The sequence below is a fragment of the Dipodomys merriami genome, unplaced genomic scaffold (genome assembly GCF_024711535.1).
Source record: "Dipodomys merriami isolate MVZ:Mamm:240054 unplaced genomic scaffold, mDipMer1.0.p SCAF_4, whole genome shotgun sequence".
Classification (NCBI taxonomy): Eukaryota; Metazoa; Chordata; class Mammalia; order Rodentia; family Heteromyidae; genus Dipodomys; species Dipodomys merriami.
The window spans coordinates 32,371,428-32,443,516 of record NW_027205603.1 but is presented as its reverse complement, the minus strand read 5'-3'; the positions used below and the strand labels follow the sequence as shown (position 1 = coordinate 32,443,516).

General features: G+C 38.0%; 1 protein-coding gene across 2 annotated transcripts; it reads right to left on the bottom strand.

Annotated features, from left to right (window-relative positions):
• Positions 1-19,688: 19,688 nt before the first annotated feature.
• Positions 19,689-57,857, bottom strand: Ubxn2b (UBX domain protein 2B). Of its 2 annotated transcripts, XM_069990767.1 has the most exons (9): positions 57,745-57,857; positions 49,748-49,851; positions 44,027-44,177; positions 39,586-39,669; positions 38,639-38,748; positions 35,984-36,121; positions 28,523-28,684; positions 27,020-27,212; positions 19,689-20,482 (listed from the first exon to the last, which is right to left on the bottom strand). In XM_069990767.1, exons 1-8 carry the CDS (start codon positions 57,826-57,828, stop codon positions 27,050-27,052), a joined length of 996 nt encoding a protein of 331 aa, XP_069846868.1. In that variant the 5' UTR covers positions 57,829-57,857; the 3' UTR covers positions 19,689-20,482; positions 27,020-27,049. The 2 variants fall into 2 exon arrangements, with proteins under 2 accessions (XP_069846868.1, XP_069846867.1); XM_069990766.1 differs by lacking the exon at positions 19,689-20,482 and having other exon boundaries at positions 22,328-27,212.
• Between the last annotated feature and the right edge of the window lie 14,232 nt (positions 57,858-72,089).

Genomic DNA, 72,089 nt, shown 5'->3' with positions numbered 1-72,089 from the left:
TGCAGAGATAGCCCTCAAACCCAGAGTTCAAGCCCCACACCCGACCAAAAACAAACAAAAAAAATGAACCACCTTTTACTTCCATTTCTTTATTACTTTTTTTTTTTTTACTTACTTTAGCAAGCACTTGGTGGTCTATTTACATAGTTCAGAATGATGTACTTTGATATTCAAGAAGTTCAGTAGTAGTCAGATTCTGCTATCAGATTGATATTCAGAAGTTTAAGTAGTCAGCTTCTGCTATCAGATTATACTAATTTATTCATAATATTTAATTATATATATTAAACTGTCTTAGAAAATAAAAAAGCAATGGTTCCTTGATATTACACTATACATAATAACCAACTCAAAAATAGTAACTTCTAGATGAAAACATAGGGAAAAAGCTCTTTGGCATTGACTTTTTGTTAAAACCTGACCATAAAAGCATAAGCAACAAAAATTGTAATAGTGTATATGTAGGTGTAGTTATGTGTATATAACTATATATATATATGTATATACATGTACATATATTAATATAAAATATAAAACTATAAATATATATAGGTAAGTATGACTATGTTGAAGAAAAGTGTCCTGCAAAGCAAACAAATCAACAAAATAAATAAAAGCAAAAAAAGAGGAAAAATATTTGCAAATTATATACCTGATAAGTTAATTCCCAGCATACATAAGAACATAACAAAATAACAAAAACAAAACTACAACAATTTAAAAGTGGACACAGACCCACACAGACATTTTCCCATAGAAGATATAACAACTGGCAACAGGAATCTGATATAATGTTCAACTAATCATCGTAGAAATGTCCAGAAAAGCACAATGAGATACCCCCTTACATAGGTAAGAAATAGTTTTTTTTATCAAAAAGATATAATAAACATTGAGAAAACTGTTGAAAAAGACACAGCTGGTGTGAATGAAAACAAAGATGAAAATAAAGAAAACAGTATAGCAATTCTTCAAACAAAAATAGAACCACCATATGATCTAGCAATCCAGGTTCTTGGCACATATCAATATAGCCAAAGGAAATGAAAAATTATATCAAAGAGTTATTTGCAGTCTCCCATTTACTGCAGCATTATCCACAATAGCCAAGATATGGAGAGCCTAAAGTGTCCACTGATGAGTGAATAATGAAAATACTATGTGTGTGTGTGTGTGTACGCATGTGTGTACATATGTATTTATATATGTGTGTATATATATGCATACACACATAATGGGATTTTATACACACATACATACACATACACACATAATGGGATATTATTATTCAGCCATACAAAGAAATCCTGCCAGTAGTGACATGGATAGGCCAGAAGGACATTTATGCTTAGAGGCTAAGTGAAATAAACCAATTGGTCCAAGACAAGTACCTCACAGTCTTCTTATATGAGGAAATCTAAAAGGTCAAACCCACAGAAGTAGTGTGGAATAGTGATTACCAGAGACTCAAGAGAGACAGAAATGAGAAGATGTTTTCCAAAGGGCACAAAATAAAATAAATAAGTTCTGGAGAGCTAATGGGTACTATGGGTGGTGCTGGCTATTTGATCTGAAAGAAGATAACATAAATGTCCATTCATAACTAGGATCCTCTCCATTCTCTGGACGGGCTGAACTATAGGGTCCACAGAACAAAGCTCAGCCCACCCTTGCAGCTGTGTTTATATGTATGTAGTGGGGCCTTTAGAAGCAAACAAACAATATTCTAACTACCCAGAACTTGTAGCATTTATACAGAGTAACTCATTGGACAGTTAGACTAAACCAATATTATGTTACCTAATATCGAGGAATGTGAGAGGCAAATGGGATGAAGTACATGGCCTTAGGTGCCTCCCTCCTCATCTTATCATGCCCACCTTACATTCAGGAACGAGTCAGGGACTGCGAAGTGGTCAAGCTGCACCAGCTGCAGTCTTGGCAGTGGTGATTCTTGGAGATGAAAGAGTTTCTCCCTACTCACAGGATACTACTAAGAGTCCAGTCTACTCAATACTCAGAGGATACCTAGATTCTAGTCTAATCCCTACTGGCAAAGCATTTAGTATTTAGTTTTATCTTTACTCACAGGTCTTCCAGAATCTAATTATTTTAGAAGTCCAGAAGGATCTAATCTCAACCGCATTCATTACCTAAGGGTGGATTTAAACTATTATGATCCTTTTGGGAAGTGGAATGGATGTTTGAAGTGTAAACATCTAATTGCAGAATGAAGACTCTTTCTTTGTTTCTTTTTTTCATTTTTGTTGGCTGTGGGCCTTGAACTCTGGGCCTGGGCTGTCCCTCAGCTCTTCAGTTTAAGGCAAGTGCTCCACCACTTGAGCCACAGCACCACTTCCTGAAGACTCCATTCTATGTTAGAGAGTTCTAGAGACTGATGAGTGATAGTCTTCTTGAAGGGTGAGATATCTTCCTAACAACTTATAGTCAGACTGGCTCCTTTCATAGTCTTGATGATTGCTCTTTTATCTAACTGCTACTTACAATACACCAAGGGCTATTTTGTTTCCATGGTATTTATTATTTATCAAAACTCTTCGATCCTTATCAGCCCTTGCTGCCCACAGGAATCCTAACAACCAAGTGTGGCCTGGTGCTCCAAAATAAAAACTGCTACTGGATGTCTTCCAATTCTGTCTAGTGGCGTTTGAAAGTTTGGCAGTAGATCTAGTTTCATAGTTTATGAAGTGTTCACCCTTTTTTACCTCTGGTTAAATGGTGTAAGTTGTTCTATCTTCGGTTAATCAAACAGCCTTGAATCTAAAGCAACTAAAGGGCAATGGAAAGTTGATGCCTAAGAATGTAGAAACTGGTGGTTGGGTGTGAGGCTCAAGTGGTAGAGCATCTGCTTATAAAGTGCAATTCCTGAGTTCAAGCACTCACACCATAACAAAACAAAAAAATGTAGAAAGCTGTAGCCTTTTTAACACTACACACTACACACACACACACACACACACACACATACACACACACACACACACACACACACATATACAACAACAACAACAACAAATAATAGCTTATCAAATAATAGTCAAAACCTCAACTCTAGCTAGCAAAGGAAAAATTAAGCAAGACAAAGAAATTTCATGATAAAGGAGAGAATAACCAAATATTAAGGAGTCCCTTCTTAATATTCCTAAGACCACCTAAATTTCATTAATTCTCCTCTAAAACAGAATTAAGGACACTAATGTTGAGCTGTCCCTATTTCCTAGAAAAGATGTTTTATTTCTTCAAAAAAAAAACCAAACAAACCAAACAACCACAAGTTTCTAAAATGTTATTGAAAATAGAATTTTAGTCCATAGGCCCAAATGCCTGAAATGTCACATCAGGACCAACCATTCATTTCCATACAGCAGATGAAAGTCATTGTGAAGGGTAGAGAAAGCTGATTATTTCAGAGCAGGAGCAGCCATGAGAAGACAGAACTTCACTTCATCTCAGCATATGTTCATAGGTCTCAGGTTTCATGAGACAAGGAATTAGAGCAGAGGATAAAAGTTACACAGTTATTGAATGGTCCTGGTTAAAATATGGCTTGGCTATGCATTGTGGAAGAAACCTAGAGAAGATATCATTGTTATCACTTGAGCAGGAGAATTTGGTCAGGATAAGAAAATCATTGTTGTCTGGTGGTTGGCATGGATGGAAGAGGAAATCTGTTGTTCCTTTCTTTGGGGACAGTTTCAGCCCTAAAGATGTTATCAATAGATCAATCCTGTCCTTCCTGGATTTCATTGGTGATTCCAATGCTACTTTTAGTTAGTGTGGGGGCCCCAGTAAGGAGTCAGTGCTTTTTAGCAAAAGCAGCTTTAAGTACATGGATACTGGGAGACCTTGCTGAGTGGTCAAGATTGTGAATGACAAATCCTCACAAGAGGAATCTAACGGGTCCTTCCCTGATTGTGATAGCTGAGTATCAGTGGCTTACACCAATGATCTAGAGACCTGAGGCAATTTCAAGTCAGCTCTGACAGAAAAGTCTATTGAGACTCTTATCTCCAATTAACTAGCCAAAAGTTGGAAGTGGAGTTATATAGCTCAAGTGGTAGAGTGCCAGCCTTGAGCAAAAAAAAAATTCAAGCAAGAGTGTTGGAGGCCCTGAGTTCAAGCCCTAGTACTGACTCCTCATGGTGAGCCACAGACAGTAAGAGGGTACCACAAATGGATCGGGCAGTCTTAGAACCTACTCTCAAAGGTATATTCCATCACACATCAAAAAACAACTCAGGATGATCATTTATAGATTTTAAAATTTTCACTTTAAAATATTCTTTGCTCAATATATAAAAAATGTACAAGTTGGATGGGCACTTCATATTATAGTTTCTTAATATATTTAAGCTCCACTGATAAATACTGGATAAATAAATGAACTCTTTACGCATGATAAGTGGGTGAGAGAGCAAATAGGTAACAAAAAACAGAGAAGAAATACAGAATTTCAAAGAGTCCTTGGTAACTGTTTTAAAATTTTAACCATCATGAAGTTGTTACAGAAAAAATTCTGCTGAACCTGAACAAGAAAGTTAGAGTAATTTGTTAACACAGACACCACAAGTAACTGAGTGCCCTCAGTAACTACAGGCCTTAAGAAGTACAATGTCTACTTGTGGCATGTCATCTTAAAACAAAACAAAAGGAAACAAAACTAACATTATGGTTTAGTGGTGTCTTATTACTATATAACAAATTACCCTAAGCTGGGCATGGTGGTTCCACACTTTTAAACTCAGCACTCAGGAGGCTGAGGCAAGAGGATCCAGAGTACAAGGACAGGCGGGGCAACATAGTGAGACCTTGATCCAAAAACAAGCAAGCAAGTAAGCAAACCCAGTTACCCTAAAACCACACAAATATTAGCTCATAGTTTCTGGGATCCAGGAATCCAGACCTACTTAGCTGGGTGCCTGAGGCTTGGAGTACTACCTGAAGTTGCAGTCTTCTTTTTTTTTTTTTTTTTTTTGGGTCCAGTCGTGGGGCCTGAACTCTGGGCCTGGGTACTGTCCCTCAGCTCTTCAGCTCAAGGCTAGCACTCTACCACTTGAGCCACAGCGCCACTTCTGCCTTTTTTCTTTTTGCTTATGTGGTGCTGAGGAACTGAACCCAAGGCCTCAGGCATGCAAGGCAAGTGCTCTACCACTGAGCCACCTTCCCAGCCCTGCAGTCTTCTTAAGGCCAGACTGAAGTGAGGAATTTGCTTCTGGATTTACTCATGCAGTTCTTGGGCTTTAGAAATCTGTTTCCAGGTTCGCTTGTGTGTTCTTCTCCATAGGGCTGTCTCACAATACGGATGGAGCTCTCCTCATGGTGAGCCACAGACAGTCAGAGGGTACCACGATCCAGCAGGCTTAGAACCTAATCTCAAAGGTATATTCCACCACTTCCACCATATTCCATTCCCTGGACATAAGAAATTTCAGTCCATTCACCAGGGCACAATTAGCAGAAGGCAGGAATCTAGGCTCTACTTGGATGGAGGCTTCTTGAAGCAGAGGCCTGGAGGCTGTGTTATAGAAGTAGGAAGCTTCATGTACTTCTCTGTTCTTCCACTGATAGCCTCATGAATTTCATCTTTCTGTGCCTCAGTTTCCTCATCTTCATTAAGGAGACCATAAAGCATTGACTGCAGAGGGTTATTATAAAAAATAAGTCCTTGAAATACTGGTTACCGATTAAGTCTTACAGTGGCTGTAGCTGTTATAGATCTCAAAGGGTTGTGGGATCAAAATGGACTTCCCAGATGCCCCTCAGTAGATGAATGGATCAAGAAAATGTGGTATATATACACAATGGAATTCTATGCCTCCATCAGAAAGAATGACATTGTCCCATTCGTAAGGAAATGGAAAGACTTGGAAACAATGATATTAAGTGAGGTAAACCAGACCCAAAGAAACACAGGCTCATGGTTTCCCTCATTTATAGTAACTAGAATATGTATAGGATAGTCTTAGCAGAGGATCACAATGTCTGAAAAGCAATGTGGATATGACAATATAAAATGATGCTCATCAAAATGAACTCCAAGAAATGGAAGCAAAAGTTTTTTTTTTTATTGTACTGTTTGCCATTATTTCTTTTTTTCTTTCTTTCCTTTTCTCCCCTTTTCCCTTTGGTTTATTCCCTGTTGTCACTGTTTTTGATTTCTGTACCCTTTGTCTTGTATATGTTTATCTGGGGAAGGAAAGGAGGAATCACAGAAATGGTGGGACAAAGGGTGAGGCAATTCAACAGTGATGTTTATTAGACACTATTTTGGGAAATGAACTTTACAACTTGGGTGGCAGGGGAGGGAGAGGAAGGAAGAAATGAAGGAGGGAGTAACACTTTAAAAGGAAATGTACTTATTACCTTACTATGTAACTCTAACCCCTCTGTAGATGGTCTTTGCAATAAAATTTAGAAACAAATGGAAACTTTCTATATGGGATTACATGTAGGCAACATGTTTGTTGAATGCACTATCTTACACAAAAGTGGCCCTCAAAAGTAAAAGGAAATAGTTTAACACCAGGAATTGTGGAATTATAAATGGTTGACTAGGTAAAGTGTGGCTAGATCTCTCTTCTCATAGCATGGGCCTCAGATAAAAGAGGATGCAGCATCAGATGAGCTAAGAAGTTCTCTATGTAGAAATTCACAGAACCTGAAGATCAGTGGCTTCGTCCTAGATTTGCAGTCCTCATCCCTATTCCTGAGAACAAAATAGGGAATAGGGCATCTCTTGACTTTGACCTTCACAAAAATATATTTGAGAACTGTCCATTTTAGTTCAAGGTTAGCGAATTCCAATAGGACTAAAGTCAAAGTAAACATGTCATTGCAAACCATTATTGATTTAAGAGGACAGCTATGCCTGCCCACTAGACCTAAAAACCACACAAACACCCAAAAGAAAGCTGTCAGTAAAGAGTTCTCCCTTGAATCCCTTGTGAGACTGGGCAGTGTAGGAACAAGAGTATTCAGAGGCCAATACCAGCCAAGGAAGTACATCATCTTTCTAAAATCATAACTCTCATCCTCCAACCCATGCATTACAAAAGCAGAAGCGTAAATTCTCTAGAAGTAAATGTAATTAATGAAGTTTAGTGATGGGAAGTAAAGTAGGAATTCTGTTAAATTAATTCTATTCCTTTTCAAAGGATTAGGCCTTGTGATTTATTAAATCAGATTGAAATGTCAAGTGTTTAACTCCACCCAATATTTTGAGTTGAGAAGAAACAAAAATGGTACATTTATTTCATGCTTATTACATATTAGTTACAAATACTTAGGGCTTTCATCAACTGCCCATTTACCCTAACCATTACCCTATGAAATATGGAATGTTTTCATCTCTTTTTAAAGATGAATAAACTGAAGCTTACAGAATTTAAATAATTTGTGACTAAGCAGTGATCTATAATTCTTACTGCAGAATTCATGTTCCTTATCACAATGCTAGCGATTGAGGAATAAAATAGAATTCTCAAACTGATAAGCTATATATGAGAGAGACATTTTTTTTCAATGTGTAAGCTGTTCTATAGAAAATAATTGAGAGGAGGAATATCTTGAAAAAAGACTCACTCATTGATAATAAAGGAAACACAAAAAATATGAGATGTTGCCATACATAAGTAAAAGTAGGATTTATCAAAAAGACAGAAGATAACAAATTTTGGTGGGTCTATGGATCGCTGGCATATTGTTAGTAAAAATGTAAATTAGTAGAACTATTAAAAACATTGAAAAGAGAATGACCTTGTGATTCAGGCACAATGTCACTTTTGAATATAGGTCTGAGGATGAAATTAGAAGATATTTATACTCCCATGTTCATTTTATTATTATTTACAATAGTTAAGTGCAGAATCAGCTTGCAGCCTATCAATTAATGAAGAAAGAAAATATTATACATACACATACACACACCCTCAATGGCATACTATTAAGCCTTAAGAAAAAAGAAGGCTTTTTGTTGTTGTTAATGTTAGTATTATCCCCACATGTAAAATGCAGTAGTTTAAATCCCAAACCCCCTGTATATGCTATTTATAGTAGCTTCTGACTGGTCACTCCCAACCAGTCCACTATGCTGTCCCCTACCCCCTTGCCAAGAAAACCTAGACACACCCTTCCTGCCCCCAGGCCAGTTATTCCTCTTTCCCTGTAACGGGCCACAACTGGGCTTATGCTCCAAATGGAGCTTTACTGGCCTTTGGCCAATGTGTGTTCTCCTATATCATTCATGTTAACTGACCTTGTCGCCTTATCAGCTTTTTGCCTGACCTTTCCAAAAGTTTCTTTAAACTGGATAACAGCTCCTCCCCGACAACCAGGACACTACCTGGGAACAAGATCAGGCCATCTTATTACTTCAGGCAACTGGAGATTTCACTTATACTGCCCTGCCTTGCCCAGTGAAGACTGGGACCGTAAAGACCCCAGCTCCAGGAACTCCTCCATGCCTGTAGGCCAGCAGGAAGCAGCCAAAAGAGCCCATAACACCTGTTGGCTCTGATAACTATTGTCATGAAAAAGATGAGGACCTTTACCAACCATCAAGCATGGTCAAGGATGGTACCGAGCCAAGCAACAAATCAGAGACCTCTGAATGCTTTTTCCCTTTACAGCAGGAAGTAGCTTCAGAAGAAATGACCTCTGTCCCCCCACCCCATTTTTATTAAGCAATAAAGTGGGGAATGTTAGTGTTATCCCCACCTTTGGTCCTCAGCTCCACCCAGTCTGCCCAGGGTCTGGCAGGTGGGAGGGGTGGAGTGTTAGTGTTCAATAGGTACAGGGTTCCAGTTTTGAGAAAGTTCTGGAGAAGGATGATGGTAATGGTAGTATGAAGGCTTCACTACCCAACTGCATATTCAAAAGTAGTTAAGGTGATAAATTTTGTCATATAGTTTATCACAATTGAAAAGAAAACCAATATGTGTGATTAGTATTTCAGAGGCTTTGCTATTACAAAACAAATGTATTAATTAAATTGGCTTGGATATTAGACCAGATGACTTTTCTACTTAGATTTTAGAAATATAATGATAGCTATTATCTAGGTTAGCTTGTTGTTGTTGTTGGTGGTGTTGGGGCTTGAACTTTGGGCCTGGGTGTTGTCCCTGAGTTTTTGCACTGAAGGCTAGTGTTCTACCACTTTGAGCCACAGCGACTCTTCTGGTTTTCTGGTGGTTAATTGTTTGGGCTGTTTCCTGTTTGGGCTGGCTCTGAACCACAATCCTCAGATTTTAACCTCCTAAGTAGCTACGATTTCAGGTGTGAACCACTGGTGCCCGGTGTAGTTTTTTCTGATCATGGAATACATAAGACATAATTTTATTCTAGGGAGGTGTAGGTTACTGGAGGAGGGAAGGGAGATTTCCTATTTCAGACTGGTCCTTGACTAGGGGCTGTGGCTACTTCAGTACCTGATCTGCCTGCCAACTGCTGTTTCTGTCCGGCAGTCACCTAACCTGGGCACAGCACCCAAAAGCTGCTATGCACAGGGTCTGTTCACCTCATAGTTACCTCAGAAAGTGGCTTGGTTCCAAAGATGATAAAGCAAGTTTATGCAACCTGTAGCTCTAAAAAGACTTGAGAGTAGTTTTGCTTAGACTGTTGTTTGGGAACTTGCTGGCATTATCTACAAAACCTTGAACATCATCTGTAATATGTATTTAAAAGCAGCTGATAAACTGGTATTGGCTGCTCCTTACATCTTATTCAAGGGAAGATACATTGAAATAGGAATAAGCACTATTGTTATAAAATAAGCACACATCCAGATCCCACAAGGTTACTGGTCTTTTGTATATTAGTTTCTATAAATATTGAATGATTTAGAATTATATCTTCTTACTCAACTGCTCATAATATCTCATGAAATAGTCTTTTCTAACTTGAAGTGGGTATCTTTTTTTTTTTTTTTTTGGGTCCGGTCGTGGGGCCTGGGCACTGTCCTTCAGCTCTTCAGCTCAAGGCGAGCGCTCTACCACTTGAGCCACAGCACCACTTCTGGCTTTTTTCTTTTTGCTTATGTGGTGCTAAGGAATTGAACCCAGGATCTCATGCATGCAAGGCAAGCGCTCTACCACTGAGCCAACTTCCCATCCCTAAAGTGGGTATCTTTATTTGAATTTTAAAAATTCTTATATATTTATATTGTTTGTACAATTGTGAAGGAAAATGTTATCTAGTTCACAGATGAATTTTTAACTCAGCTGAAAACTGGGGTGTACATTTTTTGAATTTGTTTAAATTGTTATTATAAAGATGATATACAGAGGGGTTATAGTTATATACATCAGGTAATGAATCCATTTCTTTTTGGACAATGTCACCCCTTCCCTCTCTCTGTCCCAGCTTTTCTCTCCATCACCACCCACAAGTCGTATGATTCTTTTTTTTTTTTTATTAACCAGGGCTGAGAACCGAACCCAGGGCCTTGCGTGCGCCAGGCAGGTGCCCTTCCGCTGGGCTAAACCTCCAGCTCCTCGTATGATTCATTTTTAACATAGTGTCTAGTCCATACCACTGCTGCATTTGTTCACCTTTTATCTCCTCATTAGAGTAGGGATTTTTGAAACTACAAAACAAGGGAAATTAATCCTGGAAATAAGACAGTAGTATTATGCTGGTATTCTGGCATACATGGTTCCAAAGTAAAACAATAGCTTCCTAGAGAGCTAGTATTAGCACGCTGCCTCCTAGATTCAGTGCTCCAAGAGCAAAGTCTCTAAAAGCTTGTGATAGATTAAAGGTGACACTCCTTTCATAGAGATAATTTCCTTTCTCTTGGCCTCTAGGTGGGCTTTTGACTTATTTGACAACTGACACAGCATTACAAAACTCTTCCTTATAGCAGGGTGCTGGTGGTTCATACCTGTAATCTTAGCCACTCAGGAGATACAAAGCCAACCCAGCAGCAAAGTCTGTGTGACTCTTATCTCCAGTTAACTACAAAAAAAAAAAAACAAAAAAAAAAAAACCAACATGTGGAGCACATGGGCAGCAAAGATGGCACTGGGAGGGGGTTGAGTGGGCAGAGCCTAATTTACTGAAGAGCACATGGCCAGCCAAGATGGCTCTGGGAGAGAGTAGAGTGGGCAGACCCCAATTGATCTTCTGATCAGTACCTAACCAGCCCGTGAAGGCTCAGGTGAATGATAGGGTGTGACCTTGACAGTGATTGGTTCCTCTTCCTCCCTTACCATACCACCCACCCTTTTTGTCTTTAAAAGGGGCTGCTCTCTGTTAATAAACGAGTTTTTCTACCTGCTGGATTTGGCTCCCCGCTGTGTCTGATTGTCTCCTGGGCTGAGGGAGGCTAGGGAACTGGCGAGCGCCTCACTTACCTTTCCTCGGACCCAGTCCGTCTTTTGTGGGACGGTCGAAGAACCAACACCAACAAAAAAAACTGGAAGTGGAGCTGTGGCTCAAATGTTAGAGCACTAGACTTAGCACACTTAGCTCAGGGACAATGCCTAGCCCCTGAGTTCAAGTCCCAGAACCAGCAGCAAAAACAAAACAAAACAAAACAAATCCTACCAAAAAATCCAAACCCTTTACATGATAAAACTTCATCCTCATAGAAATCATGCTGAATACCAAGCATCAAGCCCACCCAAGAGCGTAAATGTACTACCGATACAGCTCTGTCTATAGCATAAAACTGAATAGGAAGCACAAATTTCATACATTTCTCATAATTCTACTATGGAGAGGAGTTCATAGAAGAGCAATGTAGGAGATAAAACTCATTCAGAGAGAAGAATCCAAATGCCACGTCTAAACATAAATGAACAAAATCTGTTTTTTTTTTTTCTTTTGCCATCCTGGTTCACAATCCTAACAAGATCTAAAAGCATCACAAAGTTAAAAGCATCTTTAAGAGGATAGATTAACATTCCCTCATGACTTGTCAGTCATGTTATTTTCTTGGTCAAATGTTGAGAGTCAAGTTTGGAGAGGAGACAATTTTAAGACCAAGATGCTGACCAATCAGGTGGCTTTATTATCATTTGTTATCATGTTCCCAGTTGTTTAAAAAGGCTTGATCCATTTAGATGTAAACAAACTTTAAAACAGCTAAGAGGAATGTTCACTATTTTGCACAGAGTATTGAGCAAAAGACTTACACCAATAGAAGATAGAATTAGAATGTTATTATGCCATAAGACTTTAAAGGATTTGCCTAAGGTTTCCTTGTTTGCTAAGCCATCTGATTTTATACAAGCTCATTTGAGGCATGAACAAATAATCTGAGAAATAAGCAATTTCAATCCTGCAATCTGAAGAATGCTTAGTCTAGGACGCCAACCTAGTGGAATCTAATTTAGAAATTAGTTCAGGCATCTGAAGAAATGGGACATGCTGGTTTTTCTTGGTTGCTTATGCTTTTTCCATGCTCAGCTTCCATTCTATCTTTTTTTTTGGGGGGGGGGGAAGTTTGGAGAGATAGTAAACTGAAGTTCAAACCCAAGGCCAATTGAGCCATGCCACTACTCTTTTGTCATTGATATTTTTCAGATAATGTCTTTTATCTTGTATTTTTGCATGTGCCAGGACTGAACCACAGTCCTATTTATACCTCCTATTTATGCTAAGAGATATGTTCCATTATACCTGGTTTATTGATTTTGATGACATCTTGCTAACTTTTTTAACCAGACTAGCTTTGAATAACATTCCTTCTGATCTCTACCTCCTGAGTAGCTAGGATTACAGGTGTGAGCCATGTCATCAAAATAAACACCATTGTGTATAGAAGGCCATATATTAAGTTTTATAACTTCTTGAAAAAATAAATCGTGAACAAAGCATGAGAATAGGAGGCTGGTTTTCTAGAGATAACCAAGTTAGGGATGTGCCCCCTCAATTCACTTGGAAATGCTATACTTTTCAAAGCCTGTACAATAATAAGCTTATAAGAAAAAGTTAAATCCATGACTATATAAATCAGAACAAAGAAAACCCAGAAGAGAGTTGTGCATGTGAATACTAGAAAGCTTACAAATGCCAAGTATTTGGTCACTGAAGAGCTGTATGGTTTCCAAAGTCAACATAAGCCCTCAGTTTACACATAGAGCCAGAGTAACTCTGGACCCAACAGCCAGGATCAAGGCCATTTACTGGTCAGAGTAGATTAGGAACAGTATTTATCAAGGTCTTCTTTGAGAGAGAACATTGTTATCAGACATGCACATGGCTTTGATCCTTGTATACTTTACTTTTAATAAAGTATTTCTTATGCTAAGATTTTATAGTCTTAGGTTGCAAACTCTAGTCAAATGGCATTTAAAAACAACTTACAATGCTATATCCACACTTTTCTTAAGATATCAAATCAGTTTGGATTGGATGGGGAAAATTCTGTTTACTATAATTTCTTTTTTAAAGTTGTTTTTATAAAGGTGATGTACAGAGGGGTTACAGATACATAAGCCAAGTAATGAGTACATTTCTTTTTGGACAACTTTACTACAATTTCTAGGAAAGGCAAATTCTATTGAACTCCTTCTATCCTACTTTTTTTTCTATCAAACATATCAGTTTTTCTCAGGGTCTAAGCTTATGGTTAGAGACAGAAAATAATTATTTGACTTAATAGGAAATTTGGAATTCTGGAAAGCATCTAGCCTCCATACATGGAGTTCAGATTTAATAGCATAAACAGGGAATGAGGACAAAGGAACATCCTGAAGAATGGGCTCCTGGAAGGACTTCTAAATAACATAAATGCTTTGTTCCCTGTAAGGACCAGGTAGTACCTTCACTTGTTGGGCATCTGCCTGTGGCTTACTGTGTAATCCTAGTTACTCGGGAGATGAGAGCTGAAGATTGCTATTCACAGCCAGCCCAGATAGGAAAGTCCCTGTGACTTGCATCTCCAACAAACTACAAAAAGCCAGTTGTGGAATTGTGGCTCAAGTGGTAGAGTGCAACCTAGGACCAGCACAAAAAAGAAAAAAAACAGCTGAGATTACATTGCAATTGTTCGAATTGCTATAGTATTTCTGTCCTGTCATCTCCTTTTATTGAAGGTGGCTACCAATAAGAAAGGTCTTGTGGGCTAAGGTTTGATATTTTTAAGCGTAGAATCAGAGGCATAGAAGTATCTTAGCTCAACATTTGTGTCCATGGAATTGGCACGAAGAATATATGGTAATACTGAGATGGTGGTTTACAAATCAAACTAATTAAACAGACAAGGATCTTCATTAACAAATCTGCTTGGAATGTGGTAAAATTTGAGGTAGAACTTTTGACTTCTATAAGACATGGAAGCTACAGTCAATTGCCTTTAGAAAATTAGACATGACTACTTTTTGTTGCATTATTTGGTTTGGTTTGGTTTGGTTTTTTGTTTGTTTGTTTGCTGGTCTTGGGGCTTGAACTCTCAGCTTGGGTGCTGTTCCTGAGCCTCTTTTGCTCAAGGCTAGCACTCTAGCTCTTCAGACACAGCTCCATTTCTACCTTTTGGTAGTTTATTGGAGGTAAGAGTCTCATGGACTTTCCTACGAGGGCTGTATTAGAACCTCAATCCTGAGAACTCAGCCTCCTGAGTGGCTAGGATTAGAGACATGAGCCACTGCACTTGGCTACCTAGTCTCTTTTTATTTGTCTCACTTCCTCAAAACCTCTGCCTCTCTCTTGGAGGAAACAGATGCAGTTAACAAACACATAACTATTTTTCTATAATGTTTAGTTTTCTCACTCCTGGAAGCATTATTCATTTCTATTTCAACAAGACAGGAGAGCTCTTATTTTTCCAGAACCATTTAGGAAAGAGTAGGAATCTGTTGTAGGACACTTAGATTGTTCCCATATCCTGGCTATTGTAAATATGATATAATGAAGAGCAAATGCCTCTTCTAGGCAGGATTTCATTTTCTCTGGATATATTCTTGCATCATCAACTCTCTAAGGCTGTCCAGACTTCTATTCTTAGCCTAGGGCTGTATCATTGGCTCCTTTTGTTCAAAGGCCTCCAGCTTTTTTGTCTGAGCAGCTATTGGTTTTCCTATCTCTCCAGCCTATAGACATCCATTGTAGGGCTATCAGCTTCTGTTAGTGTAAGCCAATCGAATAAGCACTATTATTATATAGTCTCTTTACATATACATATATACATGTGTATATATGTTCATTCATTCTATTGGTTGTTCTTCCAGAGAACCTTAATACATTAGTAGTGGAGGCACATGGGGGATTTAGGATGTCCACTCTTACAGCAATCCTTTTCATCTTCATTTTGCAACTCCACCACTGTGATCACTCCGTATACTCAATGATTAGGAAAGTTGAATCAATAATTTTGACAAGGTATAGATTAAAGTGTAATTTATTGTGGTAAGAAGTGGCAACTGCAAAGGTAGAAAAGAAAATCAGAATTTAGCTAGGGCAATCAGGAGGTGACATGACATAGGCTAAAAAAGGGTAGAGACAATCTTATGACAGTGGACAATGTACTACTTGAGAGACTGAAGAACTTGGTGGGATATGTTAAATGCTTTCCGGGCAGAATGGTTAATGAGTGTTCCACTCATGTGATGAACATCTGGTAATGTTCAATGGGTGATATGCTGAAAAGAGCCTCAGGCCTTAAGACTACACAGATACTACCACCATTTTAACAATCTCACATTATTACATTTCTGAAAGGGCTAATCATAGGTAGGCAACTATTTCTATACTGCAGAACACCACTAAAAGCACTGTTAGTGATAATGATGTTGGTCATACCATTTATTAAAGCAGCGAAGGTAAAGATACTATGGAATTCTTTCTCAACAATCACATCTCCCGCCCCCTGGTGGAGGGAAAAGTAAGTATCACTATCCCATGGCCTAATGTGAATATGTCAAAGGTGATTAAGTACAAGATTTTACAAGATTCTTTCTATACACCAATGAAAAAAGAAGTGATGGTCATAACCCCGGTTAAAAAGATATAATATTCTTACAGAATAAGTGCCAGAACTTTTAATTCAAACACCATATCTGACACATTTTTCTTTTGAGACAGGGTCTATGTAGCCAAAATTGGCCTCAAACTCATTATCCTTCTGCCTTAGCTTCCAGAGTGCTGTGACTACAAGTATGAGCTACCATGCTTGACTTCGTTACATCATTCTTGATGTAATGAAGTTACATCAAAACTAGCAAATAAATATTAAGGAAAAATAAAACAATTATAACATTACAATTCCAAGAGATTAAATAGAATAAAAATTACAAATCTAAACATTTAATATTTTATGAGGGTTTTTTAGCAATTAATCCAGTAGTTACCATATTTTCTAGAAAACTACCTAATTTTATAATCTACAAAATTAGTATTCCAGTGTGTAGTTATTCTGATGATCACTATAGGGAAATTAAGGAAGCCAAGTATAGTAGCATACACTTGTAATCTTCATGAGGCTGCAGGCAGCATCTCTAATTTGAAAAACGAGCCTGGGCTACCCAGCCCCATAAATAAAAGGAAAATATTAACTATGAGGGGTGTATCAGAACACAAAACACGGCCCTTTGGCATGCTGAAGACTTCAGCTAGACTGCTAGACCTGGGAAGCATCCTCACAAACACTCTGCCTACTGGCTTTGACCTTTCTCTTTCAGAAGGGATGGATAGAAAGCAGAATTCTTCTTGTTTAAGGTAGGTCATAGAAACTAGCACCTCTCTCTCTCAAAGCAAGCCATAAAACATAGAAATTCATCTCCCTCCTTTCTCTTCTCTTCTTGAAGATCTTGTTCTGAAGTGTCTTCATCTCATATATTACACATAGGCCAAAAAAAAAAAAAATCAGAACAGGTTGGTTGGTTTTTTTTTTTTACTCCCCCACTCCATCTATTGCCATTACACCATGCTATTTGGTCCAATCGTTTCTACATAACTATCCATTTCCTCACAGGTAATTTTCTCTGGGTCTTTGGATCTTTGTTTGTAAAGGCCTAGCTCATAGAAAACTTCACTGAAGTTGTTACTTTTTTCTCTTATTAACTAGTCTTTTGCTATCAGAGTATCAGCCATAGCCCTTGTGATCATCCATCATCTTCCTTCCCTGAAAGTCAGTGGGAACTGAACTACAGCAAAGGTTAGAAGACACTGACTTCATTTCTACAGAGGAGTCTTCTAAAGTCATTGGACTTTTCCCTGTGAAAATAAGAATAACACTTATTCCTTTTATCTTTTAGGTTTCTTGAGCAGACCATATAAAAGAAAAGTTACACAATCCCAATTATGTCATGAAAAAAGTATATGTTTGTAAAGGGCTTTATCTCCAATTACAAACTAAATGCCCCTTAAATGTTTATTATAAACTGGTTTTTGTAATTAACCATTCATAATACACACAAAAAAGGAATTTGTAGAGAATTCCTCAATTAACAAATATGCTGACAGTTTAACACCAATGTGAGTATAAAGTTGTCCTTGACAAAAGATATGTTACTATCCGGCTTTGCTGGAAATCCCTGGAGTTGACTATGTCCTAACTTGTCCCTGTTGTTGGAACGGTAGTATCCACTTTGGTCTTCCCCTTTACACCATTAGGATGGTATCTCAAGAAAAGTTTCCATGCGAGAGCTTGTTTAGCCTCCAGCTTCTCCTCCGCCATCTTCCCGGAACTCCCCCTGGAAATGGGATAATTTGGATGCTGGAAAATAGGATGTTGTTCTCCTTGGCGAGCTCCTCCACCTTCTTTAACTACTCTGGTCTCAGGGCCTCTAATCTCCCACCCGCGTTCCACCTCACCCCAGTTAGAATGGCAAAAATCAAGAACTCTAATAACAACAGATGCTGGAGGGGATGTGGACAGAAGGGAACCTTACTTCATTGTTGGTGGGAGTGTAAACTTGTTCAACCACTTTGGAAAGTAGTATGGAGGTTCCTCAAAAGACTCCACATAGAGCTCCCCTATGACCCAGCAGTCCCACTTTTGGGCATTTACCCAAATGTTTACAAACAAGACCACACTAAAGCTACCAGCACAACTATGTTTATTGCAGCATTATTTACCATAGCTAAGAAATGGAACCAACACAGATGCCCCTCAGTAGATGAATGGATCAAGAAAATGTGGTATATATACACAATGGAATTCTATGCCTCCATCAGAAGGAATGACATTGCCCCATTTGTTAGGAAATGGAAAGACTTGGAAAAAATTATATTAAGTGAAGTAAGCCAAGCCCAAAGAAACATAGGTCCCATGATTTCCCTTATTTGCAATATCCAGTATATGTATGAGTCAAGCAGAAAAGGTCAGATAAGGTGATGTTAGGAAAATGAACCCTAAGATATATATTCAAATGTTTTTTTTTTCTTTCATGCATTTGTTTCTAACGCAATTATAAGATTATTTCTTTGTTGCTTTGTATGTCCCTCCCCCACAGTATAACCCCTGCTTTCACTGTATTTGATGTCAGTATAATTTGTGGAGGGGAAGGGGAAAAACAAGTCGTTTAAATAAGGATACAGGTGGACCTGTTGCAACAATGAGAAGTACAAGTTGTCATGTCAAAAATGAACTTTACAACTTGGGGGGGGGGGGTTGGGTGGAGGAGGGGGAGGATGGGAAGGGATGGGAAGGGTAAACAAAGGAGGAAGCTACAAGGCTTGATAAGAAATGTACTCACTATCTTGCCCATGTAATTGTAACCCCTCTGTACAGTATTTTCACAATAAAAAAAAAAAAGTTTCCAGTGAATTTGAAAGCTGTGGAAATCATGCAGAATTATATGGAGGGCTGTGTAGTTCAGTAGTAGAGTACTTGCCTTGCAAACACCAGGCTTTGGATTCATTCCCCAGCAAAAGAGAAAATAGGAAGGGAGGACAGAAGAGGGGGAGATTTAAGGAAGGAGGGGGGGTAAGAGGAGAGAGTAGGTGAGGAAGGGAGGAGAGAGAGAGGCAGAGACAGAGACAAAGAGAGGGAGGGAGAGAGAAAAAATATATAACAAACAGAGTGAAACCAAAAAGAAAGAGAAACAAGAATGAAGGTTAAAGCTTATATGTGGGCTGGAGACTTAGAAGTATATAAAAAACAAATTAAAAAAACCTACCTACCCTCAGATAGATTTTTAGATATTTCCACATATGCATGAAGTAAAAGTAAGCATGTCTGTTATTTATAGCAGGAACACTGATAAAATGCTTCTGTATATACTTCAAGATAATTCCCTATGTAAAATCTAGATCTGAAGAACCACAGAAGTGAAACTGGGGACTTATTTGCAGGTATGAAATAAAATTTACATCATATCTTTTTTAAAAAACTTCTAGAAGTACAAACAGCTTTTATTACTTTCATTAGTAGGTTAAATAAAGGTGTATTTTTAAATATAAAAACTGAGGAAACAATTTATGAATTTAGTCATCTAATTATTCTTTGCACATGAGGTGAGGTCAAATGAACATGTAATCATGAAGGCATGAATGTGACAGGAATCTAGTCAGCTTTTGTCTCATTTATTACAACAAAATAAAAAAGATTAAAACAAAAACTTTAAAAGGATTACAATACCTACGAATATAATTGTATTAAAATTAATCTCTTATTTCAAGGACTACATATACAGAATACCTTATTTTTACAAATTGGAAGCTTTAGTGCCATTTTTAATGTCAAATATAGTATAAAAAACATCCTATGGAAATGAAATACTGAAATATTGGTTGAATGTTTTGATATGCATGAAAGGGATCTCTTAAGGAATATCCAAAATTAAGGGAGCATTATAGTATCATTTTCTTTCTGAAAAATAATTCCAAGAACACTGAAAATCATGCCATGTTTGCAGATACTTTTATCTGTTTAGAAAGGTTACTTGGAAATTGGTGACTCCAGTTCACTTGGGCTGCTGCCGCCGCTTGCGTGGAAGATTGCATAATGCAGAGAACAAGAACAAGACATAATGAAAGTGAGAATCTTCTTTATAAGTGCAGCCAAACAAAGGGAAGCCAAAGTCAACAGCTCCTCAAACTTCAGAGGCTTGAGTGCTACATGATTAAAGCCTTTACTATCATGACTGTATGCAGCTATTCATAAACTTATTACATACATCTTAGCACCCTCAATTAATTATGATTAAATTTCATTAACTTCTCTCACACTTTTAGAATCTCAATAGTAAAGTACTAAGTGAAGTGAGCTGGCTGGTGTAGTGACTTCCGTTAAATTATGTGAAATTAATTTAATAAAACAAATTGAATAATGGCTGTTAGGTTGGCACTATACAGTCTGTACAAAGACACAAGGTCTATAAATGAAAATAATCCTTTCTCCTCTAGAAGTAGATTGTCAAGTGGCCAGCATATATTTGGTTGTTTCTGAATAAGAGCTACCAAATAGGTTGTGGGGTTTTACTCCGTCTTTCTAGGATAATGTTCTTCCTGGTCTTCAAACTTGTAGAATCCACATTCTAGATCTCCACAATTTCCAGTTTCATAAATTGCTGTGTTCCTGCAAATGCCAAGCATTTCATGTAATGTTAGTTCCGTAAAGGAATCCATAGCCAGGATATTTTACTCATAGCTACACATGTACCATTTCTGGAAATGAACAAGGTAGACACTTCTGGCATTTTTTTCTTCTTTAAAATTTAATCAATTATCTACCCTTCTCCCCATGGTCCCACCTCCCGCTCTTGCAAGTAGCTATTTCCTGGTGATTATTTTGTTGGAAATTGAATATAGTCAAGAACCATGTGAAGTAAAGGAAAGGGTGGATGGAAGGTGAGTGAGAATGTTGAAGTGGGTGACACTGATCGAGATGCATTGTATTCAAAAACTGCCTTGTTAAATGGCACCGTACAACTATTTAAAAGTTAACACACACACACACACACACACACACACACACACACACACACACTCCAAACCTAATAAAAATGTACAAATTCATTCTATTACCAGTGGTAGCATTTTGAAACTATTAGTACATATATTCTTTCAATGTCTATATAGTAATTCACTGATTTATTTTTTGAACCATTCAGTGAGTGACTCCCATGAGAAGATATTGTTCTAGATTCTAGGAATACAACAGTAGATAAGACAAATCCCCACTCTCTTAGAATTCAGTTTCTGAGACTTTTGGTGAATGGGCAGAGACTATATTAGTAGATATAAATCAAAATTAAATTAACAAGAAAATACCCAAATTGGACTGGGAAAGTGGCTCAGTGGTAAAGTGCTTGCCTTGCATGCATGAGGCCCTGGGTTCGATTCCTTAGCACCACATAAGCAAAAAGAAAAAAGCCGGAAGTGGCGCTGTGGCTCAAGCGTAGAGTGCTAGCCTTGAGCTGAAGAGCTGAGGGACAGCACCCAGGCCCAGAGTTCAGGCCCCACGACTGGACCCCCCCCCCAAAAAAAAAAAAAAAAAGAAAATACCCAAATTGCTAATGCTTTGGTAAGTAATATAAGGTAACTGAGGAAGACAAGGATAGCTATACCCTGAAGCATCGAAGAAAGAACGAAGGTTTCTCCGAGGACCTACACTCAACAGAGTGCTATTTAATATAATTTGCTACCTGCAGATATAGGGCCTTCAATAAATTATTAACCTACTGTTTTGTTAAATGATACCGCCCATATACAATTATTTAAAGATAGTAAAAACAAAGTCAATGCAAAAACATTAAAGGATATGTAGTACTCACTTCTATTAGGTTAAAGTTAGAAGTCACAAAGCATGTTGCCCAAGTAATCTGAATCAGTATTGCCATGCTAATGTAAACTAGGAGCAAAAGGACACCAGAGAACTTGGTAACTCAAAAAAAAAGGCAGTTGTCTTTAATCTATCCTTAATCCTCTGGATCTTTAGATGGTGCCTATTAGCACACACACTTCAATGATTAGACAATATAGAAAAAGTAATGCATTGCAAATTATATTTGAAATCGGACTCCACTAGTTTCTAAGTTACCTATTGCTTATTGGGCCTTTTAAAAAAGCCAAGTATGACACAATAAAAAAAATAGTGATTCACCTGCATTCTTTCCTGGTACCTGCCTTTGCAACTGTGCCAGCGAGGCCCTTAGATATCAACTGCAGAATTCAAGTAGCAGCTGCCTATGAGTTGCATCTCCTATCTAAAGGAAAACAATCATCAAGTTCAATTTTCTAAAAGTGCCTTCCTGCCCAGATAAGAGATCACAGCTATGACTTCATAGAGACAAAACTGTTGAGCTAAATGTCTTACAGCTAGTTACTAGTTCTAGTACAGATGCCACTTTCATGCGTCAAACAAACACCCAGTGTTATACATATGCACTAAGACTCCTTTTGTAAACTATTTAATTGGAAAAGACACTTTAATTGAAAATTATATAATGATGATGAAAACTTTTTCATGACAATATTTATCACAAACACATTACTTTGTTATCACCATTCAGGGACACAAACTCTGAAGGGGAAACAATTCATTTTGTAATAATACACTTTATGATGTTTTCAGAAATTCATGGTGACAAAAGTTAAGAAGCACCTGAACTTTCTGTGTAGGTAGAACGCAAAACAGAAGCAGCCATGGAAAACAGAGATGGCATTACTGTGACTTGAGTTCTTCACTGTTCCCAAAGAGGATTCAGAAGAAAATTACTCAAGTAAAACTACACACTGAAGAAATTTTAAAAAAAATTTTTCAATGAGTTTCAATGAAAACATTCTTTATTAGTAAGCAAACACTTTTTTTTGAAACTTTTGATTACATACATCATGCAAAATGACTGTCCTTAGACACTTGTCTATTTGCGCATCATGACAATTCTTTCTCCAAATAATTATATATGTTTAAAGTTACAGTAATTACAGTATTAAAAATGACTCTCAATGAAGCAAAACACAACACATGTGAAAGTAGTGGCCATCACTTCTGGATGTTCAATCCCTTTCCCAATGTTAACATCTGCATCTTATAAATTTTATATACAAAAATGGCAGTCTTTTTTTGTATGTGCATCTATAGGCACTCTACTTCATTGATTAAAAAAACAACATGGGGCTGGGAAGGTGGCTCAGTGGTAGAGTGCTTGCCTCACATGCATGAGGCCCTGGGTTTGATTCCTCAGCACCACATATACAGAAAAAGCCAGAAGTGGCTCTGTGGCTCAAGTGATAGAGCACTAGCCTTGAGCTGAAGAGCTGAGGGACAGTGCTCAGGCCCAGAGTTCAGGCCCACACCGACAAAGCAAAACAAAACAAAACAAAAGACAGAGGAAAACTTCAAGGCTTGGTAAATGTTTTCCCTGTTAATCCAAACAGGACAATGACCTTTTATTTAAAATGTTTCTTTCAAGAATCACTTCATCAGGACAATCACTTTGCTTCATTTAAAAGGTAGTTTTACTAGCCAGGTACCAGCAGTTCATGAATGTAATTCATAGTATGCACCTGTGATCTTAGTTAAGGATGGGAAGCTTTAGGTGAAGATGGCAACCCTAAAGTAGGTGGAGGCGGCTCAGTCACACACCTGAGAGGGATAAGAACCTACCCCTAACATAATTAATGAGAAACATGGAGGCATGGCTCAGCAGTACTCACCAAGGCTCCAAGTTCAAAACCCTAATGTAGTTTATCACTGGTTATTTTTCATGAGAGTTCTTATCTAAATTTTTTCAAAAAATAGACAGGTGTAGGGCATTCTATTGTATGGAAAATAAGGAAAAATTATCTTCTATGACAGAATTCTGCAATATTAAGATCTATACTTGTCTTATCAAAGTACTAGTGTTTCCAGGACTCAAAAATCCTAATTTCCTTGAACTAACCAGTGAGCCCAGGAAAAGATGACTCCCAATAGTAACACACCCAAACCAACTAGCACTGAGTAGGTAGGTGTACACAACTTCTAGATGCCTGGAAATAGAGTACAAGTCTCCATGTCCAAGAAATGGTAGAAGTGGTTTCAGAACTGAATGGGAGAGACTGGAGGAACTGGGAGGTACATTGAAAAGAGCTCTGATTGCTTGACACACTTAGAAATGTAGAGATTAACAACGAATATTAAGTCATGAATAGATAGTTCACAGAAGTGTGGCCACTGAAGGCCTGGAAGGCAATATACAATATTTATGGAAAATTAAAGAGATCACTGCTATATAGTTGCAAACTTATATGAGATTTGTACTTATTTGCACGCAGAAACCATGGGAGAGATTTCCAAGAAAATAGTGGAAGGTATTATCTGCTCTCTTCTTGCCAACTGTAGTAGACTGTGAATGTAAACAGCTATACTGTGGAGAGAGCAAATAAATAAGTGTAATGCAACCAGAATTTGGCGAAGAAATTTTCAATCTACTCAAATAGCCAAAGACACTGAATTGAAGAGGGACCTGAGTGTGGCAGTATAGACTTGGGCTAATGTCTCAGATGTCAGTAACCCAAAAGGAAGAGATTAAAGATATGACTCAGACTTCCGGTATCAGAGTCAGATAAAATAGATGGGATTATCTAGGAAAGCTACACTATCTCCATGACATTCACAGGACACCTACAAGTTTTTCTCTTTTTCTTTGAGATAGTGTCTCATTCTGTAGCTCAGGCTGGCCTTGCACTCACAATTTGCAGCCTCCTGAGTGCTAGGACTAGAAGTGGTATACCTCTGAACAATGTAATGTCGAGGCATACCTTGACAGTATGAGAGCAGAAAGTACTCTCTTAAGTTGAAAAGTAGAGAGTATGGTATAAAAAACGTTTCCATCACTCTCCAAGATAAAAAGAAGAAACAAATTCCTACAACTACTCAGATGGAGGTATGTAATACTTTCTGTGAGAAGGAAGGATGCCTGAAGACTCCAGTGGACTGAGCACTGAGTCACAGCTTAATCCTGGGCTCTGAAGCCTACTGGAATGTCTGGCTGGATTTGTACATTGCTTGGCACCTGTGACTCCATTTTTTAAAACTCCATCTCCCATTTTCTGAACAGGAATGTTTATAATTGCTATGCTATAGCTGTCCAGCCATTATGTGTGGAGCAGGTAACTTGATTCCTAGATTCACAGGTAGAGAGGAAGTATATCCCTAGAGACACAGATGCTCTCCTATACTTGATGTATATGACATTTGGGACTTTTCAGCTAGCCAATTCAGGTAAAATTTTGGACTTCTGAGTTGATGCTGTAATCAACATGTTCAGTGAAGCTTTGAGAATCTTTGGATGGGGTACCTAGAATGAGGAATCTGAGACAGCATAGACTGTGTAGGCAAGCATAATGTCTCTCTTACTCCTCAAGATGTTCATGTCCCAATCCGCAAATACAGTAATCCTAATCTGTTGGACCCCATCTAGTTAGGAGAACATCTCTGGTTGACATCAAGAACATGTAATGACAGAAGAGTCAGAAGACACAGTGTATAGGCTTTGAGGATGGATGATGGGGGTCATAAACAAAGGAGTACAGGTGGTGTGTAGAAGCTGGACCAACCTGGAAATTATTTTCCCATAAATCCTCCTAAAAGGAGTGTACCATAACCAAACCCTGATCTTAGCATAGTGAGCACTATGCTGAACTTGCAACCTATAGATTTGGAAGATAATGACTGTGCTATTTCAATGTGTGTGTGCATGTGCACGTGTGCACATAACACACGCACCCGTGTTCATGTGCATGCATGCATGCACCTGTGCACTTTTTCTTTTTTGTTTTTTTTAGTGCAGTACTGGGGCTTGAACTTGGGATTTTGAGCTCGTGTTTGGCTTTTTCACTCAAGGCTGCTATTCTACCACTTCAGCCACACATCTACTTCTGACTTTTTGAGGGCTGATTGGAGATAAAGAGCTCATAGACTTTTCTTCCAGGGCTGGTTTATAACATCCATCCTCAGATCTTAGCCTCTTTAGTAGCTAGGATTATAGGTGTGAGTCACCAATCTCCAACAGATTCTGTAATATTTTATGGCAGAAAAAAACAAAGAACCAACCAATCAGAGGTGGTGACCAAAGATGAATCAGTGTCTAGAAAAAATAAAAAGCTTTTCTATTATTCTTGATATAACTCATCATTTGAGAAATACTTGGCTTCAGTAGAAATGCAAACATTTGGGCTAGTAATTCTTTAGATCCAGACTACCTGATTGAATTGATACTGTTCTGTTTGTACAGTAGTTTTGTTCTGAATTAGAATACATTCTGAGCTGCTCATTTAGAAATGGATAGAAAATCTGTTAAATGGATAAATGAATGTGATCAGGATAGAATCTGGAAGGAATTATAATGACTTGTTTTTAAAGTGCTGTTTGTCCCATCTCAAGAGTTGCTGACTTTCTTTTCTTTGGATTCTAATTTCGACAGCCATAGTTCCACAAAATACAAGACCAAAGTGTATTTTTGTGATACTATTAACAGAGGATGTGTAAAAGGATGTGTAAAAATCTTAATAGGAAGCTGAGCACCTGGGACTCACAGCTATATTCCTATCTATTCAGGAGTTTGAGATCTGGAGGTTTGAAGTCCAAAGCCAGCCTGGTAGAAAAGTCCAGAATACTTTCCAAAATAACCAGCACAGAGTTCAAACCCCAGTGCCAAAAAAAAAAGACAAAACAAAACAAACCCCCAGTCTCTTAAAAGGAGAAATAATTGCATGAGCTAACAATTTCAATCAAACTCAGAATACAGATACTTTTCAATATGTATTACAGAAAAATTTTTATCTTATATGATCAAAAGGATTTTAATGGCTGTTGGTCATTTCTGCATCAGGAAACTTTAGTGCAAATTTTACCAAGTACATGTATATAAAAAAGAGGTTTTTTCCATAAACAAATATTACATCACTGTTACAAACCGAGCATGTAACAAACTGGTTGGCTTAAATACTTAAAACCTATCAACTTAAGCCAGCCCTGCAACTAAAAATTTGAACATATTTATGGTCTACCCTTAGTCCAAATTAACTTAAACCAAGGCTGGAAGACAGAAAAACAAAACCAAATTTATCTGGTATAATAATAATTTCTATGCAGAAAAGTATTTTTCTTATTAACATGGCACATTACCTATTTCTATATGCTACTGCATAGATAGTATTATTTTAGTTGCTGGAGTATCACAGTGTTAAGAATATCTGCTTCTTGCAGTGTCAGGCTTTCATCTGTTAGCTCCTTATTTGGAAACGAAGTCACAAGAATAAAGTCAACAGTTGCAAATTCAGGGCGAGACTGTACAATAAATTCCCGAACATCCAGGATCCTGAAGAAATAAAAATAAAAAATTAATATGCTACTAAAGGAGTATTTCCATGCAAGCAAAAATTAAATCATAATATAAGTTATGCAATTCTAACTAATTTAAAGGTGGTGCAATTTTCTTTAGTTTACATTATTTCAATGGGAAAATTTATCTCAGTCTTCAATTAAAGTACAATGAATAACTTGGAGTGAACATTTACTTTTACTGTAAATAATCTGAGCTATACATAAAGTATTAACAATACTACCATATTAAAATTACAAGTTTTATGCTGGAGTAGAAAAAATGCTAGGACACCTAGGCTGGTTTATGACAACATGAGTTGCATGTGGCTACATGCATGCATGTAATCTCAGCACTAAGGAGGCTGAGGCAGCAGGACCATGACCTGAAGGCCAGCCTGAGCTATATAGCTACATAGTAAGACACTGCATCAAAAAGAATTTTAAAAAAAAGAAAGAAGGAAAAAATATTAAAAAATTATGCTCATATACATGGAAACTTAACTGAAAAAAATTTTATGTGCATAAGAAATATTAAGTATTAAAGGGTTAAAACATACTATACTTGACACCAACACAAACTATTTACACTATATTTTTATATCACAAATTCATATTACAAAGAATTTGTGATATAAAAATTTATATAACTCTTATTGGAATTATCACTTTTTTGTGGGAGGGTGTCGTTATTCTTGAGATAGTCTCACTATAGCCCAGACTAGTCTTGAAGTTAAAATTATCTTACATTTTTAAAAATAAATTCACCCAAGATTTTTTTCCCTACTCAACTTCAATCAGCAGCAATGCAACACTATAGCTCTTAATTTATTTTTTAGGTTGGAATTTATATAGGGATTTGGATGATTTGCAGGGGTTGCTTATTCATTATACATGACTACTGCCATTTATTCTGTCAAAAGCTCACTTTAACAATACAAGGGGCCAGTTGCCGGTGGCTTGTGCCTGTAATCCTAGAGGATCGCAGTTCAAAGCCAGCCTAGGCACAAAAATCCCCATGAGATTCTAATCTCCAATTAATCACGCAATAACCAGAATACGTGCTGTGGCTTAAGTGGTAGAGCACTAGTCTTGAGCACAAAGAGGCTCAGGGACAGTGCCTAGCTCCTGAGTTCAAGCCCCACAACTTACCAAAAAAAAAAGTAATATAAGGAATTTCAAGGCCAGCACTCTACCACTTGAGCTACAACGCCACTTCCAGGAATTTCATATTATAAATCTCATTTTACTTTGTTAAGTAACATTATATTATAGCAAAATAGATATTCTATTGGGAAAGCAGCTTACCTGTGTGTACTATTGAATCTTTGTATCAAACGACTGCCATCTGCTAATCTGATTTGAATTTTGGTAGTGGGCACTGAATCATCAATAAGAACAACTGCATTAAATAACGACTTGTCCTCTTCTTCTGGGGAGGAGGGTGTACTGACTATTTCAGGTGTAAGGCTACGGGAGAAGATTTTTCAGAATCAGAACACAAGTCTGAACATGGAAGACACCATACACTGAAGGTACAGAATAGCTGGAACTGTAGCTGACCCTCAAGCAACCCTTTGTATGACTTCAGGACAGGCAGGATACAACTTCCCGTGCTTCTCCTCTGCTTCTCCCAGGGTTTTTCATCATATTAAAATTGTTTTGGATATTACAATTCTCATTTACTTATCTAGTATCATTCAAAAGCCTAACTGCATTTTCCTACTTTATCTCTGAAATTTCAGACGGTTCAGCATAACAGTTTGATTAGAAATCACAGCAATTAATATCAAAGAATGATTAAGATCACACACAAATACACCTAACTGGGGGCTGGGAAGGTGGCTCAGTGGTAGAGTGCTTGCCTTGCATGCATGAGGCCCTGGGTTCGATTCCTCAGCACCACATAAGAAAAAAGAAAAAAGCCGGAAGTGGCGCTGTGGCTCAACTGGTAGAGCGCTAGCCTTGAGCTGAAGAACTGAGGGACAGCACCCAGGCCCAGAGTTCAGGCCCATGACTGGACCCCCCCCCAAAAAAAAAATAATACACCTGACTTCAACTCTCAACTATGTTAATTGTATAAGTTAACCAATCTCTTTGAAATCCCATTCTATCACACTTATACATACATATATTAAAAAATATACACACAGATATATGTACCTATATATGGAGGAATAAACTCATGAAGTCATGTAATCCCAGTAAATCCTTAATATTCTGCCTATAACACAATGCTTCAAAAGGTTCTAGCTATATTTACACATATCAGCACAAACCTTTTTAAACAATTTACTTAAAAACATCTGATTTAAGTAGTTACTGCTTGACAAAAACAAAGGTAACTGAAGTATTAATGAGGAATAAAATTTTATTCATTGTGAAGAATTTATAATGAAGCTTACTAGACAGAACACCTTACTACTTGACTTTGATTAATAGTGACATTACATTTTCTTAGTAGCTTGAAGATTTAAGCAAGTTACAATTATTTGGCAGGATGGTTCATCATGACAAATAATGTTAATGTCAAAAATGGGGGGGAGTTAGTTGAGAACAAACTTAGTTCAATCTTTTACAGACACAAACCGTATTCTCTCAGTCACTCTGAGAGATTCTTTTACAGCCCTCATGATTAATCTAACATAGACAATGCATCTGGTTTCCTGTAAGTTATTTTATCAGATTAAAAAGTCTATGAGCATCCAGGCTTTAGTTCAATGTAAATTGAATCTATCATGATTCACTCCATCAAAAAAGTTGCTCCAGAATACAAGTTAAAGATAGTAAAATTAATACTCACTGCTAACACTTTCCCTTTAGCTGGTTTAGAATTAATTTGAGAAAATATATAAGGATAAAAAAGGAAAAAAAATTAAAGCAAAGAATTGCTATATATTAAGGATTTTCTTCTTTTTTTGTCTCAAATTTAGAAATAAGGGCTTAAAAACTTAAGTGTAAAGCCATTTACTGTGTCAACAGTATAAATGAGAAGGAAGAAAGTCCAAGGGCAGGGCCAGGAGAATGCATAGGACTTTCTTTGCAACATTAATAAGCAGATACACACATAATTGCCATCATTATCATTGCCACCATCTCCAATTCCTTTGCATCTGAACCATCCTGTGAGACAGTGTTGCATAATGCATTAACATGGTTTCTGGAGCCACACTGCCTGGTTACAATGTACTCCACTATGTAGGTGTATGACCCTAGGAGTTACTCATGCTCACTCCACTAAGTCTTCTTGTTGGTGAAAGACAGGATGGTAGCAGTTGTGAAGACTGACATTCATGAGGACAGAAAGGCACTCGAAATAAAGTCTTTGTGTAGCTGGCATTATACTGTAATGACCCTAAGGACAGCTGGAAGGAAAAGTTACCACTTTCTCCCCAGTGCTAAGTGAGGATGCTGGGTTTACTTGGGACTCTCTCTTCTCCAGGACATAAAGCTGCCTCACATTTCTGTTTCCATCATCTTAAAGCTTTCTGTTTTAAATTGTGACCAGGCCAGGCTTTTCTGAAATATAAAAATAAAGTGTATATGGGGAATTCTAGATGAGGAAAACTTTTTATGCTCTTTGTAAAAATTATGTGTGTCAAAATGAAACTCGACGGAACAGTAACACTTGAGAACTGGAATAAATGGACCGTGGGGTGAAGGTAGGTCAGCCACACTCATTGGCAAGAACTATTTCACAGAACAAATACCATGCTCACAGCTAAAGCTGAAAACTAAATGAGGTCACAGTCCAGCAAAACTAACCATTTTTAATAAGTTGAATTAACTTTAATGTTTAGTTTTCAAAGTCACACTTCTGTTACTTAAGTTTCCCCTAACATCCAATTCAATCAACCATAGTGACTTTTTATAAATTTTATTTTATTGTAAAGATGTTGTGTTTCAAGTTTACATATAGATGATTATTTTTAAAAGAGCAGAAAGTTAAGTTGGGCACTGCATGCAATCCTAGTACTCAGGAGGATGAGATCTTAGGATCACAGTCTAAAGCCATTCTGGGCAGGAACGTGTGTGAAATTTTAATTCCCAATAAAACGAATAAAAAGCCAGAAGTCAAGCTGTGGCTCCAATGGTAGAGCACTAGCCTTGAGCAAAAGAAGCTCAGGGATAGTAAAAAGGCCTTGAGTTCAAGACCCTAGGACCAGCACAGAGAAAGAAAAAGAGAGTAGAAATAGTAGCTAGAAGAGAGAGGGGAAGAAGGGGGGAGAGAGAGCTGGGAAGTTAACTGATAAAACAAGGTCTTGGCAAACAGGAGGAAAGCATGTGATACTAACTTCCTCAAGAAGGAGAGAGAACACTTTTTATTATGGATGGATATAGTCCTTAGCAAGCTTGGATACTGAAGTTAACACCAAAGTTCCCATTTGGCTTTATTTCTGGTACTATTTCTACAATGGGGCAAAAGCAAACAAATCTGAGATGGGTAATATGTACAGGCAGAATGAACGCTTAATCAAGCAGGGAACATCTACAGAGTATTTGGGGCCAGCCCTCTGCAAATGAGAAGACACATCACTGCCTTCTCAGCAACTGAGACTGTCCCCAGTAGTATCCAGACATAGAAGCAGACAGTCCAATGACTGTAGAAAGGTGAGGGGTTGCCCAACAACGGGGATAAGCACAGAAAGAAAGGAAGGAAGGGGCTGTTGGGCATATTCTTAAGGGTTCTGGGGCCAAGATGAAGTCAAACTCCAGGTCCAGAATAACAAACAGAATATCCCAAATTGACTAGGCAGTATGAAAAGAGGCAGGAACTGCTCTTTAAGGACCAAGATCGACTTCAAATAATGACTTTTATTTTTATACATACCAATGCAAAAGCCTCAGTGATGGTCCACACTCTAGTCCTTCTGTCAAAAATGCTGATGATTAGCTGGGCACTGGTGGCTCATGCCTGTAAACCTAGCTACTCAGGAAGATGAGAGCTGAGGATCACAGTTACAAGCCAGCCCAGGCAAGAAAGTCTGAGATTCTGAGGTATCCCATTAACCATTGACAGCTGGAAATGGAGCTGTAGTTCAAGGTTAGAATGTCAGCTTTCACATAAATAGCTAAACGATAGTACCCAGGCACTGGGTTTAAGCACCAGTACCAGCAAGCATGTAGGGGCACACGTGCACGCGCATGCACACACACACTTGGTAAGTCTACTTGTGCTCTACCTTATCCTGTTAATTTTTACAACTTTTTTTGTCGGTCATGTGGCTTGAACTCTGGGCTTGGGCGCTATCCTTCAGCTCTTCAGCTCAAGGCGAGCGCTCTACCACTTGAGCTACAGCTCCACCTCATCCTGTTAATTTTTAAATAATATAGCTCGTGCTACCCCCGGTACCAGTAAGCGTGTAGGTGAGCGCACATGTACACACGCAAGTGCACACGCACGCACGCACGCGCACACACACACACACACACCCCGACTTGCCAAGTCTTTACTAGTTGAGCTCTACCTTATCCTGTTAATTTTTAAATAATATAGCTTGTGCTACCATTGCAAGTTTACAGTTTTCCATCAACGATTTATTTGAGCCTACTTGCTAATAACCCCCCCAAAATACACATTGCTAATATTTATCCATAATCAATAGTGTATCACAAGATTTTGTTAACTTTCTTCTCCATTTGTACTTAAGACTGCCATCTATGGAAGAAATGGATTGTTCCCCTCTTTTTTTCCAATTCAGGAAATAGTTGCTTGAGAAGAGTTACTTTAGAAATTTCTTCCTAAATAAATAATAGTTAATTGTTAAGCTTTTGTCTTACTACTTTTTGGGGTGAGGAGTGTTGGGGAATCAAGCCCATTGAGCTATACTTCCAGTTCCTCAACATATTTTTTAATGTAAAATCTTCACATGAACTGTTCAATTTAATACTTCATTTGCATAGAATTATATAGTAACACATATTAAATATAAGTTTCATGTGTATACAGGTTTATACTATCACACTAAACTCCTAAATATAAAATTTCTGTACAATAGAAGCCAAAAAACTTACTGGATTTATTATACTCCCTGCAGTTGTGATTATACCAGTGCACCAAGCAAACAAATAATTGTAGTATGCCTCTGTATCCAAGGGTGCCACATTTATGGACTTAAAACTCTGGGTTGAAAACTTTCAGGAAAAAAAATATATAAGTCAGCCATGGTGCCTTATGCCTTTATTCTCAGTACTTGGGAGATTAAAGCAAGAGAATGAGAGTTCGTGGCTATACAAAAAGACAATTAAGAAAAACCTACCTTTATTGGCAGGAAGGGAATTTTTAAGTAGATGTGATTAGGCAGTGAAGGACTTGAGTTGTAAAAACAAAGCTAAGTCAACCATACTCCTGTGTCTTCTGTATTTTCTAGGAAGCAATCTCCATCAAGGGAAAAGAATGAGAGAATAAAGACAGGAAATAAAAATTTAAAGAGCCATATATAAAATTCCTGTCTATTTTGAGACAGGACAAAGGAATTGATAAGCAATGTAAACATGGCAAATAGATTTGAAAAGGATGGAGTAGCATAAAAAGGAATAAAGACCCACAAAAGGGTAGTAATGCATGGAGGAAGAGAGGCTACTTTTCTAATATATTTTATTACTTATGAAGATTATGTCAAGCCATGGTTATAAGTAAGTCATTCATATATTATGCCATGCATATTAGCATTTAAATTGTACTATTCAAAGTCCTATAGTTTCCTTGGAATGGTCTCAGACTCAATCCTTCCTTCACTTGCTATCAAATGAGCTCAGGTTTTATAGACAAAGCTTGTACTCCAAAATAAAGAATGTGGATACTTAAACTATACTGAACAAGCTAGGTGCCAGTAGCTCACACCTGTAATCCTCGCTACTCAGGAGGTTGAAATCTGAGGATCATGGTTCAAAGCCAGCCCGGGCAAGAAAGTCTGTGAGACTCCTATCTCCAATTAGCTAGCAGAAAACAGGGAACGGCACTGTGGCTCAAGTGGCAGAGTGCTTACCTTGAGCTGAAGAGCCCAGGGACAGTGTCTAGGCCCAAAGTTCAAATCCCAAGACCAACACACACACACACACACACACACACACACACACACACACACACACACACACACACACACACACACACACACACACACACACACACACACACACACACACACACACTCCCAAGACCAACATACATACTTCCAAGACTAACACACACACACACACATACACACACAAGCTTCCTGGACACCATCACTGTAAGCACACTGATCCTACTGCAAGATCTTAGTACTCAAGGCAGACATGCATGCGTAAAGCCATCATGTATGATGTAAAGTACCCTATTGTCTGATGTACTCAGCAACCCTTCACAATTCCCCATTTGAAACCATGTGCTCTAAAAGAGGAGTAAGGCATAGTGGCGAAAAGGGAACACCTCAGATACTTCGGTTTGAACCCTATGAGACAGCTATTTTCTTTTTTTTTTTTTAATTTTAGTTTTTGGTAAAGATGCTGTACAGAGAGGTTACAGTTACATCAGTAAGGTAATGAATACATTTCTTGTTAGGCATTGTTAGCTCCTCCTTTCTTTTTCTCCCACTATCCCTTCCTTCCCTTACCTCCCCCCACGCCCCAGCCCCCCAAATAAATTCTAAAGTTCATTTCCAACATAGTGTCTAGTGAGTCTCATTGTTGCAATGGGTCATCTTGTGTCCTTGTTTCAGCATTTTGTTATTCCCCTCCCCAAATTAGATAAATATATATACAAAATGCAGGGTACCAAAATCAAATACAGTAACAACAGAGAATATACCATAGGAGGAAGAACATACAAAAGAAACAAAGAAAAAAATCAAAGAAAAAATAGTACATTACAAACAACAACAAAGAAAAACCTCTTGTGGGGCTGGGAAGGTGTCTCAGTGGTAGAGTGCTTGCCTTGCATGCCTGAGGCCCTGGGTTCGATTCCCCAGCACCACATAAGCAAAAAGAAAAAAAGCCAGAAGTGGAGTTGTGGCTCAAGTGGCAGAGCGCTAGCCTTGAGCTGAAGAGCTGAGGGACAGCGCCCAGACCCAGAGTTCAGGCCCCATGACCAGACCCCCCCACACACAAAAAAAAAAAAAGAAAAGAAAAGAAAAGAAAAACCTCTTGTGTTCTTGTTTTGAGGTTCATTTCACTTAGCATCATCTTATATGGTATTATGTACATAGCTTTGGAAATTTTCTGCTCATCTGATAAGATTATACTAGGCATATACTAATTATTGCAAATAAGGGAAACCATGGGACCTATATTTGTTTGTCTGGCTTACTTAATATGATTTTTTCCAAGTCTTTCCATTTCCTAACAAATGTAGCAGTGTCATTCTTACTGATGGAAGCACAGAATTCCATTATGTGTGTGCGTGTATATACACATTTTCTTGATCCATTCATCTACTGAGGTCACCTGAGTTTTTTCATATCTTAGCTATGGTGAATAATGTTGTGATAAACATAGTTGTGAGACAGCTATTTTCTTATTGTGACTATAAAATAGAGCATAACAGTATCTGTGCCTGAAAAGACTGTTGATGAATTAATGCAGGAAAATAATCAGAGAACCAGAAACACAGTAACTTCAACCTAAAAGTTCGCTACTAATATTTTATACCAGATTCACATATCTACTTCCTTCAAGAAGGTCTTAAGTTCATAGTTTCGTTTTTTACTCTGAAGACTGGCTTGCTTTTATTATTCTCAAAAATAAAATTCAGGTTGAACAAAGCAGTATACTTCTCACTAGGAATTTTACCTTCCAAGTTTTTGTCCTTCTCCACTGAAAGCCTTGAACCTCAGTCTAGGTTTTGTGTACTCCTGATCCTGATGGTCTTCCATATCCAGATCCACCTGGCCACCATGAGCCAGTCGCTGGAGCTCCAGGGGTATCTCCCTTCAAGAGGGGGAAGAGGTATGAGTTAAGGTTTTGAGAAATGAAACCACACTGTTGAGATTACCATGATCAAGTCATGAGCTGTAAAAAATTTCCATGGCTATTTGATCTTTTTTATTGACATAGTGGTCAAAGCAATATTGTAGTGCATTAAAAACTATGCTGTTAAAATAACAACTGATACCTAGATAGCAGTAGAAAATTCCTATGATTTTTTTTTAGTTAATACAAACATTTATTTCTAAACTGCCTGCAGGAAGTTCTGTGCCCCGACAGGTGTTGGACTGTTGGGTCCTTGATGGGCACTGCTTCCCTTCACTGAAGAAGCAGGGCTGTGGGAGGTTTGGAGATGCACAGTGAACACTTGGATGATACAGAATCATAGGCTGCCAATAAAAACAACTCTGAGCCTAAACCTGCTTGAAATATATTTTGTTACTAGACTTTGAAATTTCCAGGCATGTATTTTAACATGTAAACTGAGAGAAGACCACATTTTGTTCGGAATTTTAACAACTTCTTGATTGCAATACTATAGCAACAACTTCATTAGCCAACAACTTCATTAAGTTATGCCTCATTTTTTGTTTTTATACTAGTGACATTTACATGAGTGCTAAACTGAACAAATACACAAGTTTTTTATTTTTTGTTGTACAGCCTTTTGGACTCAGGACTTCACCTTTTGCCAGGCAAGCATCAATTTGGTCATGCTTTTATTTTTTTTCAGGTAGGGTCTCAAGCTTTTGTCCAGGGTGGGGCTTGGACCATGATCTTATCTCTTCTGTCTCTCACACAGCTGGATAGAGGTACGAACTACCATGTTCAGATTGTTGAGATAAGGTCTCATTAACTTTTTTGCCCAGACTTGCCTTGAACTGTAATCCTTTTTACCTATGCCTCCAAGAAATTACAGACCACCAGTCCCAGCTTACTACTTCTTGTCTGCTGTTGTGGTCTTACTTGAACACTTATAAGTTGAAATGGCAGTTTATACTAAAGAAATAAAAGCAGATCATCAAAAATTGACACATATTTCAATTTATGATAAATTACTTTAATATATTTAAGGTGGAACATTTATCAATATTTGGCAAAATAATGTGGATAGACAATAATTTCTGAAGTTTTTTACAGGACAGTGGAAACATTATTACAAAATATTATAAAGAAGCCAGGCTGGAGATGTGACTCAAGTGGTACAGCACCGGCCATGAGCAAGAATGCTGAGTTAGAGCTCAGGTTCTGAGTTCAAGTTCCAAATACCCAATATATACACTGGAGATAATGGATCTTATAATTAAGAACCACTAATTGCTACCATTCTTTCATTCAATGAGCCTTTTATAAAATTCTTCCTAGTTATGACTTTCTAACATGTGTGCCTCAGATTTCAAAATCCTCTTAATATACCATTTGCCTGAAAATTAACATACAAAGTTTATAAGTTATTTTAACAAAAAGTTAGTTTTGATCTATATCACAGTATAAAATCATCACTGTTTTCTTGTGGCATCTGTTCAAGATATCCCATCAAATGATGTGTTTCTTTTAGCGGCTCAAAGGTTCCTCCAGTTCGCAGCTCTTCCCAGTGACTTAAACCATTCCATCCAAATAATAGCTACCACAATATACTGCCTCCTAGGACAGCTTCACATTTTTCTCAATGACTCAAGCATAGTTTATAGAATGTCTTGTCTTTGTGTGGTTTCCTATTTGTACAGAACTTCAAATAAAATTTATGCTAACTCATCTAAAACATCTTTCCTCCAGAGTTCCCTGACTATTTCAACTCCAAAGAATATTCCACTTCAGCTACTGTCCTACATTTTTCTTCACTTGCAAAAAGCTCTACCTTCAATCCTGTATGTAGTATAACCTACTTTGGTCTCTTCCTCATACTTTATCTCTCAGTTTATCACAAATCTTGTATCTTTAGTTGTATTTTTGCTTGGGAATGATACCACTGTTACCTGGTGAAATTGTACGGTAGAAAAGCTTTTATTAACATACCAAAATCATTTGACTCTCCATCCTTTGGCAAGAAGGGCTGGTAAGTTGCAATGCTCGTTGCATGAGGCAAGGCACTTTATATCTGGTTTATGGCTGAATATTATAACTTAAAACCTTTTGAAATCTCTGTCAATAATGCCACTTTAAAAGAGTTTTTATTAAGTTGCTGGATTTAAGGCATACATGCAATGAAGTTATCCTGCCAATAAGGAGAATAATGGATTTGTGGATAGAGAGCTACATATGAATTGATTCACTGATTTATTTCAACAAAATGTTTCATCTTGGAGTGGAGCTACATTTTCATCAGATTTAAAAAGGGTGAGTAGCCAATGGCCCTCTGTACAAAGAATTAGATAAACTACCTCCCCAGCAATGACCTATATGATAGAGCCCACTAATCAATTGTTAAAAACCAGTAGCACACAACTGAGCAGTAGTCTGTTTAAAAAAAAAAATTCTCTGTACTCCAAGAAACAATAGAACATAAATGATACATCTTACCCTCTTTTAACAGACTCCAGAAATTGAGCATTTGTTGGATCACTGTAAGGCCTCAATTCTCCATCATCTAAACTGAAACCATTGCTCCACAGTTTAAGCAAAATCTGGACCTGTATGATCATAAAAATTAAAACTATAAGAAACCATTTTCAAACAATTTTAAGATTTAAATGTCATCTTACATCATATTATGCAATTAATTTATTTGGAAGAATCTGTTCTGTTCTCTATTCAAAGTTAAAAGATATGGAACCGTATGTGTTTGCTTAGCAGACTTTTTAGCTTAACAAAAAATGACATTGGTTGCAAGCTTCTGCAGATGGACTCTGGCCTCGGTGTACAAACAGAGCAATGAGACGGCAGCACCTGCCACCCAGCTACCCCCATCCTGCTCCTTTATCTACACCAAACTCTACATCATATCTTCTGTGCTCCACAGCTTAGAAGCAGGGCTGACCCTCCAATCACCTTCCAAGAAACTCCTAATGTTTAAAATAAATAGCAAATAATAGAATGAAATTATAATTCCAAAGTTTCAAATGCAATAGAATGACCTTATGTGTTCTATGTTAACTCATTTTACATTATGACTATATATAGTGTATGTTATATATATACAAGTATATATTAAGGTTATATATAATACAGGCATAATATAAAATAAATATTAAGATAGAAATATACACATATAAATGTATCAATATAATGTATAATTTGAAATAATTATTATGTATGTTAACTATGATGACATACATTTCTTCTACAAAGTTATGAATCTCTAAGTAAGTGCAAGGCTGACTGAGAAATACTAAAATTGAGATGGAAAACTCACACACTGGTCCTTAATCCATATATCAAAAAGTAACAACAAAGAGATTTTAAATTTATAAAAAAAAGTAGTAACTAGAGGCAGATACTTAAACATTTGTTTTTGTTATTGTACATACATCTTGAAGTTGACTTTCTCCATAGATATATTCAGACCGTTTACAAAAGGAATTGCCTAGTCTGTATCCTCCACCTGTAAATGACTAAAATACACAGTAAGTAAGTAAAAAATTCACTAAAGAAATAATTTAAATGTTATTAATGCTTGATGAATTTGTAAACTAGTAAATCATAACTGCATAACTGCCAAACAGGTTCACAATTACTAGGATAATTTTATATTAGAATGAAGACCTAATGTTATAGAGAAGTTTATTCAAGAAAGAAATTAAGTTTCCTCCCTCCCTCCATGCCTCCCTCCCTCCCTCTCTTTCTTTTTTTCCTGTTCATGGGGCTTAAATTCAGGGCCTGGACACTGTTTCTTAATTCTTTTTCTTAATGCAAATGTTCTATCCCTCTGAGCCAAAGCACCACTTCTGGTTTTCTGTTGGTTAATTGGAGATAAGAGTCTCACAGGGACTTTTCAGCTCAGTCTGGCTTTCAGCCATGATCCTTAGATCTCAGCCTCCTGAGTAGGTAGGGCTATAGGTGTAAGCCACTGGCGCCTGGCACAAGTTTCTTCAAATGAGAAGTTGAACTAATTTAGGCTAATCTTATGCACTAAAATATGTATTTTTAAGAATATAGTCATCTATTTTATAACAAATTTTATAATAAAATTGTACTTCAAGAGTTAAGTTTTACAGGGTAAAGGAGAAATATCTATAAATGAACATGTTACCTTGAAAAGCTCTAATATATTTTATAAACTACTTTTTTAACTATAATAAGTCATCTATTACTGTACTTTTTTTTTATCCACCATGGGACTTGACCTCAGGGACTGGGCACTGACCCTAAGCTTTTGTGATCAAGACTAGCATTCTATTACTTTGAGCCAAGTGCCACTTTCCAGTTTTCTGGTGGTTAACTGGAAAGAAAAGTCTCACAGACTTTCTTGCTCCAGCTGACAATTCTCTTATCTCAGCCTTCTGAGTAGCTAGAATTATAGGCATAAGCTACCAGTGTCAGGCTTTGTACCTTTTATTTTGCTCTGTTAACCACAGGTCATAGGATAAGAGAATTTAGGAGAGAAAATGCCATTCTGTTTAATGTCCATCCAGATTTCTTTCCTACACACTAAATCACATAGCCTCCACACTTTTCTTACAGAGTTGAGGAACTTGCAGAAACTAAGATTACCTTAAGGCTTGACTGTAAAAGTCTCAAACTATTAACTAATAAATAAAGAGAAAAACATAAGTATAGTTTAGAATAGAGATTCTTAAGTTAATGAAAAAATTATAAGAATTTTTTTCAAAAGACACATCTAGTAACAACTCAAATCTACTACTCCATAATACCCAAGACATATGGTGGTTTAGAAAATCCTCCAAATGACTCAAGAGACTTTCAGATTGAGAACTACTGATTATAGGAATATATGCAAGCTGGGTGCCAGTGGCTAACGCCTGTAATCCTAGCTATTCAGGAGGCTGAGATCTGAGGATCACAGCTCAAAGGCAGCCTGGGCAGGAAAATCTGTGAGACACTTTTTTTTTTCTGTGAGACTCTTATCTCCAATAAACCACCAGAAAAAAAAAAAAAAAAAACAAAACTGCAAATGGTGCTGTGGCTCAAGTGGTAGAACGCTCGCCTTGAGTTGAAGAGCGCAGGGACAGCACACAGGCCTAGAGTTCAAGCCCCACAACTAACTTGAGGAGAGGGGAGGGGAGGGGAGGGGAGGGGAGGGGAGGGGAGGGGAGGGGAGGGGAGGGGAGGGGAGAGAATATATGCAGGGCCAAGTGCTGGTTGCTCACATCTGTAATCCTAGCTACTCAGAAGGCTGAGATAAGAGGACAGTGAAAGAAAGCCTATGCAGGAAAGTCCATGAGACTCATCTCCAATTAACTATCCAAAGCTGGAGCTGTGTCTGGAGTGGTAGACTGCCAGCCTTGAGTGAAAAAGCTGAAGGACAGCACCCAGGCCCTGAATTCAAGTCCCTATATTGACATTAAAAACAAAACAGAAAAGGTCTAAAGACACTAGTGCCTGTCCTCTTTAGTGTCCCAATACTGTATCAGTTGTCACAGTTATAGAAACTATACAAAGATTTATAGCAACTTATAGCAGTTATAAAAGCAATGCAAGGGCTGGGAAGGTGGCTCAGTGGTAGAGTGCTTGCCTTGCATGTATGAGGCCCTGGGTTTGATTCCTTAGCACCACATAAGCAGAAAAAGCCAGAAGTGGCACTGTGGCTCAAGTGTTAAAGTGCCAGCCTTGAGCTGAAGAGCTGAGGGACAGCACCCAGGCCCAGAGTTCAGGCCCCATCACTGGCAAAAAAAAAAAAAAGAAAAGCAATGCAAAGGAGAAAGATGGGCCTTCAAAATAAGTGAGCCAAACAGACACCCATAAGCACAAAAGGAACCTCACCTTCTATACAATTAGGTGGAGATGGGTCAAAGGCTAAAACATAGATTGTAAACTTGAAAATTTTTCTACGGAAAATCTTTGTGACCTGAAGTTATACAAAAAATTACTGGACAAGGAAGTGGCGCTGTGGCTCAACTGGTAGAGTGCTCGTCTTGAGATGAAGAGCGCCGCAGGGACAGAGCCCAGGCCCAGCGTTCAAGCCCCACGACCAACAAAAATGAGATATATAATGAGATATACAAGACGCTTTGTCAAAAACCGAACTTTACTATTTAGGTGGGGTGGGGGGGGTGTAGCTGAGGAGGTGGGAGGGAAGGGATGGTAGGGGAAAAACAAAGGAGGAGGCAACAATGCTGGCTAAGAAATGCACTCATTACCTTGCTCATGTAACTGTAACCCCTCTGTACAGTATTTTCACAATAAAAAACTTAATTAAAAAAATTATTGGACAAGACACCAAAAGTACGATACATAAAAGAAAGAGATAAATTGAACTATAAACATTAACCATTAAACATTTATGCTCTGCAAAATACCTTAAGAGGATGAAAATACAAATTATAGACTAGGAGAAAATATTTGGGTATCATTTATGTATCTAACAAAGAACTGCCATCTACTAAAATAGAGAACACTCTATATTCAACTATAACAAAACAAACAATCCAAACAGAATGTGGGCTGAAGTTATGAAGAGACATTGCACTGAAAACAGTCATGATAATGGCAAATAGACATTTGAAAAATGTTCAATCTTACCAGTCTTTAGGAAAATGCAAGTCACCTAATTATGATGAAAATGTAAATTAAAAATCACACTATATTCTCATGACATACCTATCAAAATGGCTAAAATAAAAAATAGTATCACCGCTAATGGCTGACATAAGACTATGTGAGAATCTAATATAATCATTTCAGAAAACAAGTAGGCAGTTTCTTAAAACATTAAATATTCCCTATCATATGCACTATCATACCAATAAAAGTTCCTGGGTTTTTATTTCAAAGACATGAAAATTTTTATTTGTATAAATCTACAAGATGATTGTTCACAGAAATTGTAATAGATAAGAACTGGAAACAACTAAAATGTGCCTCAACAGTGAATGCTTGTTCACATGGTAGTCTATTCACAATGTGAAGTTCTGCCAGGAATAAAAAAGAACCAAATATTAAAACAAACAATAACTTTGATGAATCTCAAGGGCATTATGCTGAGTGAAAAATTATATTCCCAAAAGGTCATATACCGCATGATTCCATTAAACTTACAGAGAAAGAAAACAGATGGATAATGACCATATATTAAGAGAGTATAAAGAAGTGGTTCTGTGGCTCGAGTAGTAGAGTACTTTGTCTTGAGCTGAAGAGCATTGGGACAATGCCCAAGCCCACAGTTCAAGCCCCATGACCAAAAACAACAACAAAAAAGAGATGCAGGGATGACAAAATGGTATACCTTCAAAGAGCTTGATAATAATTGAAGAATGTCTTGGTTAGGTTGTTTATTACACAAATCTACATATGCTTCCATGTCAAATTCCTGGTTTTGATTCTGTATTATAATCATGCAAAATGGAATCACTGTGACAAATCGTGAGCTCTCTGCATTCTTGTTGCAAATCCTCGAGAATCTTTTTAAAAATAATCTATTACTTAGCAGTAAGAATGGCTTCAATTTTTTTTAAGCACAAAAAAATAAAGATTATTATGTAACTGTAAGCCCTGTGTACATCACCTTTATAATAACAATAAATATTTTAAAAGGGAATTAAATAATTAGAAATTTATATTGAAAAGAAAATAAAAATAAAGATGATAAATCTCAAAGATTAAATACAGTTAGAAAATAAGTTCTGTAAATAATTTTGAGACAATGGAAATATAGAATTGCTAGAGGTAGGTAGTGCAAACAGAGCGTAAAGCTCTATTTCAAACTTCCAGCACTACACACTTACATATACACAAATACACACACACACACACACACATACAAACACAGTATAGTTTTTAAATGGCACTGACCTTATGTTTGTCATCACTTGAAGATCTCGTGGCTTCATTCAGAGGAACAGCCCCATGTTCCCTTGCCTCTTTGAAAAGCTCATTCACAATTTTCTCAGTTGAAGGTCGAACTATATGCAATCCACCATATTCATGTTCTCCTGAATAAAAGCTTTAAACAGTATAGTCCATGAATAAAAATGGAATAGACAAAATCTAAAGTAAGAAACTACATAAGTCTTATGAGATAAATTTTATTTAAGAGACATTACTGATTTCTGTGGAAATATTTGATTTTTAAAATGGAATTAAGGAAAAGATAGAATATAGGTACACATACTTCCTCACTTAGGTTGCAGAGATTCTGATGGAACATCTGGCACCCAGCTGGCACCCAGCGTTATAACTGGCATGTGTGCTTCCTGCTCTGGGCTCAGTGGCTGCTTATGAAAGGCACCTCGTTCACAAATCAGGGGAAAAGTGTGACAATGGGAGGCTAGTCCCTCCCCTGCAAGGAACTGACACTCAGGAAAGAGTAGTCAGTGGAGATCTTTATATTTAGTCATTATCAACATCCAACTCTATAGACTATAGGGCTATACAGTTTATCACAGATTTGTAATTGTAGGTCATCTACTCCATTATAATCCTCTATGTTAAAAACAAATAATTTAGAAGCCATTGTTTTTCATATTTCTTATGTAGTGACTAATGTCCATATGAAACATAAAAATTTCCTTCACTTGAGAGTAACACTCTGTTTATCTTTTAACATATTTTTTTTATCAAGAATAACAGAAAGTGGAAATAAAGTGGAAGATGACCAAGTCTACCCTTCACTTCCTGTTCCATCCACTCCAGTTCCAAACTCACACTAAACAGACTTGAAAAGCAATGGGGGAAATTATATTAGCACTGGAACTAGAAATGGAGTTCACTTGAAAGATTTTCTATAGAATTAGCATGTGAAAAATGAACAGAATAGAGGGGAGAGCAGATCAACTTTCAATTTGTCAGTGAAAGAAAAATTCTACCTGGAAACAAATGGGCAGCAAAAGAACCCTACTCTATGCTGTGGGGCAAGGGGCTTTCATTGGACTGCCAGTGCTTTGGAGAAGTACATTGGAAGGAGCAGGAGCTAGGGAAGCCTTCCTCTCATGCTTGTACTCTGCCTTCACCCAGGCAACTTGGTTTCCTCTTAGGATTAGCTGGATAGCAGATGGTCTTAGGACCCTGCCAAACACTGAAAAGCAAAAGCAAAGCTTCCTGCTGCTTTTCCCTGTTCCAGGTTTCCAAACTCGCTTAAAACATGCGTCCTCTTTAGCTTTCCTTTAGTGAGAAACATTTTTTTTTTGGAAAAGATTTACTAGCTCTTTTATGATTAATGGTTTTAATGTATATTTAAGAAGTCTTTGCCTACTCTAAGATTGAGCATATATTCTATTTTCTTATAGAAGCATCACTGTTTTAACTTTTATATTTAGACCCATAATCCATCTGGAACTGATGGTCTGCATATGGTGTAAGGGAGAGGCTAAGAATGATTCTTCACACAAATGTCTGTATGTTCAAGGAAGTTACAATGAAATTCTCTCCCCTTCCCCTCTGCAGGGTCACTATCAGAAATCAAGTGGCCACCTGTGAGCATCTATGATTCCATTCCTTGGATTTTCCCCTTACTGCCAGTCTTCACCCTCTTCACTACTGCAGTTTTGGTGTAAACCTTTATATCTGGTAGTGTAAGTCCTGCACTTTTTTGTAATCCTTCGTGAATGTTCTGACTATTCTTTGGGTGTGAATGAGAAGCAGCAGTATTTTCTGACTAGTAAACGAACACTCTATGCTTACATAAACATATTTGCAAATCAAACATTGATTGCAAAGATTTCTTTCCAATTTGTATACTTTTGTTTTACTTCTCCTTTTCGTCATGTGTTAACTATAGTTAACACTGTATAGGTTGAATGAAAACAGGGATAGGCGTTATCATTCCATTGACAACACCTGAATTTAAAATTGTACTACCCCATTCTTTTGATTACTTCAACTGTTTTCTTCTTTATTTCTTAGCCTCCTATCCTTTGTCTTACCATTGCCAGTCCTTCCTTTTAAGGACACAACAGCTAACATTTATTTACCAGGGTAAATGTGGTCATTTAATCCTCAGAACAATGATATCACCTCCAATTTATAGGAAAGAAAAATCCATCAACAGGCTAAAATTTTGTGACTGGGAAAGCCTAGTTGGGGGGGAGGGGGAGAAAGAGAGAGAGAGAGAGAGAGAGAGAGAGAGAGAGAGAGAGAGAGAGAGAGAGAGAGAGAGAGAGAGAGAGAGAGAGAGAGAGAGAGAGAGAGAGAGAGAGAGAGGAGAGAGAGAGAGAATAAGGTCAAAACTTTATCACTATAGTTTTTTTTTGGCTAGTCCTGGGGTTTGCACTCAGGGCCTAGGCATGGTCCCTGAGCCACTTTGTGCTCAAAGCTAGTGTTCTACCACTTGAACTACAATGAAACGTCTGGCCTTTTTGAGTAGTTTATTGGAGAAAGGAGTCTTACAAGGATTTTTCTGCATGGGCTGGCTTCAAACTGTGATCCTCCAATATTAGCCTCCTGAGTAGCTAGGATTATAGGCAAGAACCACAGGCACCCAACTTCACTATAGTTTATCACTAAATTTACATTTTAAAAATATTGGCTCTACTGCATCCTCTATACAAATGTAACCCATTTGCTTGACTTTGAAGATTGTCTATAATATGGCTATATCCAGGACTGGCTATATAATTTGGACTAGTTGAAAACTGACAATGTAAGTCCCTTTTCTCAAAATGTATTAAGGATCCAAAACATTTTATAGAACACAGGTTACATACCCATGAAGTCCATCCTGGTTGCACCTCCACCTAGTCAACCTTTTTTTAATCTAAGTTTTTCTGCTACTAACCTGCTATGGTTCTGGTGGTTTAATCTGGATATATTGCTTATCAACCTAATGCTTCTTTATGACTAGAATTGTATTTCTCATCTTCTATGCTCACCTAGATTCTAATAATCTTTTAAGTCTCAACATTGTGCTAGACATCTACATACTTTATTATATCAGTTAATCCTCAAAACAAAATTATTATATAATGACTTGTAGAAGACATGTGCATAAGGTGTATTGGAGTGTTCTTTTTTTGGTAGATTATGTATCTCCCTCTAATTTAAAATGAAGATCACATTATACTTAGAATTTAGACAAAACATACATTGGCTTGAAATGGCAAGGAGTACAAACCATAGTGGCACACAACTATAATCCCAGCACTTGGGAGGTGTGGCAAATAATGAATCTGAAGCCAGTCTAGGCTACACAGTGGAATCTTTTTCAAATAAAGGAAAAAAAACACCCAAAGCTCATATAACCATGTTGATTTTAATAGTGCCTGAGGAGGTGGAAATAAAAATAAGCACTGTTTTTTTGTACCACACAAATCAGTAGATAGAATGACACTGAGCAAATGCAGATACTGAATGGGAGAGCAAGGGAACTATGTGTGTGCCTATGATTAAATGTTAGATAATAATCACACTAAGAAGCTAACAATACTTTCCTAGGCATCATGTCCTGTGTAATTAAACAGAGTTTAATTCTACATAAATATCCCTTAAGGAAGCTCATCTTTTTGTGTATATAAATAATACTCGAGATCAAACCAGGGCACAAAGTCTTTAAAAACTGCATTATTGCTGGGGATATAGCTCAACATAGTAGATATAGTAGAATATGTGCTTAGCATGTATGAGGCCCTAGGTTCAATTCTCAGCACCAACTAAAAAAAACTGATTATGATATTAAAGCTATTAATAACATTATTTCAGATAGCATAAGTAAAACCATTCACTACAACATTCTAAGAATTATATACATAGAAAGCAAATTATTAATATACTTAAAAATTCATATACTTTGAGTTGCTATACCAAGAGCTAAAGTCATTCATTATATTGTCAAACTGAGGACAATACCAAATGAGTACAACTACAGTACACAAATACATACTGTACTTTAAAAATAGGAAAACCTATAAATTAAGAAGTTAAAAATACTATATGTACATACATATAAACATACACATATATATATATATCAGAAATTATATGCAAGGACAGGATATTCAAATCGTGCCAAGATACCAACCTGCTGATTACAAAGGAAAAACTGTACCTTACAATGGAGTGATGTGTTGGTCAGCACCTTAACCAAGTGAGCATATCATCAATAGTGGTAAAACTTGGAATTATAGGGTTCCTGATGTGATATAATAAAAAGCAGAGAGTATCACTCATCTAGTATGCTTTACAAAAATGTTTTAACAAGAATCTAATGAGGAGGAAACAATGATCTAAAATGTGGGGCATTTTATAAGACATGTGATTTAGACCCTTTTTAAAGTGTAATAAAACTCTATATTACGTAGGTGAGCTAACAACAAGCAACAAAAAAGGTAAAGAGAATGCTCTGGATTCAAAAATTCAAAACATCATAATCAGATGGAAGGCAGATATGGTACTTGGTTGGATCCTAAAATTCCAAGAAAAGGCTGTAAGAGCTACCTAATTACAGATTATACAATAAATGATATCACAGAATCACTGATAATTTTGTGTTATCAGAGATATTAAGCCATGTACATTTATTCTTAGGGGATACACAGATTAGTGTCATGATGATTACAATGTGCTGAGTAAAGAAACATCATGCATGTCTGCGAGGTTAAGGCATAGTAACAACTAGTAACTAAGGTGAATTGTACTCCTTTTGACTATGCATTGGTTTCAAAATTTGTAAAAATTAGTAGCGAAAACATAAACATTATTTTGCTTTATGTTCATGTGCGGAGAGATACTTTATATACTTGACTCTTATCTCCTTCAAGTTTCATGGTTGACATTTATATACTTCAGGAATTTTAACAGCAAACACTATCCAGGAGGTTGCTTATTATATGAGACGTAATACAACAGAATCAGACAAACTTCAGAAGTTCTATTAAGATATTCCTTTTTGGTAATAATGGGTTGAACCCAGGACCTCTCGTGCCTCCAGGCCTAGCAGTTGAAGATTCTTAAATGGAGGACAAAAACCCACAAAGGCTGCATGGATGGATTTAAGAAACATCGGAACCCTTAAAAATGTGACAAAACAGCATATGCCTGCTGCTTTGGAAGGAAAGAGCTTAAAATTTTCATCAGATCCTCAATGTGTCTTATTACTCAAAAAATACTTAAGACCCACTGAGCCCAAACAATACCACTACAGATATGATTTGTTTTTTCTTTTTGGCCAGTCCTGGGCTTGGACTCAGGGCCTGGACACTATCTCTAAACTTCTTTTGCCCAAGGCTAACACTTTACCACTTGAGCCACAGTGCCACTTATGGCTTTTTCTGTAATTGGAGAAAGGAGTCTCACAGACTTTCCTGCCCCACCTGGCTTCAAATCATGATCCTCAGATCTCAGCCTCCTGAGTAGCTAGGATTACAGGTATGAGCCACCAGCACCTAGCTTGATGATATGATTTCTTATGCTATCTAATTTAAAGTAATTTTCTTAGTTTCTTTTAGCCTTTGAACTATAAAAACTTTAAGAATACTATGTATTTTAAGAAATTATTATTATTATTAAAATCTCCAAACTCTTTTAAGTTAATTTGGACTTGTGAGTTTTAAACAGTCATAATATTTTTAAAACAAGACTTACCGTTGAGGTGGTGTCCTTGGGCTCTTAAAGACTGTAGCTTTAGGTCTATCAGACTTGGAAGATTTGCTTTTCACTTCATCTTCATATAATTCTGCCAAGGCCAACTATATAATAACATGCTTGTTATAAAACATATTAACACTAGAAATAGATTCTACTATACAACCTACAAATAGAATTTAAATTGAAATTGAGTTGTAAGGATTGCTCATGGAAAAATGAAAGTTGTTGCTTCAAAAGATGATTCCTTTTCAAAATAAACTCATTGCATATTACAATGATTAGAACTAACTAGATTATTAGAACAAATTTTAAATATAGTTTAATTATTTTCAGTTAACTACTCAACAGTTTAAAACCTTATCAGCAAATCATTTTCAAGTTTGGTCTTATATAACTCTTCCAGTTTATAAAAAATTTCACTTAGATATTTCAAAATGTAATGACAATTTCAAAGATATTGCTTAAACGTCTATTAGAGGGGCTGGGAATGTGGCCTAGTGGTAGAGTGTTTGCCTAGCATGCATGAAGCCCTGGGATTGATTCCTCAGTACTACATAAACAGAAAAAGCCAGAAGTGGCACTGTGGCTCAAGTGGTAGCCTTGAACAAAAGAAGCTCAGGGACCGTGCTTCGGCCCTGAGTTCAAACCCCAGAACTGGAAAAAAATGTCTATCGGAGAAAGGATGAGATGGTGGATTAGAAGTGTCCTGAGTTTGACACTGAACAAGAAGAGTGAAGTAACAAAGGAGAGACTGTATTCTGAAGAGCAAAAGAGACAGAACATAAAGAATCATGATGGCAGGATAGTTGGAAAGCAGAGAGAAACAAAAGATGCAAGAGAAAAGTACAGAGAAGTAGTAAAAGCCCCAAACCCTGTCCCCGGCTCACCAGGATCAGGAACTGGGGTCAGGGAGCTGAAGAATCATATATTTAAGCCAGACAGTGGGCAATTCCAGCTGGAGGGTAATCCCACACTGTCTGCTCTAGTGTGAAAAAGCTAGCTTTGCTCAAATACATCTATCATTCTCCTGTCCTCATCTTAACAACTATCTAACAACAGCTTTGCTATATAGCTTAATCTCAGTAACAAGACTGAGCTACTTCTGATGGCTTAAAAACAAGAAAACCAATGCAACAGTAATACTTACAAAACACTATGTTGGAAATAAACTTTACAAGTTGGGAAATGAACTTTACAATTTGGGAAGGGAGTGGTGGGGGGAAAGAAAGTGAGAAAAAACAGGGAGGGGGTAACAATGTTCGACAAGAAATGTAGTATTACTTAGTTATATAACTGTAACCCCTTTGTACATACAATAAAATTAAATGAAATCTAAAAAAAAGAACTTTAGGATAAAAACAAAAATAAAAACAAGGAACAATCATGGTTTAGGGAATCTAAAGACAGCTGGCACAGTATTGAGGGAGGAAGAAATGGTCATAAGAGATGATCATGGAGAGAGGAACAGTGTGATGTGGACCTGCGGAGACATTTAAGCCACAAGGAACTTGTGCAGCAAAGGGTATGGTGCTCAAAAGACCACCCTCAAAAGGTGTAGAGCAAGTCCCATTGCTGGAGTCATAGCAAAAACACAACAAACCTGTGGATGGTGTACGATTGGACCTCCAGATCCTGCCTTCTGGATTTGTGTGTTGACTGCCAGGGGGAGCTGAGACTCATGACCCTAGAATCTTTGAATCATGTGATATTACTTCCCTTACACAAGGAGGGAAAACTATTGGGCAGTGTATGAAAACACAGAGGCCTATACTTCCATGAATCTTAGCAATTGTTAGCTGCCAGGTAAGTCTGAGAGCCCTGAGCTTTGGCTGAAAGCTGAAAGCATTCCCAGTAGACTGGATAAAACTGAAGACAGACTACCAGGGTTTGGAAATGTATTATACCCAGGCAGTACTAGCTCACACTTAGGAGGCTAAGATCTGAGACTTATGGTTCAAAGCTAGCACAAGCAGGAAGGTCTGAGATCTTGTTTTCTAGATAACCAGAAAAATGCTGAAAGTGGAATTGTAGCTCAAGTGGTAGAGCACTAGGTTTCAGTAATGTATTGCAACACTAAAATTTTTTTAAGTACAAATGAAACATACAAGACCTCTGGAATACTATCGAAAATCAAACTTACAAATCATGAATACAGAAGTAAAAGTAAACTAAAACATAGAAAATATATTCAAGAAAATCTTGATTAAAAAATAGGATTCCAATTAATTCCAGAAAAGGAAAGCTCAAGTATATATTACAGTTAAAACCTCAGGTTTTTAAAACTATATAGAAGAAGGAAACAACACCAAAAGCTGTAAAAGAAAATCTTACCATGTCAACTATAAAAGCAAATCTAGTAGAAAAAACAGATTCCTCAAAAGAAACTTTAAAAACAAAGAGAGAATGATTTCAGACCCTGAACCAGCAAAGTTACTTTTATAATTACTCCAATATCCAAACTAGATAAGGACACAACAGAAAAAAAATTATAGAGTGATTTTCTTTTTCTTTATTTTTTTTTGGGAGGGGAGGCAGTCCTGGGGCTTGAACTCTGGGACTGGGCATTGTCCCTGAGCCAATTTGTGCTTAAGGCTAGTGCTCTACCGCCTAAGCCACAGCGCTCTTCTGGCCTTTTCTGATTAATTCATAAGAGTCTCATGGACTTTCCTGCTCTGGCTGGCTTTGAACAGAGATCCTCAGATCTCCACTTTCTGAGTGGTTATGATTATAGGCATGAGCCACCAGTGCCCAGTGAGGTTTTCTTTATAACTATTGACACAAATGTTCTCAATTAAAAACTTGTAAACCAAATCCAAAAGATCATACATTATTCCCAAGGATGCAAGGATGGGTCAACATACACAATCAATGAGTACAACACAAAAACTGACTAAAGGACAAAAATTATATTATCATCTCAATACAAAGAAAATGTCTGATAAAGTCCAACATCTCTTCATGATGAAAGTCCTGAAGAAACTAGGAGTATTAGAAATGTACCTCAACCTAATAAAGGATGCATAGAGAAACCCTACTGAACAGAGAAAAACAAACTGTTTCCTTTAAAGAATGAGACAGGGTATCTGCACTCTCTACTTTTACTTAATCTACTGCTTGAACTCTGAGCTAGAGCAGTAAGGAAAGATATAGAAAGAAAAGGGATACAAACAGGAAATAAGCAAGTTGAATTATCCCAATCTGAGATGGTATGATCTTGTAATTAAAACCCCATAAAAAATTCTTACACCTGGTAAACATTGTCAGCAAAATGGCAGTATGCAAACACACAAATCTCAGTAGCTTTTCCATTCACAATAGCCTCAAAAGTACATAAATATCTCAGAATAAACCACTAAGGAGATAAAAGATCTTTATAATGAAAACTATAAAACACTGAAGAAAGCAACTGAACAAAACATTAGTTGATAGATATCTTACATTCATAGCTTAGCTGAATTAATACAGTATTATGAAATGGCAAAACTACCAAAAATTAGAATGACTTTCTTCACATAGAAAAAGTAACTGACACTTTAAATGGAAGCAAAAAATACCCCAAATAGCCAAGATAATTTTGAGTAAAAAAGAACAATGGTGAAGGTAAACACAACACTTAATGTCAAATTACAATAAAGACAGTAACAAAAACAGCATAGTATGGGCACAAAAATCAGACACACAGATGAATGAAACGCACTATGAAGAAAAACCTACACACCATAATAGTCATCTGATATCCTATAAAGGTTCCGCCCAAAAACATACACTGCGGAAAAGTCTCTTCAAGAAATATTGGGACAATTGGATGGATACCCACCATGTAGAAAAAACGAAATAAGATTCCTCTCTCTCACCTTCTCCAATAATTAATTCAAAATACATCAAAGATTTATTTTAAGACCTCAAACTCTGAAACTACTAGAGGAAAATAAATGGAAAATACTTGAAGATTTAGGCATAGATAACATCTTTTTGAGTAGAATACCAATAACTCAGGAACTAAGAACAAGATTTGTGATCCTCCTCCTAAACCTAGTTAAGTGCTGATTATAAATATATGCCATCTCATCGAACTTTTCTCTTATTTTTGACATTTTTGGACAATTAAAATCAGCATGACTTATGGTCAAAAATAAGAAACATGAATCAAATAGCAAACAAAAATCTTAAACAGATACAGTAATCCTTTGGGAAGTGCAAGAGATTTGAAAGCTCTTTCTGTGGATTCTTTCCTCACTGGGAAAAGAAAACAGGATTGAGGCAAAGTTAATTCTTTGAAGTATCTGTTTTACACACACACACACACACACACACACACACACACACACACACACACGCACGCACGCACGCACGCACGCACGCGCACATTGTTTGCAGTGTTGGGAGATTGAACCCTGAGACTCATGTATGCTAGGTAAAAGTCAAGTTTTAAAATAAATACATAAGGACAAAAATAAAAAGTTCTATTTTTTTCTTCCTAATTTTTTGTGTACTCATACTCCACCCCACCCCTCACACTGGCTGCAACTTATTACTGCTTACTTACAAGAACTAATTTGTGTGTTTGTGTGAGAGAGTGAGCATGTACATGTGCACGCCAGTCCTAGGCCTGAACTCATGGCCTGGGTGCTGTACCTGAGCTTTTTTGCTCAAACTTAGTGCTCTACCACTTACTTGGTCCACAACTCCACTTTCAGCTTTTTTGGTGCTTAGTTGAAGAAGAGTTTCATTGACTTTTCTGTCTGGGCTAGCTTTGAACCGTAATTCTCTGACCTCAGCCTCCTGAGTAAGTAGGATTATAGGTATGAGCCACCATCTCAAGCCATCAGTGCCAGGCTTACAAAATTAAATTTAAATTTCAACTCAGGAACTGTGTAAGTTTGTGCACATTCTTTACCTTCTTTAAACTTCAGTTCTTAAATATCTGCATGTCAATAAAAACATTAGTAGTCTCTTATGGATTTCCTCTTGAGCCAATTTTATTATTTCATCTGAGTTGCAATACTTTTATGCCACTTCTATAAGGAGCGATGTCTGTTCAAAGGTTCATTTCAGATAATCCATACAAAACTTTAACACTTTTCTATATTCTCATGGCACATGCTGTCTAATAATTTTTACATTAAATATCACATTGTCATTACAGGTTAAGTATCTTTTACTCAAATGGCCTAGGACCAAAAGTATTTTAAATTTCAAAGTTCCAGATTGTAGCCTACCACCTGCACAGACTTTACTAGGTGAATACCCTGATAGAAAAAATAGAACCAAAAACCTCATGTGCTCAAAACATTTTACGTTTTTAAATTATGTTGTTAAATGCTCAGCTTGTATTTGTGAACTTTTGCTCTTTTATCTCCCTTAGTACATTGTAAGTTTCCTAAAATATTTCTTTTTTCTTTTTTCTTTTTTTTTGTAGGTCCTGGGGCCTGAACTCTGGGCCTGGGTGCTGTCTCTTGAGTTCTTCAGCTCAAGGCTAGTGTTCTACCACTTGAGCCACAGCTCCACGTCTGGCTTTTTCTGCTTATGTGGTGCTGAGGAATCAAACCCAGGGCCTCATCCATGCAAGGCAAGCACTCTACCACTGAACCACCTTCCCAGCACAACTATTTCTAATATAGTACTTAGCAGGTACTAGTAAACAGAGGCTAGTTTTGGGTTTACTCTTGTCACCTCCCACTTGGGGAGGTGAAGGATGCCTATTCTTGGTTTACGTCCAAATGAGATTTTTCAAGTATACAGTAAGTCAGAGGCTCACAGTGCTGTAAAGCCTTTGGGAGACCAATATACAACTCTCCCAGGTGGTAGGAATAAACTCCCTTGTTATTTTAACACTGATAGACCCTGCACTGAATTGTGGTTAAGATATACTTAGAGGTTTATTGCTTGTTTTTCCTGACCCAGAAAGATTCATTGCAAGCTGTCAAGGAATAAGAAGTATCTACTGAAAACTGTACTAACTAGGTAATTTTTACAATAAAATAGTTCAGAAGTAATTGATACCTAAGAAACCAGTTGGGAATAACATTATCCAAGTCTTTAAAACCTTTGATATATACTTTATTTCTTGAAATATCATCACTTTGGTTGCTTCTTGCATGTCCTTCACATTCCAATTAAATCTTAGAGGACAGATGATTAATTCTTAAATACTATTATTGGTGTATCAAATTATTATTAATAAATTTGTTATGTGCCTGCCATAGAGTACAAAGATAAAAAATGTTATGCATGTATGTCTGTAAGAATATCTTGAACCATTAATTATATATTGATTCACTAGATTAAGTATGTAAACAATTTGCTAGGTAACAAGTCATGATTAAACAAGTCTCACTTTTCACATAAAAATTAGGAAATGGATTTGGAGAGTGGATAGTTACACAGTCTTAACAATACTGGCATTAAAGTGTACTAACTAGTTATAGGTAACAGCACACTTGTCAGGCAAGGACTGAGCCAGAATAAAGGAGTTGTATATAGGCCCTTAAGAGACAGCATTAATTCTCATCACCTGTAATTTACAAGTGAAGACATTGCTGACCATAAAGACCAAGAGTCTTCTCCTAAATTTTCAGAACCAAATAATCCTTTTTTAAAAAAACAAAAACCAAACAAACAAAAAAACTACAGCACCTCATGCTGCCTCTTAGGTCCACATTAGAAAACATAGAAGTGGATAACTTCCTTTTCTTCAGTTCTCTTTACTACCTCTACCTCTGAAACAGATCTGGACACTGGAAGTCATCTCTACATTCCTCAAATTCTTCATCTTATGAACTACTTGTTGGGGCACTGAATGATAATTCATCTTTAAAATGTTAAGTTCAGTATTCACCTCCTATTCCTTCAAAAAAAAAAAAGTATAAAGGGTTCCAAAAGGTTGAACAATCTTGAAAAGGCAAATTCCTTAGATCGATTAACTATAGTTAACATTTAATTGTAAACCAAAGCCAAACAAAAAGAATCTGCAAATGCTGCAGTCCCCAGAACCAATGAGATCTGACTAAAAGGAAGGCACAAACAACTTAACTGGTTACAGCTTGGTTGGATGAACAGGTTAGTTGATTGTAGCTTAACTAGTTGCCAAGAGGGTTATCAGCAACCTCGCAAAGCTCCACTTTGGTTAATCCAATTAAACTCCACTGATTCGGATTACTGGGCCCAGTCCATCACTGTCCCCTAAAAATTTCATTTCATTCCCTTCAACAGGTACCCAGCACCAACTATGGATCTGATGACCTGTTTAATATCTTCATTCCCAGATTTTAGCAGTAAGTTACGAGGCAGATAGTTAACATATTGGTTCAAAAATGCAGAACGAATGTGTAGTTATTAAACTGTTCTGTCCAAGTTTGTGGAGGAGTCTCGTTTATTTTCTATTATAGCTCCTTACCAGTGTAAACCTCCTGTAAGGAGGTAGGGAAAAAAAGAGCAGAATGGTGTTAGCATCTGCCCAGAGTGTTTGGTGCGCTGGTGTCTAGTTAACTTAGGTGGTTTTCAACATCACCAACTTTTATTTCTCTGTTCCGTGCACGGTCTCACCACCCCCTCTTGCAACCATAAAGGCTCACTCCTTTAACAAAGAAAAGCTACTGGGTAAAAGGAACCATGTTTTAGGTCGAAGTCATCCACTCCGCGACGGGATCCCGGAGGAGGAGCCGCAGCACGGCGTCGCTTCGTTAGTGACCGCGGATGGGACCCCGCGGGCCAGCGACCGCAACTCCGCGGAGTCCTTAACAAGCCGGCGGACGTCCGACCCCGCGGGATGCCATCCCGGCCACCGTTCCTCCTCGCTTTGGGAATGGGGCACCTGCGCGCCGGCTCCCGCACACCTCTCCGCGGCCCGCCGGGGCGGCGGGCGACCCCCGCGCCGGAGCGGCGTCGGCCCCAGCAGTGGTCGGGGCACGGCTCGGCCGCACGCGGCCACCCGCCCTCGCGGGACTCCCACCGCCAGCCCGCAGCCAGCCCCCGACGTCAGCAGCCCGCCTCACCTGTAAATCCCGCGCGCTCGGGGGCCGTGGCCTGGAAGACCGCCCCTCCTGCTCCTCCGGCCCCGCGCCGCCACCCTCCGCCATCTTCCACCCGCTCGCGGCGCCCCTGCGGACGCGTTACGGCGACTTCCGGATCTGGTTGCTTAGCAACTGCGGGAGGAGGCGGAGCCGTGCCGGGAAGCCCCAGGGAGGGGGCGGAGCCGCGACCGAGGCGTGCGTGTTCCTGTGTTGCGCCGCCGCTGTCTGGGCCGTGTGGTTTAAAGAATGTCACTTAAAGGTCCAGAGAATATCCGGTCACTGCCACAGGCTGGAAGGTGCCGCGGGCTGTCCTGGAGGGCAGCGTCGAGTCACAGATTCACTTCACCCGACGGTGAATGAGAACAGGCCTTGGTTGTGTTACACCATGAACGTAGCAACCATATCTTGGTCAAGTTCACTTATAGACTTACAGGTACTGTGACCCCACGGTGCGAATGGGTAGAGCAGACAGCTTAAAACGGTTTGCATTCAGAGCTGCACTCTTCAAACCTGCTTCATTCAACTAGCGTGGATCTAACTTCTTATTCCCAGGCACTCTTAGGCCCCAGAAATGCAGAAGCAAAAACAGTCAGGGTCATCATCTAATTCTCCATCTAGTGGGGAAGAGAAAGATGTCAGCAGGAAACACACAGATTTATAGTAGAGCTTTGCTGGAAGTGTTACGTGAAGAATGTGGGTGTGAAGGGGGCTGTGGGTGCCTGCTGTGCGCCTTCTGTTGTGTGCCTGACACCCTGAAACATACTCCTTAGGTTTATTGATTAGTGTGAGCTCAAAGTGATTCTGGGTTAGTTTTGTTTTTTTGTTTTTTAAATAGTCTGCAGGGAATTGCGCCCTACACAGCTTGCAGATGATAAACCAAGACCTTGCCTGACTACGACATCAGGGCAGGGACTACAGAAGAATGAGGAACTAAAGACTGGACAGTAAAACTTTGACCTCACAACTTTACAGGAAACTGAAAGGAGATCCACCAAGCAGAAAGGCATCCAACAGTCACTATTTAACCAACGGCCAAGCTCCATAACCAGGAAGATGAATGAAGATTCCCCAAGATAGTGGAGATAAGTTGAACTGCCATCTTTCCTATGATACCATGGCATGCACTGCCTTTCTCTGCCATATTTCTTTTCTAATAAATTTTTCTAACATTTTTACTTATGTTTGCGTCCTGCCTAAATTCTTCTCTTGTGAACCCAAGGATTGAGGTTGTGTAGCCATCTTAAACTTACTGGTAACATTCAGTGGGTTAACAGGAAATTTAGGAATTAAGTTGGACTTTACTTATCAAATGGTTACAAAACTACTTAATAAACACCAGGTGCAAGATCACTGTAACCCTCATCCATCCCCACCCCTACCCCTGAAAGCAAGGAACATACTTTCAATTGAAAAAAATGTCCTCTCTATCCCAGGGGAAAGAAATCTTACCACTGGAGACAAGGAAGGAATTTACACCAAGGAAAGTCAGTGCAAATAGATCTTTTCTAACTAAAATCTTTCTAGCTTCTTTCCCCTCTTGGTTTACTTAGTAGGTAAACCCAACCATAGACATTTATGATTTTATAAGGACAACCCCATATACAGGTAAAAGTGTATTAAATAATTGCAGCTGAGCCTGGGAATGTGGCTTAGTGGTAGAGTGTTTGCCCATGTAAAGGCCTCGCTTGACCAAAGTAGCATCATCTTGACCTAGAGCTCACTTTACTTCCTCCTTCCTTCTGTGAGGTTGCTGGTTATTGTGTAAGGAAAAAAATATTCTGTTAAACCACAGTCTGATTGGGGTAAGGGCCATGTCCTGATTGGCTCAGAAATATCCAAATTCTGTCTGTGTCTGTGGATCCTGTTTTTGTACAAGTACACCTGGATCCTGGTTTTCTGTATTGTAAACCTTAAAAAATAACTGCTGCATTTATTTATTTTTGTTTTGTTTTTGTTTTTTTGTCAGTCGTGGGGCCTGAACTCTGGGCCTGGGCACTGTCCCTCAGCTCTTCAGCTCAAGGTGAGTGCCCTACCACTTGAGCCACAGCACCACTTCCGGCTTTTTCTGAGTATGTGGTGCTGAGGAATCGAACCCAGGAGGGCCTCATGCATGCAAGGCAAGCACTCTACCACTGAGCCATCTTCCCAGCCGTGCTGCATTAATTTCTAGAAACTTGTTTGCCTTGCAAGACAACACTTGATTGTGGGTTTTTTTTTTTGCCTTAAAAACCCTGCCTTCTGGCAGGAGGGATCGCAGTCACAGCTCCTGAGTCTATGCTGCATCCCTGGACTATCAGTTGAGCTCCTCTATAATAAAGCTTACTTTTAATCTTTGAGCTTTAAGTGGTGGACTCTTTAGACCCTGCAATACCTAGCTTGCATGAAGCCCTGGGGATGATTCCTCAGTACTACATAAACAGAACTGGCACTGTGGCTCAAGTGGTAGCCTTGAGCAAAAGAAACTCAGGGACAGTGCCCAGGCCCTGAGTTCAAGACCCAGGAATGGCAAAAAAAAAAAAAAAAAAATGCAGCTGGACATGGTAGCCTATCCAGACTAAATGCTTGTAATATCAGCACTCTGAAGGCTTAGTGGAAATAAGAAGAATTTGAAGCCAAAGGTCTAGGTGGATGTAAGTAAAGATGTTAGGAAAACTGTCTCAAAAAAACCCAAAATGTAACAAAAAAAACCCAAAATGTAACAATAATAACCTCAAAGGCTGAGGAAGAGCACTTGCATAGCACACACAAGGCCCTGGATTTAGTCTCTAGCACTGTACAAAATAAAGTTTTCATGATTTCCACCTGCTTAAACTTTTATTTTTTTTTAAGTTTTTTCTTTTATTGTAAAGGTGAAGTTCAGAGGAGTTACAGTACATTTCTATTTGAACAGTGTCACCTCTTCCCTCATTTTCTCCCAGTTTTTTTTCTCCCAACCCCCTCCCCTCCAAGTTATATAGTTCATTTCTAAAATAGTGCTTAATGAGTATCGCTGTTGCATTTGCTCACTTTTTGCCTCACCATTTCTTTGCATTCCCTTTACCCTCTCCAAATTAGATAAACTTGCACATGACATAAAAGGTAGAGAAATAAAAAACAGAGATAAAAGGGGAAAAACAGAAGGAAACCCCTCCACAAAACTATAAAAAAAAACTCTTTTTTTTTTTATTGGACAAGCATTTTTTTTAATATTATTTTATTTTATTTGAGAACATACTGTACAGAGGGGCTGCAATTACATGGGCAGGATAATGCATTCATTTCTTACCAAGCATTGCAGCCTCCTCCTTTGTTTACCCTTCACCTCCCTTCCCAGCCTCCCCCCTCCCCCCACCCAATTATACCCCCCTCCCCCCCACTGACATTGTAAAGCTGGTTTTGACATGACATTTTGTACTTCTCATTGTTGCAACAGGTCCACCTGAATCCTTAAACGACTTGTTTGCCCCCATCTCCTCCACATGTTATACTGACATCAAATATAGTGAAAGCGGGGGTTACACTGTGGGGGAGGGACATGTTTTCGTTTCTTTCATGCATATGTTTCTAAAAAAAACTCTTGTTTCCATTTCTTGGAGTTCAGTTCAATAAACATCATTTTATATGATCATATGCACCCAGCTATTGAACCCTTGTGATCCTCTCCTAAGAATATCCTCCTTTGGTCACACTGTCTATTTGGAGTCCTGTTTAATTTTTCATGTCAAGTGTCATTTTTTTTGTCTTTTATTTTCCATTGGGTTTACTTGTAGATTTGTAGGCACATTCTAATTATTACAAATGAGGGAAAGCATGCAACCTATTAAACTTTTAGTTTAGTTTTGTTTTATATATCTAGCTCCAGACTCTGAGAGAATAAAGGAGGAATTTTTCTCCTCTACAGTGTATTTCATGTATAATCTCATCTATTCCTATGCTAGGTAAGTATTGTTATTGCCCTTTTATACCCAAAGAAACAAAATGGGGACTTGAATCCAGCCTGCAGTAAATGCAGTATAGATCTGAAACTTTACGTTTGTTATATTGAAATTATTGTAGTGTGTGTGTTGATACTGGGATTGGGCACTGTCCTTGAGATTTTGTACTCAAGGCTAGTACTCCACCACTTCAGCTTTACTTCTGGCTGGTAGATAATTGGAGATAAAGCGTCTGAGCTGGCTTTGCACCATGATCCATCCTCAGATCTCAGACTACTGAGTAGCTAAGATTACAGACATGAACCACCAGCACCCAGCAGTTCTTGTTTTGAATATAAACTTATGGTATAGAGTAGAAGTTTAGGAGAAGAGACTGAAGATGGATATTGGATGGTGGGGAGGAGACTGATTTGGACTAGAGATGTAGGCTTGAGACAGGTTCTGAAGAAAGAAAATATACATTTAGTGCTTCGAAAAGTGAATAGGTAAATGAAGACAATAGGAAACCAAAATTTCACTATTACCAAAGCCCTTTTCCATTTACAAAAAGTCAAGAAATAAAAAGAAGTCAGAACCAATGCTCATATCTAGTAAAAATCCTAGTTACTAAGGAGGCAGATATTGGGTGAATCACAGTTCCTCGACTGATAGCTGGGTATGTTGGCATGCACATATCATCTCAGACTGGTAGAAAGTATAAAGAGTAGGATCACAGTCCAGTCTAGCCTGAACAAAAATTGACACCCTACCTCACAAATAATCAAAGCCCCTTCATGGTGTTCATGTAGTAAAATAAGAGCGAAGCTCTGAATTCAAACCTAAGTAGCATAATTGGTAGGATTGGGAGAGTGAGAATAAGAGTAGGAGCAACAGAGAGAGAAAGAGTGAATTCACATTGTATAACTTTACCTATTCTGGACATCACAGGGTCAAGAACAGAGGTAATTGCAATGAACAGTGGCTTTGTTCCATCCTTTAAAAGATGATTTTTTAAAAATTTTTGCCTGTTGTAGGGCTTGAACTCAGGGCCTGAGCACTGTCCCTGAGCTCTTTTGCTGAAGGCTAGCACTCTACCACTTGGAGCCACAGCTTCACTTGCAGTTTTTGAGTGTTTAACTTGATATAAGAGTCTCACAGAGACATTTCTGCCAGGGCTGGCTTTGAACTTTGATCCTCAGATCTCAGCCTCCTAAGTAACTAGGATTACAGGCATGAGCCACCAGCACCTGGTTGAGGGGTTTTTAATTATTCATAAAACATATACTTTTTACAGGTAGCAATTTTCTTAGATCTTATATGTAATTTCATAGCATATATAGCAACTCTACTACAATTCTTACTTGGGTTAGGTATAGTCATTGATTTAATAGAAGTTATTAAAGACCAAAGAAATAAAATGATTTTTCACATCATTCAGCTATTAAAACCTAGTTACTAAGTTCAAAATTCAGATCTACTACACTCCTAAGTACATTTTTTTGAGGATGGGAGCTGTCATGGGATTGGAACTCGGGGCCTGGTTGCTATCATGGAGCTGTTTTGCTCAAGGCTAGTGCTCTACCACTTTGAGCCACAGCTCCATTTCTAGGTTTCTTTCTTTCTCTCTCCCTCTCTCTCCCCTCCCCTCTATTAATTTTGGTAGTTAATTAGAGATAAGAGTCTCATGGGCTTTCCTGCCTTGACTGGCTTTGAACCTCAGTCCTCAAATCTCAGCCTCCCGAATAGCTAGGATTACAGATGTGAGCCATTGGCACCTAGTCTCTTTTCTTTTCTTTTCTTTTTAACCATTTATATCTTCTAGGAACAATCCTGAAGCTTCTGACACTACTGGCTCTCCCTTACCTGAGATTTAGTTAGGATCTCACTCCGAACATCTTCTTTTTACCTGTTAACAATTTCTTTTTTTATATGTTTTTAATTGTAAAAATACTGTACAGTTACATAAGTAAGGTAATGAGTACATTTCCTTTGAGCATTGTTGCCTACTCCTTTGTTTTTCCCCTACCATCCCTTCCTTCCCCACCTCCCCAACTCCTCCCCCACCCCAACTTGTAAAGTTTGTTTTCAACATAGTGTCTTGTACATCTCCTTGTTACAAGGGCTCAACCTGTATCCTTATTTCAGCATTTTTGTAAAGGCATTTGTCATACTAGTTTCCCACTAGCTCTTTGTACTTCTGTTCTGCCTCCAACATTACTTTTTCCAAAAGCACAAAGTTCATCATGCTGTTTCTCTTACTAAACTCCACCATCTAGGGGAGGAATAGGGGTGTGTGAGATAACCTTTTATGGAATATAAAGCATTTCCTCATGTATTGATTTTATGGTCCAATGTCACCTGCCCCATATACTTAAGCTATTGCCAAGTCAGTCTTTGATTTGTAAATATGACACATCATTTTGTATCTCACTACCATACCCTTTGAATGGAATTTCCTTGCTATCTTTATATGTAATACACACATTCATCTTTCAGGCTTAATAATTACAATCTGAGCTTTTGGCAAATCTTTTCCATCTTCTTGAGGCAATTTCCCTGTGTAACTATACAATTTTGCACAAAAGTTTATTTAGTTAGGTATAAAATTGTGTGTATGTGTTTGTGTGTGTGTGTTTGTATGTGTGTGTGTGCATGCATATGTGTATATGCTGGTCCTGAGGCTTGAACTCAGGGCCTGGATGTTGTCCCTGAGCTTTTGTGTGCTTGGCTAGCACTCTACCACTTGAGCCACAGTTATACTTACAGACTTTTGGTGGTTATTTGAAGATAACAATCTAATGGACTTATCTGCCCATCTAACTTTGAACTGCAATCTTCCGATCTAAGTTTCTAAGTAGCTAGGATTGTAGGCATGATGCACTAGTGCCCGGCTACAAGTTAATTTTGCATTAGACATTTTTACTGTATTATTATATGGTGTCTCTAGATTTTAATGTGGCAAAAAGCTAGCTAAGGCTCCTTTTGCTCTGTCAGGATTGGAATCATGGATACATAAAATGTCAGCTCTCTTAATGTTTTTTTTTTTTAATTGTATTTTATTTTATTTGAGAACATACTGTACAGAGGGGCTACAATTACATGGGCAGGATAATGCATACATTTCTTACCAAGCATTGCAGCCTCCTCCTTTGTTTACCCTTCACTTCCCTTCCCCGCCTCCCCCCTCCCCCCACCCAATTTTACCCCCCTCCCCCCACCCAATTATACCCCCCTCCCCCCCCCCCACACCGACATTGTAAAGCTGGTTTTGACATGACATTTTGTACTTCTCATTGTTGCAACAGGTCCACCTGAATCCTTAAACGACTTGTTTGTCCCCATCTCCTCCACATGTTATACTGACATCAAATATAGTGAAAGCGGGGGTTACACTGTGGGGGAGGGACATACAAAGCAACAAAGACATAATCTTATAAATGTGTTAGAAACACATGCATGAAATAAACGAAAACATTAAAATACATATTTAAGGGTTCATTTTCCTAACATCACATTATCTGACCTTTTCCGCTTGACTCATACCTATACTAGATATTGCAAATAAGGGAAACCATGGGACCTATGCTTCTTTGGGCCTGGCTTACTTCACTTAATATAATTTTTTCCAAACCTTTCCATTTCCTAACAAATGGGGAAATGTCATTCTTTCTGATGGAGGCATAGAATTCCATTGTGTATATATACCACATTTTCTTGATCCATTCATCTACTGAGGGGCATCTGGGTTGGTTCCATATCTTAGCTATGGTAAATAAGGCTGCAATAAACATAGTTGTGCTGGTAGCTTTAGTGTGGTCTTATTTGTAAACATTTGGGTAAATGCCCAAAAGTGGGATTGCTGGATCATAGGGGAGATCTATGTGAAGTCTTTTGAGGAACCTCCATACTGCTTTCCAAAGTGGTTGAACAAGTTTACATTCCCACCAACAATGAAGTAAGGTTCCTTTCTGTCCACATCCCCTCCAGCATCTGTTGTTGTTAGAGTTCTTGATTTTTGCTGTTCTAACTGGAGTGAGGTGATATCTCAATGTTGTTTTGATTTGCATTTCTTTTATGGCTAGGGATGTTGAACATTTCTTCATGTGTCTATTGGCCATCCTTCTTTCTTCTTCAGAGAAGCTTCTCTTTAAGTCTTTCGCCCACTTATTTATTGGGCAGTTGTTTCTTTGAGGATTTGTTGTTGGGTGGTTTAATTTTTTGAGTTCCAAGTATATTTTAGATATGAGACCCTTGTCCGTTGTATGGCTAGTAAAGATCTTCTCCCAATCGGTGGGCTTTCTATTGATCTTGCCAGCTATGTCATTTGCCATGCAGAAGCTCTGCAATCTTATGCAATCCCATTTGTCCAGCCTTTCTTTGATTTGTTGTGCTTCCAGGTCTCTATTCAGAAAATTTCGACCTGAGCCAAGGAGACCTAGGGTTTCTCCTATTCCATCCTGTAATGTTTTCAGAGTGTCTGCTTTGAGTTCAAGGTCTTTGATCCATTTGGAGTTGATTCTGGTGCAGGGTGATATATAAGGATCTAGCTTTAGTTTTCTACATGTAGTTAACCAATTTTGCCAGCACCATTTACTGAAGAGGCTGTCTTTCTTCCATTCTATTGTTTTAGCTTCCTTATCGAAGATTAGATGGCTATAGGTCTGTAGGTTCATTTCTGGGTTTTCTATTCCATTGGTCCTGAGGTCTGTTCTTATGCCAATACCAAGCTGTTTTGATTACTATGGCTTTATAGTAGAGTTTGAAATTTGGTATTGATATTCCTCCAGCAGTGTTCTTTCCGTTGAGGAACGTTTTTGCTATTCGGGGTCTTTTATTGTTCCATATGAATTTTTGGATTGCCTCCTCTATTTCCTTGAAGAATGAGGGTGGAATTTTGATAGGTATCGCGTTGAATTTGTAGATCAGCTCTCTTAATGTTGACTGCCTTGAGTTCCAGAGGCTCACCAATGGGTCTTCCAAAACCAAAGCCTTTTGACTGTAACTGTAACAGATTACAGTTTCCTGACTCCAAGCTTTCACAGTTGTACAAGGCTGTACAAGGCAGAGGCCTATTGCTCAGGCCTCAGAGCACCAACATCCGAGACCCAGCCTTATAGATCTGGAGCTTTTTCCTTTGGTGTCTTAGCTCTTTATCCTTAAGTTCCAGCAGGAACTCACTGTCCCTGTAGTCTTAGCTCCTGCCTTTGGCTTTTTATCATATCACTTCTTCTGTAGTTACCAATACAATTTCCTAGCAATTTATTCACTGATTATGGTACCTAAGCAGAAATAGGTCCATCTCGCTAGGTAAAATGACTCGGCAAAAAGACTTTATTGGGGATTTCTATTTGAATGAAATATTTTTTTTTACAAAAATTCATTACATATGAAAGCTTACACTTTAATACCAAAAAATTTTTTAAATCAAAAACTACCTAAAGAGGGCTCAAGGAAGGTGGCTCAATGGTAGAGTGCTTGCCTTGAATGCATGAGGCCCTGGGTTCAATTCCTCAGCACCACACATAAGCAGAAAATAAAAAGCTGGAAGTAATGCTGTGTGTGGCTCAAGTGGTAGAGTGCTAGCTTTGAGCTGAAGAGCTGAGGGACAGTGCCCAGACCCAGAGTTCAGGCCCTACAACTGGCAAAAAACAAAACAAAACAACAACAACAAAATAAAAACAAAAAACTACCTAAAAAAATGTTTTGTAGGCTATGGGGGATTCAAAGATGATTAATTGAGCCTTTGTTTTGATTCTTTGAATCTCATTGTATGCACATGATGCTGGTCAAACTCTGAAGTTAAATGTGTTACTATAGCAAAGAACTATGGGAACAAAAATGGAGAAATGAATTCTGTTTGAGGAGAAATGGGAGAAAGTAGAGGGTGGTACTTAAAGTCTTGGGTATATCTTGGGTATAGCAGATAAGAGTGATGCCAGTCACTTCCAGGCAGGGGAGACAATGACAAAGGTTCAATGGAGAGACTGTGTTCAGAATGTTTGAGGAATATTGAAAATATCTGGCTTGACTGGAGGAATAAAAAGGATCAGGAAAGATCATAAAAGCAACACGAAAGAATGTAGCTTTATTTCTAGAAACGTGAAAAAAATAAAGTGGTGTTTTGGAGAGGATTTTTTGAGACTGTATCTTGCATTCAGAATTGATCATTATTAGATGAATCAAGGTGTGTAAGACTAGAAGTCAGAGGGCAGCAAGTGTAACATTTGAGATAGTTTTGGATAAGGACGTAGGCTATCCACAAGACCAATAATGATGGACACGGAGGAGAAACTAGATTTGGGTTTCTGCTCAAATGGGCTATTATTTATGGAAGTATTTTCTGTCTCTGGCTCTGTAGAAAGTTTCTTTAAGCCTTGAGTCTTGATATCTTGTTTTTACAACAATTCTTATCTACTTCTGACTCATTGAGCTTTGGTTCACTTAATAATGAAGCCTACATATTCCTTCATAATTAATTCTCTTTATATCTCATGTCATAAAGAGCCTACAAGTGCTATTACTCCTTTCTATTTATAACTGAAATGTTATTATTACTTTTTTTCTAGGCTGGGAATAGACATGCTTAAGACAGTTCTTAGTTTCCTTCCTATAGGGAAGAGCCAGAGAACCTAGGATGGTTTTCATTATTTGTAAATGAATGAATATCATTTGTAAACACATCTTCCAACCAACATTTCCTAAAGGTGATTTGCTTTTTCATGGCTGCAATTCAGATGAACCAAAGTGGTTTGTGGACTTACAGTAGATGCTTTTAACCATTATGTAATTTTTTAGAACTTTATGCTCTCATTGTTAAGGATTACAAATAATGTCAAGAAAACAACATTACTAGAGAAGAGGGAAATTACCTCTACAGTTAAAAAACATTGAGCTTCGGGATATCAGAAAGTGTTACTTTTAATTTAAGGAGCTCAGAAACATTCTGGAATTCCAGTTAAATTTAGAAGTGTTTGGTAGTCATCAAAAAATTAAATCATCATTTCTCAAACAGTCTGAATGGACTAGAGAGTGGCTATTTCAGGTTTAGAGTTTATTGGTTTGGGAGAAACCATGAAGTAATATGTTAAATCATCTATATCCACAAATTACTGGTTCCAAAGGTTCTTTACATGCTCAAAGACAGTGATCAAGTTAATTTAGAAAAACTTGGTTTTGTAGATTTTGCAATATTGCTAATATGACCAAAAATGTGAGGTGAGTACTTTGAGAAACGTTAAAAAAGTGAATTGTTTTTGTGTCACATATAACTAAGAATACTTATTAAATGTCATGCTCTTTTTTTTCCAAAGTCTTTTTAAAAAGTACTTTATCTCATACTAGGGTGCCCTCATCCATTTACTACTTACCATTTATTTTATTTTATTTTATTTATTTTTGTCAGTTGTGGGCCTGAACTCTGGGCCTGGGCACTGTCCCTCAGCTCTTCAGCACAAGGCTAGAGCTCTACCAATTGAACCACAGCACCACTTCTGGCTTTTTTTGCTCATACCTGATTTTAAGGGGCTGGATTCTCATTCTCCCCCTCCTCTTCCTCCTCCTCCTTCACCTCTTCTTCCTCCTCCTCCTGCTACTTCTTCTTTTGTCGGTTGTTGGGCTTGAACTCAAGACCTGGATACTGTCTCTGAGCCTCTCTGTGCTCAAGACTAACACTCTACCCCTTGAGTTATAGTGCCACTTCCAGTTTTTGAGTGGTTAATTGGAGATAAGAGTCTGGGGACTTTTCTGCCCAGGCTGGCTTCAAACTGTGATCCTCAGATCTCAGGCTCCTGAGTAGCTAAGATTACAGGTTTGAGCAACCAGTGCCCAGTTTGGATTCTTCTTTAAGTTTGTGAAGATTTATTTGTTAGTATGTCATCTAACTTTAAGTTTTTCTTTATTACAATGCTTCCTGCTTCTTACCCTGGTTGTATGTACTTACAATTCATTAGGTCTCATATCTAAGCCTTCTTGATAATACCTCCATCTTCAACTGAGAGAGAAGAAGTCATCTCATGGCCTAGTATATGTATATCGAGTACTTTATTTCATTGCCTTGTCTACTCTTTAGTATCATGAGTAAAACCAAAGATTTAAGCAAGGACTCTCAAATCCTAGTCTGCAACTTAATAGTTGTTTAATCTTAAGCAAAGCTTAGTCTCTTCATCCAAAATAGAGAAAACAATAATCATTTTAAAGAATTGTCGTTGCCAGGTGTTGGTGATTCATGCTTATAATCTCAGGAGGTTGAGCTCTGAGGAGTGCTGTTTAAAGCTGGGCAAGAAAATCCATGAGACTCATCTCTAATCAATTACCACAAATCTATAAAGAGAGGTATGGTAGAGGCTCAAGTGGTAGAGTGCTATCCTTGAATGTACAAGCTAAGGGACTGAATCCAGGCCAGAGGTTCAAGCCCCATTAGATGACTGAAGAACAAATTAAATAGCAAAAGATCTGAAAGACATTTTATAGCAGAGCATGGATGAATGATCAATAAACATATGAAAAGTTCTTAATGTCATTAATCATCAGGATAATGCAAGATTAATCAATAGTAAGATACTGATATCCATCTACTATAAGGATTGAATTTGAAGTCTGATATTACAGTGTTGATGAGAGAGCTGGGCGAGTGGGAACACTTAGTTACACAGCTGAGGAGAAATGGGAATGAAGCATCTGTGAAAAAATAAAGTCAGTGAGGCATCTGTGGATAATAAAGTCAGTGGTGGCCCATTTTCAAGCCAAGGTATCTGACCCTGAATGAAAAGTTGCTTACACAGTGACTTACCAGAGGCCAGTGAAATGAGTAGGTGCCAGAAGAGCTTTCCTGCCACAAGAGAATAAAGAGTGGTGGTGGAGACAACCAACCGCAGGTGGTACATATGTTAAAATTAGTCAGTAAGGGGGCTGAAAGAGGTAGAGTGCTTGCCTCACATGCATGAGGCCCTGGATTCAATTCCTCAGCACCATATAAGCAGAAAAAGCTGGAAGTGGCACTGTGGCTCAATGGTGGTAGAGTGCTCGACTTGAGCTGAAGAGCTCAGGGAGAGTGCCCAGGCCCAGAGTTCAAACCCCATGACAGCCAAAAAAATTTACTCAATAAAACTGATTGGAGGGAGCTCTTCTCTGAGTGTTTTTTTTTTTCCCACCAGACACTTGCTTGTGAAAGACTGATATTAACCATTAAAGTCCCTTTATCGTTGTACTTGGTGTCTCCAAATCTATTCTTTGAGTTTGGGTGTGTGAGTGTGTGTCTCACAGTATCCTTGTCTCACTCCTTGATGGAAGAGAAAGCTTTTGATGGTTTCTCCTTGAATGTGGTATTTGGTACGTGATTTTGTTTTTGCAGTGTTGGGTCAGAACCCAGGAACTACCGCATGCTAAGCAAGTGTTTTACTACTGAGTTAACTTCTTATACGGTCTTCATACTTTCCCTTTACAGATTACACAAAACATTTTTATTCCTGTTACTAAGAACTTGCATTAAGACTCAAAGCTGATTTTTGTCAAATGATTACTTCTGGTTATCAGAGTATTACATGATTTTACTCACCCCCCCCCCCCCTCCAGTATTGATAGTGAATCAGTGTCTCAAAATGAGTGGAGTTAGGGAGACAGGATGGGACAAAGATTTGAAGAAAAAGTCCCCTGTTTTCTTTTACCTTCTTTGAGTATACATTTGGTTTTTTTTTTGTTTTTATTTTAAGTAAATACTGAGTTTTCAGCCATTCTTCTTTTCTCCTATATGCTTTAAGGCTATTTTCCTCTAAGAATGGAACAACTTAAAAACAAATGTTTTTAAAAACAAGTAAGCATTTATATAATATTTAAATATAATAGAAAATCTCATTAAATATGGCCAACTTACATCCTAAAAAGTATGTAAGGAATGAGTTCACATATGAGTTAAAGAGTGAAGACAGAGGAACAGCTATAGTATGAAGAGCAGAAAGTACAAATGCAGTAGAGACTGGAGCTCACAGCCCAAAGGAACTTTGAGAACGTAGTCCACAGTTCCACCCCAGTTCCTGCACAGGATGTTTGCAAAATCTAGAAATGTACATTTAACTTTCCAAAGGAGAGTTTAAAGCCACTAATATCAAGATCTTAGTAATCAAGAGATTCCTAAGTACAAATCTAGAAGTATCTCTAGGTAGTATGAATAGCTCAATCATGAATAGGTCAATCATGGGGCTTGAACTCTGGCCCTGGGCGTTGTCCCTGAAGTCTTCAGCTCAGTGGCTCTATCACTGAGCCACAGTGCCACTCCTGGTTTTCTGGTGGTTAGTTGGAGATAGGAGTCTCACGGGCCAGGCATCTGTGGCTCACGCCTGTAATCCCAGCTACTCACAGGGCTGAGATCTGAGGATCCAGGTTCAAAGCCAGCCCGGGCAGGAAAAGTCCATGAGACTCTTTTCTCCAATAAATCACCAG

Coding starts and splice junctions, on each gene's coding strand:
- Ubxn2b (XM_069990767.1), bottom strand. CDS start 57,828: ATGGCGGAGGGTGGCGGCGCGGGGCCGGAGGAGCAGGAGGGGCGGTCT. Junction 44,178..49,747: donor CCAAGGACACCACCTCAACG/GTAAGTCTTGTT, acceptor TACTGTTTAAAG/CTTTTATTCAGGAGAACATG. Junction 36,122..38,638: donor CTGGAGTCTGTTAAAAGAGG/GTAAGATGTATC, acceptor CCCCTCTTGAAG/GGAGATACCCCTGGAGCTCC.